At 39.9% G+C, this 60,366-nt stretch overlaps 1 protein-coding gene and 2 pseudogenes across 2 annotated transcripts; 1 reads left to right on the top strand and 2 right to left on the bottom strand.

Moving 5' to 3' along the window:
• Nucleotides 1–17,787: 17,787 nt before the first annotated feature.
• Nucleotides 17,788–58,747, bottom strand: ZW10 (zw10 kinetochore protein). Of its 2 annotated transcripts, XM_003805479.4 has the most exons (16): nucleotides 58,255–58,747; nucleotides 53,502–53,636; nucleotides 45,465–45,566; nucleotides 45,156–45,233; nucleotides 44,853–45,012; nucleotides 43,136–43,288; nucleotides 42,245–42,436; nucleotides 32,835–32,998; nucleotides 32,114–32,296; nucleotides 28,402–28,640; nucleotides 26,298–26,369; nucleotides 23,810–23,979; nucleotides 22,861–22,991; nucleotides 22,168–22,299; nucleotides 21,216–21,418; nucleotides 17,788–18,415 (listed from the first exon to the last, which is right to left on the bottom strand). In XM_003805479.4, the coding sequence occupies exons 1-16, from the start codon at nucleotides 58,357–58,359 to the stop codon at nucleotides 18,295–18,297; spliced, it is 2,340 nt and encodes a 779-aa protein (XP_003805527.1). In that variant the 5' UTR covers nucleotides 58,360–58,747; the 3' UTR covers nucleotides 17,788–18,294. The 2 variants fall into 2 exon arrangements, with proteins under 2 accessions (XP_003805527.1, XP_008970012.1); XM_008971764.3 differs by lacking the exon at nucleotides 42,245–42,436 and having other exon boundaries at nucleotides 58,255–58,441.
• On the bottom strand, nucleotides 35,574–36,568 carry LOC129393309 (small ribosomal subunit protein uS14-like; annotated as a pseudogene).
• LOC117975030 (cytochrome c oxidase subunit 7A-related protein, mitochondrial-like) lies at nucleotides 53,643–58,241 on the top strand (annotated as a pseudogene).
• Nucleotides 58,748–60,366: the final 1,619 nt, after the last annotated feature.

The following is a 60,366-nucleotide window of genomic DNA, read 5'->3' on the forward strand; positions in this document are numbered from 1 at the left end:
GCTGAGGTCATGGTTTACAGTGACCGTATTGAAACCCTAACCCTGGGAATAGTGCATGGTAGCATCTGCAGGCTGACAGTACCTAACCAGGCCCTGAAGGAGTGGCTCAGAAGTCAGGTTCTGCTGGAGGGACAGGGTTTGGAAAGGGCTGGCAGAGGAATGACAGAAGGTCACCAGGGAAAGGAAGGCTGAGACAGGCCTATTTCCAAATTTTCCGGGGCAAGCCCTAGCCAGTGAACCCTGAGTTTGCTCTGGACTTGGTTTTTCCTATTGAAGATACCCAAGAAAGCATCCGGCAACATGACTGATCTTTTCCCTCACAGTTTTGGCCCCCAGGCCAATGGCTCTTAACCCTGGGTGGTTCACTGGAATCCCCTGGGAAGCTTGATACTAAAACAGTCATCCCTTGGCCCTATTTGAAACTCCCTGAAACATCACCCCTCTAAATGGGGGTCCTTGTGTCTGTTTTTACCCTGGTGATTCTGGGGAAGCACCATCTCAGCTAAACTTCTCAGTCTTCTTTAGGCCTAGTAGCAGCAGCAGGAATTGGAGGAGGGAAAGTTGTGTCACAAAAGAGTTATTTTTAAAATCATCAGTTACCCTGAGTATCTTTCCATGGTACATGGTGTGCCATTACCTTGGACAGACTTACATCATCTTTGTAAAAAGAGCTGTGTTCCTCCATCAGCTGCCACACAGCCAAAATTCTACTCAAAGAGATCCATTGTGTTGGAGTGAGGCATTGTGTCTCCAGTGTCTAGCACAGTCTAGTACATATTAAGTGTATAGGCCAGGATAGGCCAGGTTATGCTGTAGTAGGGAGCACCTCCCAGGTCACAGTGGCTTAAAACAACAAAGGTTTATTTCTTACCTATGCTTCAGGTTCACAGGGATCAAGCTGGGGACTTTTGTCCACATATCCTCAGTTAAAAACCCAAACAATAGAGTAGCCTCCATCTGAAATGTTACTGGTCACAGTGGCTGAAAGAAAGAGGGTTCTGGAGGACTTCACATTGGAAATTAAATGTTCTGGCCACTTTCAGTTCATTAGCTCAAGATGTCACATGCTTCTGCCCAACCATGAGGAGACCATGAAAATGCAATCCTACAATATGCAGCGAAGCACAGAGCCAGAAATACTTGGTGAACAGCACTAGTAACTACCACAATGGGTATTCAATAAATATTTGTAAAATAAAATAATGGATGAGCAGAAATCACCTTATAAGACAAGGTCATTAAGTCCACCTTTAACCCACAATGACATTTTTTTCCCACCGGGATAAAAAAGAGGTAAGTGAAAGCAGGACTAAATGATTGAGCACACAGCTCTCCACCTTCTCTGTCACCCTGGTTGGCACAGCCCTTAGGGACTCTGGCTGGCCCTCTTCTCTCTGTAAGAGTCCCACTTCTGGAAAAAGGTAGCTCAGTTGCCCTGAGCCTCTGTAAGTCATGTTTGAGTAGCGTGAGAGATGGCTCTGGTGTTGCGTGACAGTGGAATACTCACAATTATAGGGCAATCAGGAGCTGCTGAAACCAGCTCTGCTCTCCTTCAAGAGCAGATTTTAGATTAACCAGAGCTGGTTTCTTTCTCCCTGACTACCCAATTCAATGCTATCCCTATCAAGCTACCATTGACTTTCTCCACAGAATTAGAAAAAACTACTTTAAATTTCATATGGAACCAAAAAAGAGCCCACATAGCCAAGACAATCCTAAGCAAAAAGAACAAAGCTGGAGGCATCACACTACTTGATTTCAAACAATACTACAAAGCTACAGTAACCAAAACAGCATGTTACTGGTACAAAAACAGATATACAAACTGATGGAACAGAACAGAGGCCTCAGAAATAACACCACACATCTACAACCATCTGATCTTTGACAAACCTGACAAAAACAAGCAATGGGGAAAGGATTCCCTACTTAAAATGGTGTTGGGAAAACTGGCTAGCCATATGCAGAAAACTGAAACTGGACCCCTTCCTTACACATTTACACAAAAATTAACTCAAGCTGGATTGAAGACTTAAATGTAAAACCCAAAACCATAAAAAAATTAGAAGAAAACCTAGGCAATACCATTCAGGACATAAGCATGGGCAAAGACTTCATGACTAAAATGCCAAAAGCAAGGGCAACAAAAGACAAAATTGACAAATGGGATCTAATTCAATGAAAGAGCTTCTGCACAGCAAAAGAAACTACCATCAGAGTGAACAGGCAACCTACAAAATGGGAGAAAATTTTTGCAATCTACCCATCTGACAAAGGGCTAATATCCAGAATCTGCAAGGAACTCAAACAAATCTACAAGAAAAAAACAAACAAACCCATCAAAAAGTGGGCGAAGGATATGAACAGACACTTCTCAAAAGAAGACATCTACACAGCCAACAAACATGAAAAAATGCTCATCATTACTGGTCATTAGAGAAATGCAAATCAAAACCACAATGAGATACCATCTCACACCACTTAGAATGGCGACCATTAAAAAGTCAGGAAACAACAGATGCTGGAGAGGATGTGGAGAAATAGGAACGCTTTTACACTGTTATTGGGAGTGTAAATTATTTCAACCATTGTGGAAGACAGTGTGGCGATTCCTCAAGGATCTAGAACCAGAAATACCATTAGACCCAGCAATCCCATTACTGGGTATATACCCAAAGGATGATAAATTGTTCTACTATAAAGACACATGCACACATATGTTCATTGCAGCACTATTCACAATAGCAAAGACTTGGAACCAACCGAAATGCCTATCAATGATAGACTGGATAAAGAAAATGTGGCACATATACACCATGGAATACTGTGCAGCCATAAAAATGGGTGAGCTCATGTCCTTTGCAGGGACATGGATGCAGCTGGAAACCATCATTCTCAGCAAACTAACACAGGAACAGAAAACCAAACACCACATATTCTCGCTCATAAGTGGGAGCTGAACAATGAGAATACATGGACACAGGGAGGGGAACATCACACACTGGGGCCTGTTGGGGGTTGGGGGCCTAGAGGAGGGATAGCATTCGGAGAAATACCTAATGGGTATTGGGTTGATGGGTGCAGCAAACCACCATGGCACATGTATACCTATGTAACAAACATCCACATTCTGCACATGTATCCCAGAATTTAAAGTATAATTTTTTTTAAAAAAGTTTATTTTCTCTTTCTCACTGCTATGCCCTTCCATTCTAGATGATCTATTCTGGTTTGCCCTAGCTATTTCTCTGGTTTGGACAGAATAACCACTCTAGGATAAGGCAGGAGCCCAGATGCAGAATTGAAGGACTTACTCACTAGCAAGTGGAGTGCCAGCATTTGAATTGTCTAAGAGTGAGGCCTTCTTCAATTGTGTGCCCTAGAGCGCCCTATCTGAAACTTCCCAAAGCATAACTCCTCTGAATGGGGGCCTTGGGGTCTGTATTGTCACCCTGGTGATGCTGATGTAGCTTCACTCTAGTCCTGGCCCTGCTCCCCTGCCTCCTCCCACTGATGACTCCCTGTCCCACCAGGCCCATCTGTGGATGAGCTTTGAAATTCTTGCTTCCTCTCCTCCTTCAGTCACTGTTTTGATATTTTCAAAAACATCAAGGCTTTTTCTCAACTGTCCTTCAGATGGACCCTGCCACCTTTAAACAGGTCACAATGTCTTTCTCTTCCACCCAAGCAGAAATACCCAAGTTCTAGTTCATACAGAAATATCAGACTTGCAAAATTTGTTGACAGAGACCATTGAATCCACCACTTCTCCTATCAGAGAAAACTGAGGCCACAAAAGGTGAATATGCCACAGAAATGTGGAGACAATTCAAGTCCAGGTCTCCTGACTCCTAGTCCAGGATCTTTTCCTGTTTTCATCCCACATGCCACACAAGTCATGTATTCACTGAATAGACAGGCTTGAAGAGAAGAAATTCCACCTGTGGACCACAGCTCTGGCCAGTGCCTATGGAGTTCCATCCTGCTCATGATCTTCTCTTCCTATCTGTCAGTGAACAACAACTTCAGCCCTTGTCTGTGGATTCAAGGTTGCCCATGACCTTCCCCATCCTGATTCCCTGCACTTTCTGACTTGCTTAGAGAGCCCCCATAATCACATGAACCTCTTGTAATATCTCTCTCTCTCTCTCTGGAAATGTTGGAAGTTGGTGCTCCAGGTGGTGGTAATGAGAGAGCATGGATCTGGGGAGATGAAAAATTGAGAATCTGAAAGCTTTGTACATTGCCCTTGGTCCCATGCTATTTCCCCATTTGTCTTCATCTCTATCAATAATGTGTCCCTCATTATCATCTAGTCTCTACCCGTAGTAAGGTCCTCCTGCATCCACAATACCCCAGTCCCCTCAAACAAGTCCCCAGCCCCTTCAAGTTCAGTTTGTGTCATCCCGTTTGGGTTAGTTTAAGCCACCAGACACTCTGCTGTCATCCCACAGCCTGATGGGGCCCGACCATACACTCTTTCCATCCTACCTTCTGGAGAGTGGTTTTCTCAATGAAGAAATGAATAATTCAGAAGTCTAAGAAGAGAAAAGCTTTAAGGAATGAAAAATTAGGAAAATATTCGATCCAGTTAACTTATTCCAGATCCAGACCATTGACTGCATATTTATAGACAGTGAACAAACCCCGAGTGACCGTTGCCATTTTACCAAAAAAATGGATTAAAGTATATTTAAAATGAAAAGGAAAATTGTGTGGTCTCATATAGTAGTGAGCTGCCTTGATTAGCATATCACATTCTTTTTTTTTCAATAGTTTTGGGAGCAAGTGGTTTTGGTTGCATGGATAAGTTCTTTAGTGGGGATTTCTGAAATTTTGATGCACCCATCACCTACCCTCAAGGAGCTTATAGTCTAACTCAATCAAACCAACAATTCTAGTGCAGTCGCTGATGGCAGAAGAACAAGGTGTCCTTAGCATGGCATGAAAGGTTCTTTCTATGTACCCAACATACCTTTTGTCCTCATCTTTAGCCCCCTCCATAAGCCAGCCATTTGTTGTTCCTAGAATATCCCCAAAATAAGCCACAGCCCCTTTGCTCATGCTGTTCCCTATTTCTGAAATACCCTTCTGTATTAGTTGTTCTCACATTACTATAAAGAACTACTTGAGACTGGGTAATTTATAAAGAAAAGAAGTTTAATTGACTCACAGTTCTGTAGGCTGTACAGGCAGAATGGCTGGGGAGGCCTCAGGAAACTTACAATCATTGTGGAAAGTGAAGGAGAAGCAGGCACATCTTACATGGCCAGAGAAGGAGGAAGAGAGAGTAAAGGATGAGGTGCTAAACACTTTTAAACAACCAGATCTCTTGAGAACTTTTATCTCGAGGCAGCACTAGGGGGATGGTGCTAAACCATTAGAAACGACCCCCATAATCCAATCACCTCCCACCAGGACTTACCTCCAACACTGGGGATTATAATTCAACATGAGATTTGGGTGGGGACACAGAGCCAAACAATATCACATTCCTTCTTTAGTTATTTTACTCCAGCAGTCAGTCAATATATATTTATTGAGAATATTCTATGTGCCAGGCACTGTCCAACACTGAAGACACAATGGTGAGCAGAGACATTCATGAAACAAAAGACCACATAAATGCAAGTTTATGACTTTGATAAAGTGCTATGAAAGACCAGTACAAGGTGCTAAAGAAAGTACATACCAGAAGTCTGACTGAGTCTAAAGACTCAAGAAAGACTTCCTCAAGGAAGGCAGGTTCAGCTGGAATTTGGGAGAGGACAGTGAGCTCCAGACAAAGGCAAAGGCAAATTTTCTGTGTCAGGAGAGAATGTGGTGCCTCCAAGAGACTGGAAGCAGCAGAGCAGGACAGCAAAGAGAAGATGGTGGAACAGAGGCTGGGGCAATGAATGGGCCAGGACAAGCAGGGCCTTTAGTGCCACAGTAAAGATCAGTCTTTGCCCCCAGAAGAATGGAAACCATTTTTAATAAGCCACCTAAAGACATAATCAGCTCACCACCATCCTTTAAGACCCAGTTTAAATGTCCCTCTCCCTTCCCCAGTGCCCAAGGCAACCCTCGCACTGTATAGCCCCCTCTGGAAAAGCATGCACCATGTCATGGTACATGGTGAGGGTTAACTGTGTTTGGCTCAGTCAGTGGTAAGTTCTCAAGAGCAGACATTCTGTCCTCTTTATCTTTGTAGCCTCAACTGCACACAGTGCCCAGAATATGGCAAGCGTTCCATAAAGTTTTGTTGAATCAATCAACTGACATGTGCAGATGCTGGTCTGTTTTCAATTTCCTCCCCTCTCTCTTCCTGCACATTCAGGAAAGTTCCATCCCCAACCCCTCACCCCACTGCCAACAATCTCCCTGCCTCCCTTCTCTCCCCAACACCACCCATCCCCCATGTGGCTACCAGGTTTCCTTCCTAAACAGGTCAGAGCAGGCCACTCTACTCCTTACATAAGTCTTCACTGATTTCGCCATTGCTGGCAGGATCAAATTCAAATTCTTCAGGCTAATTATCCAATGCATTCATGACCCAATCCCAAACTTATCTTCTTGGCCTCATGTTTCATTGCACTCTTTCTTCCCTGTACTCTATGTTCCAACTGCAAAAAAGCTCTAGAATATTCCTCAAGTCAAACACCCACTCCCACCTCCATGCCTTTGCTTAGGCTGTGCTCTCAGTCTAGAATGCCCTTCCCTCATGCTTCCCTAATTAGAAAATTGCTGGTACCTCAAGACACAGCTCAAACACCAACCCATCCCAAAACCTCTCCTCTCATTCCCCAAATCCAGAATTCATGGCTTCTGTTTGTATAGGTATATTTATTCCTAGCACCTTTCCTAGGTGTGTAAATGGCACATCATAGTTCTCAAATTAAACAAAAACAAAAACAAAAGCCCCATTCCGTCCCTGCGCTGCAGTCTCCCTGCACCAGCCACCATGGCAGCAACAAAGAGTGGGAGAAATGGGAAAGCAGCTTTCTCCTCCCACGCGGGAGCGTGCATTCCCAGGAAGAAAGGGAACACAAGGCTTCCCTTGTTACAATATACAGACAAAAAAATGACCCAAGTTGTATTCTAGGAAATTATCTCTAAGTCTACAAAGAACCATCCATTGTTTCTAGACTATTTTTCTAGCTCAGAGATAAAATATGAAGTTTATAATTTACATACTATAAATTAAAATGCCCCCCCCAAAATTGCTCATTTTGTAAAGCAGTTTTTTACTTTGTTTAAAAACCAGTTACTCTGGGAGCCTTTCAAGTTTATATGTAAAGACTTAAGCTTATAAAATACTCAGCTGACTATGGACTATGAGAACAAATCTCCACAGTCAGTGGTGTCAATATTAAATACACAAGACATTTTTCATCTGCTTTAATTAAGACACAAAGGAGCAGCAAAAAAATATTAATCATGCAGTTGATTAAAAATAACTTCCTAAACATCTGCTCTTGGTAAATAATAGCTATCAAATACTTTAAATCAATGTTTAATGACTGGCATAAGTGTAAACCCTTTGTGACTCACATAAAATAAGTCACTCCATGTGCAATCTTCTTAGATACCCCCTTTTCACCTACTGGTCTTTTCTTTATTCTCCAAGACTGGCTTTCATCAATCATTCCAAGTCTTCTATACCTGTTTGCATACAGTGCAGGCTGGACCTCGGACAAAGTGCTCTGCACTCCTGGAATTCACAGTCTGACTCAGACACATACATGCAGAGCATACAGACATCAAAGTGATCCCACTCGTATGGTAAATACAATACAAGCAAAATCAGTTTTCTTTGTTTTTCCATCAGCTTGTGCTAGGGGCAGCTCCATTGAGGTTTACTCTGTCTTCATGACCATCCTGAGAGGTAAGCAAGCCAGGGATGCCTATGTCCATTTGATTAGTGACCACACTGAGGGCAGGGAGGCTAAATGGTTTGTCCAAGCTGACACTGGTCAGTAAGTGACAGACCAAAAATGAAATCTAGTTCTTCTGAATGCACACCTAGAACTCTCTCCCTCCTGTGGGAAGAACAGTGGTAGATTGATAAGGTCAATGCTCCCGGGACTGAGAGGTGAGTCAAGGACTAGGTTTTAGAAGAAGGAGGCAGGGAGAGATTGAAGGAACTCTACCAGCTTGGCTGGCTGGGATGGAAGCAGCTGACAAACCTAGTGTACGGGCTATGGTTTGTAGTGAAGGAAATTTTCAGGACACTTTTAAATTATGGGAGAGCTGAGTTGATACACGGCAAGATGAGGAAAGAGGGGAATGAAGCCGCAGGGCCTTGACTTTTAATCTATTTTCCACTTAATCTCAAAAGACACATCCAGGACAGAAAATCCTAAATGCCCCTTCAGCGTCCCTCTGTTTTCCTGCCAGAACAGGAGCAAAGTTCCTAGGGCCTGGGGCGGCATCAGCAATCCCTGGAATCAACAATGAACTCTGCCAGTCCCGTCTCTGTTCTCTGCCCGTCTGTGAATCACAGTTACAAGGCAGCTGTCACAGTAACTTGGCTAATTAAATTAGAGCCCACTGAATGCTTTATTGACCTGACGCTCATTCCAGTGAGCAGGCCCACTTTGAAGGTGACTAAATTCAAGGCTGTTAGTTCACAGATTAAACAACATGGACAAAAACAATAAGGGGCCATCGGAAAAGTCTCTTCAATGTAAACACAGTGTCTAAAGCACAGCTGCCAGAGTGTGTGACCTATAGGAGATTTACTTGGTATTATGGGTTGAATTGTGCCCCTCAAAATTAATATGTCAGCGTTCTCAATCCAGTATCTCAGAGTGTGACCTTATTTGGAGGTAGGGACTTTACAGAGGTAAACAAGTTTAAAAAAAAGGTCATGAGGATGGGCCCAAATCCAATGTGATCAGTATTCTCAGAACAACGGGAAATCTGGACAGAGAGACACAGACAGGGGGAAGGCCACGTGAACAGACACACAGAGAAGATGAACATCTACCAGCCAAAAATGAGAGGCCTGGAGCAGAGCCTTCCCTTTGAGCCCTCACAGGGAACCCATCCTTCAGAGACCTTGTTTTGAACTTGTAGCCTCCAGAACTGTAAGACAATACATTTCTGTTGTTTATGCCACCCACTTTATGGTATTTTGTTACAGCAGCCTAGCAAAGCAACATCTGGAGATGTATAAAAGGCAGAAAGAGCCCTGGATAAAGAGGACTTTTTGTGAGAACAATGAAAAGAGCATTAGTTCTAGAAGCAAACAAACCTGGGTTGAGACCCTGACCTTGCTATTACCCACAGTGTCCTCAGCCAAGACACCTAACCTGTCTGTGCCTTGATTTCTCCTCTGTAAAATAGAGATGATAACATTTTCCTCACAGGGGTGTTAGAATAAAATGTGAAAACCTACAGTCTTTGGCTTATGTAGATCCAGGTCCCATAAGGCCCCTCACAACCAGTTATAGTCACCACTGTAAATTCTGACCACCTACCAAATACTGACAATAATGAACATGAGTCACTTTTGTAAAATAACTACAAAACGCACGCTGGCCTGAGGCTGCCATGCCCTCTAGGGGATTCTGTACATGTTACGATGAACGCTACCATTCTCAGTTCTTTCTGCTCCACTTAATTTATCACTTGCTCTGTCTCTCTGACTGAAGACCTCAGTTTTATGCTGAGAAGTCCCTCTTCACCATTTCTCCTGCCAAACTTGGGCCAGGAGGGGATGGTCCATTCAGCAGCCCTCAGGGCCTGCCTCTCACTACCTCACTCTCATGCTCACTCTTGTAGACAGCCATATAGACTTTGAGACAAAAACTGCACTTCTGTCTTTTTGCACTGCCTGGTTTTTAAAAAAAAAAAAAAGGTTGTTACTTAAGCTCTCCTATTTGCACTCAAAAATGGTAATAATCCTAATAAAACCAAATGGAAAATACCTCCCATGACAATAAAGCTCTATTTTGTCCAGAATTGTGGGGAAATTGGCTATTTTGGTTAACTGCCCACTCCACTTAGAAGTTACCCTATCGGAACTGAAGCCTAACTTTTAAAGAATTAGAATGTAAATCAAATACACCGAATGCCAAGAGGCTGGGATGGCTGGGTCTTTACTTGGTTCTTTAATGGTCTTGCAGAAATTGATGGTGTTTTGGGGACGCTGTCAGGGCCTCAGTTATTGCTGAAGTGTTCTAATAACAAAAACTGGAGGTGATTTGTGCCTCCTGGTGGTATGAATTCTTTAAAACACAGGTTTTTAAATAGATATGCAAATATAAATATCCGTACAGCCAAGGGAAGCTCTCCTGGAACCCAAAATCAAATCCTTCTCATGTTGGAGCTCTCGTGGGTTACTTTCAAGGATGCCCCAGCTCACACCACAAAGGGACCCCCGTTCTTTTCTCTTTATTCGGGCTGCATTGCCACACATTGTATGGAGTGACCTCAAATCAGCCCATATTTATTAAGCTACTCTTCCCAGCTCTACAACAAGAGAAGCATTAGACGTTATTCCTGCCTTCCAAGGAGCTCCAATTTAGTTGGAGAACTGCCTATGTTATTAAATTCTGCATTGTGTGTGCTGAGCTTTAAGTGCTGAACAGAGTTGACTTTATGATCCCTACCCTGTGCTGCGTGTTTTACATAGATTACCTCACTTAATCAGCTCATATTCTGAGTCATATTATTATCCTCACTTTACAAATGAAGATTCTGAGTCTTGACAGAGAATATGTACCTGGCCAAAGGTCACAGAGCTAAGTAAATGTCGACTTAGGTATGAAACCCCAGTCAGCACGACCCCATAGCCCGCTTCACCCCCCTAACACTGCCTCTTTCACCTGTCTGCTTATCTAAGTCCTGTAGAGCAGGTAGCCACAGCAAAAATCCTACAAAGGATCAGAACAAGCTCCTTTGTGCCTTTTTTCCCCTTCCTTTTTTGATCCCCACATATTCCGCCCACAGCTCCTAACAATCTCTCCCAAGATTAGATTTTTAAAAAACAGAGAACTAAGAATAAGGGCTTCTCAGGAGCCCTTTTCTTATACTCTGAAGCAAACTTCATCGCAAATTTAAAAAGAAGGTGTTTGCTATCTTTGCTTCATTGGAAGAATAACATTTTCTCTCAATGAGACCATAACTTTGTCTTTATTTAAAAAAAAAAAAAAACAAAAAAACGCTGTCATATAGGTCTGCTTCTCCTCCTAAATGAACTATTCTTTCCTTCTTACTCCTTTGCTGGCAGAAATTAGTTAAAAAAAAAAAAAAGCCAAATAAAAACTAAGAATCTATTGAGTTCTCAGGGATCCCAAGTTAATTTCTCACAAGTTCATAAAGTGAACATTAAACAACCAGGCACTCGGGGTGATTAGAAACAAACAAAAAAAAAGAATCAGAACTAATACTTCCATATGCATGTACTGCGGCACCACCCAGCCAGCTAGAAGAGGTGGCTGATATTTTTCTTAAATTAACAAAAAATTGACATAGAGGATTTCAGTTCTCCACAGTTAGCTAGAGGTCCCACTCTGCTAAAAATCAGAATGTCCAATGTGATTTTTAATTGCCTTGCTAATAACCACCTTTCAGAAAATCGAAGGAGAGGGAATTTTTTATCCAAAATATCAGTTAGCAAAATATTGCAAATTTTACAATAGGTGAGGAAGACATGATGTGGCGTAGGCATAGGCCCTGGCTTTAGAAAACCACGTTTCAAAGAGCACAGAAAAATGCCAAGAATAATCTCACGGTCATAGAAAAACATCGTACTATGGATGAAAAGGGGAGTGAGGAGGGAGGTTTTCAAATGGAAAATATGACCATAAAATAAAATATGATGATACAATAAAAAGCAGAAGTGCAGCTGCAGGTGGAAACCAGCAATAAATTCTATAACATTCTATGACAATATAAACAAGACAACAAACAGTCCCTTCGTAAGCAAAACTATAAGAATAGCCTGAACGTGGAAAATTAATAACAGGAAAATCAAAGGCCAGAAAAGCATTATTTCAAGGAATTTGGGGTGGGAGAAGGGAGTATGGTCAGTGAAAGAAGAGGAACAAGAAAGAGATTATGCCTGAAGTTGATGACTTGATGTTAAAAAAAAAAAAAAGGAGATGCCAGAGGCCTGGTAGAGTGGCTCACTGCCTGTTATCCCAGCACTTTGGGAGGCTGAGGTGGGAAGATTGCTTGAAGCCAGGACTTCAAGACCAGCTGGGCAACAAAGCAAGACCCCAGTTCTACCAAAAAAAAAAAAAAAGTTTTAAATTAAATAAAAAAGTTTTAATGACAGAAAGCTGAAGGGCTCAAGCAGTATTTTCCTTTTATATTCTCTATAGAGAATGACCTTCAACTTGAAAAGGCTAGAACAAATGTAGTTGAGAGGAAAATGAAGCCTAACATAAATGAAAAGATAGGAAAAGAAGCTGGGCACGGTGGCTCACACCTGTAATCGCAGCACTTTGGGAGGCCGAGACGAGCAGATCACGAGGTCAGGAGTTCGAGACCAGCCTGACCAACATGGTGAAACCCTGTCGCTACTAAAAATACAAAACTGAGCTGGGCATGGTGGTGCATGCCTGTAATCCCAGCTACTCAAAAGGCTGAAGGAGGAGAATTGCTTGAACCCGGCAGGCAGAGGTTGCAGTGACCTGAGATCGTGCCACTGCACTCTATCCTGGGGGACAGAGCAAGACTCCGTCTCAAAATAAATAAATAAATAAATAAAATAGGAAAAGAGAACCTAGGTTTTCAGTGAGTTCACAATACCAGACCCAGAGAAATTATATCCTATGGGACTTACAAATAAAAGAAACTGCAAATGCAATAACAAAACCATGTTACATAGTCCTTGAGATGAGCAAATACTCTAATTTTCAAAAAGGGGGCAAAAGATCTACTGTGACTTCAGACCAATGCAACTGAAGCCAATTTTACAAACGATCTTAGAACAGACTGCTACATAAATAGTTGGTAAGCAAAAGTTCTAATTTTTTTAGTTTTAAGCAATAATGTAGATACAGATATGGCAAACTAGACTGTGTTTAGGAACAGAACTTAGTATTGAAATTAAATGAAATTTATAATAGTGAATGACACACTTAATGTTATACATAATTTTTATCATCCTGCATGGTAATCAAGCATAAATGGAACCCTTCATGCAAATAGAAACGATTCATATTCTTTTAAAGCATCATTTCTAAAGCAGGGAATGGGGAATGGGAAACAGAAGCCAGCCAGTGGCTGCTCCACTACCGACCATTCCACTCAGACAGATCTTAGGGAAGGGGTAGCTCTGCCTTAAACCAAGCCAGTCCCAGACTCCAGCCGCCATCAAGTCCTAGGACTCAGTAGGTGAAGCTGGGTAACCATGCCTTCTGGGATTCTCTGTGAAAGTAACCCCAGATAAAGTGGTTCTAAGAGCACAAGGGATATACTCTCTGATCAAACAATCAGTAAGAGGAAAGCCTCCCATGCAGATTTTGAACACCCAGAAGCTATGGGATTGGGTTAGGTAGAGCAAGTGGCTGAGGCCGAGGAAAGGAGCAGACAAAGGGGAAGTGGAGGCATGAGTCAGCTGTCAGCTGCTTTGGGGGTGTCTGTTATTTAATACTGAATGTTCAGGGAATGGGAGTGGAGTGGAGATACTAGGATGAGCCTGAGTGGAGAAGTGCGGTTGGGGGCAAGAGGAGGAAGGAAGACAGCTCCTGGGAGCAGAGGCAAGGGGGAATGACAAGAGCTGAAAGCTGAAAGAAGGATGCCACAAGAGAAAACTGCACAGGAAACAACATTCAGACTATGGAATGAGTCCTGAGTTTCAAATACACTGCCTGGCCTTTGCTTCAACAATCTGCTGTGTTTGTGGGTTCAGGGGAAGGGAGGTAGGATAAGCATGATGAAGCATGACTGGCCACGTGATAATAATTGTTGAAGCTGAGTAATGGGTACACGGGTTCACCATACTATTCTACTTTTATGTTTCCATTTTTTAGTGTTTTTTTTTTTTTCCTAAGCTACTAAGGGTTTACCATTTAACTCGGAGTTTAAAAACAAAACAAAACAAAACATAAATTCTTACACTGGTCTGTAAGGCCTGACACAATCTTGCTCCTCTCTTCCTGTTACTGCTCTAGCATCCTTGCTGCCTACCTGCTCCCTCACTCTCTGCTATTCCCTGAGCTCATCAGACATGCTCCTCTCACCCCAGGCTTTGCAAGAATTGGTCTCTCTCCCTAGCATTGTCTCCACCCAGACATCCACACAGCTTACTCACCTTCTTAAGGAGATACACTCTGCCCCGCCTATGGAGAACTGCAGCTCGCCCCTTTGCTCCACCTTCTCTGGAACTCCTAATCCTCATCACTGTATGCTTACTTTTTCCTAGCGCTTATCATCTTCAAACGTATATATATATATACACACACACACACATATATATATACACATATATATATACACACACACATATATATATACACATATATATATTTCATGTTTATCTTTCATCACTGGAATTTAAATTACCAGAGGGACAGGAAATTTTTGTTTTGAGGTTTTGTTTTGGTTTTTTTGGTTGTAGTTCAGTGACTAGAATGCCTGGCACTCAATAAATGTAAGTAGAATGAATGCAGAAAGTTTAAGAACAACTTAGAAGCCTGTGGCAAGGGAGGGTGTAGGTGTCTTTGGCCTTGTCTTCTTCAATAGCTAGAGTAGCTAAGACCCAACTACTCCCACCCTACTCTCGTGAGCTAAACAAAAAAACTAGGGCACCCAATTTCTGAAGAGGAGTGAAAAACTTATACATAGCTCATCAGAATTATTGCCCTCCTCCCCAGCTTCTAGGCAGAGATTTCATAACTTGATTTTGAGACATCTAAGGCTATTTCCAGCTATAGCTTGTGATTATCACAAAATTCTTAACCAAGCTCTTCATGATAAAGTGAGGAATTTCTGTCTCAACTATTAAACAATTGGAAAATTTCTCAAAACCAGAACTTTGTAGTTTTTTGGAAATTTTAGGCTTTGGCAAAATGCCTATTTTTAAGAGAAACTTATCACATAACAAATGTTTAAAATTGGTTTTGTGATTAGGGAGAATGTGGGCATCAAAACCCAATTTAGAACTACCTGGTGCCAAGACTTTTTGTACATGAGACAATTTCCAATAGGCTTATCCCTCCCTGCATTGACAGCTATGTCCCATGGCTAAGAAGTTACTCCTACACATCTCCACAAACCAGCTATGGAGTTGAACAAATTACTTCCTTGAGCTGGTTTTCTTATCACAAAAATATCGTGTGTGTGTGTGTGTGCACGCACACATCCTCACATATTTGTGTGTACCATTCTACTTTCAGAAGACGGACAAAATCTTGGGAAATCAGATAAACAATAAAATAAAACCCACCCCCAAAAAGCTGGGAATCATTGCCTTAAGTGACAGCATAAGTATTTGCAAGCATGAGAAAGGGATTATCCAAAACTCCTTTAACAGTGTTATTAATGAAAGAAAATACTGTTTGATCTATTCACAAGTGATTGCTGAGCAATGTGCTGCAGCATATAGTACAGATGTTGTTCAGAGTATGGATGACCTTTCCGGAGCTGACCAAGGTCAGAATATAAGCTCAGGGTAAAACAGTCAGGTTTCTCTGGCTTGCATTTCCACAGATCAGGTCTAGATGTTTTGTGAGGCTCCCAGGCTGAGGTAAGAGTGCCATCTGGAGGATCTCCATTTCAGAGAGAAATGCATTTGCAAAACTGACCATAAAACAGGTCACCAAGTCGGGATCCACATAGAAACAGGAACCATTATCAAATAATTGCATGGATTTACACTGTTTGCACACTTGCCCTTTTAATAAAAACTTTCCTTTGGGAAACCTTTCTTGAATTTCATCTCTCAAAGTCATTTATATAGTTCTTGTTGCTCTTTAGGAAGGAGGTTTCTTCTACTTGGCCCATAGATCCACTGAGTCAAGCCCCTTACAGTTCCCCTTCTCCCATAATCTACACACTTTTCCTAAAAAAAGAAAGTGTGATTCCCAGGTGGGACAGGTACCCTCAAGATCCCAGGGAACTCTCAGGTTCCCCATCAGAACAGGTACCCTCAAGGGTCATGTAACAGTTGCCATGCCAACTTCCACATGCTCAATTAGATGATTCATCTCTAACCAGAATGAACATGGACTTAACCATCAGCTATCAATTGCCTTGACCAGGGAAGAGGATAGGGTCTGCCTACTCCATGTGCCATAATACATTACTTTTAATGGCAAAAATTGCAATTACTTTTGCACCAACCTAGTATAAACTATTCATTAGGTGAAACAGTCCCGAGGGACTGCATCTGCATAGGCTAAGAAGAGCTGCAATGCAGTTTTCTGTGTTACTGTGAGGAAGGAGTGAAAAGCATGGTTTTCAGTTACAAGAGATCCTACCTCCAAATTGCTGTACCTGTCAGGAATAGCTTCTATGAAGAAAAGAAATCTGCTGTTCTGTGTAATAGCCCTGTGATGCATTTATTTCAGTTCTACCCTTAGTTCCCCATTCTCTCAATTGCTGAGAAAAGTAATGCTACCTGAAATTACATGAATTTTCAAAAATGGGTATTTTCTTCACCTGCGAAAATGGGCCCTTCCTCCTCTCTTACAAAGCCAACTTCTTTGTTCCTCAAAAAAACAAAGCTGATTCAGACAATTCTTTTCTGCGTTCTCATAATAGGACATGCAGAATATAGATAAATAGCTTCTTGTTAACCACAGCTGAATTATTTCACAAAAAGAAAACCAGTCTTCTTTCTTAATAGTTCTTGTATGACCCTTAAACAGGAAAAAGAAAGACTAGGCAACCAGAATGACATGATTAAAGGGGCCGAGCCAGAACTAAGAAAAAGGTTAAGGGCAGGAGGAAGAACAGTTTGTTCCATGTCTGCAAGGAAATGGAGGACCGTCTGCCTGCAAGGCTGAGGACTAAGGAAGCACACCCACTGGATTAGCAATTTTTTTTTTTTTTTTTTTGGAGACAGGGTCTTATTCTGTTGCCCAGGCTGGAGTGCAGTGGTGCAATCTCTGCTCACTGCAACCTCCACCTCCCGGGTTCAAGCAATTCCTCTGCCTGAGCCTCCCGAGTAGCTGGGACTACAGGTGCCCACCACCATGCCCGGCTAATTTTTGTATTTTCACTAGAGATGGGGTTTCGCTATGTTGGCCAGGTTTGTATTAGCAACTTTCTTCAGACAGCACCTACCTCAAAAGGACCTAAAGGTCATACCCCTTATCCTCTTTTCAGAATAAGAAATTGTATTTCAGTATGAAGAGATACAATCCAGAGTCCTAGACAGGTTCAGAATAACTTTAACATAATATATTCCTCCAATGGCTGCAAGGAGTTAAAAACACAAAAAGCTGAGTTGAAGGATTACCTATGTCCACCAAATAAAGGATTAGGCTATAAAGACCAGAGTCAGCATGTCATGGCACATACATTCCAAAGGAACATTGGCAATTTAAGACCTTTGCCATTTGACAAGATAAAGAAACAGTGTTGAGAAGGAGGAAAAGTCCAACCAAGAAAATAAAATTTAGTTGAAATAGCAAAAAGTGCCAAAAATGTGTGCTTAAACAAAGTCCTAGGAGTCCCAAGAATTCTGAGAAATTATCAGGTAGTATTATGATGAATGAAGATGACCAGTCAGTGAGTCCTGTGTGACGGTCATATACCTCAATAAAAAGGATGGCATAGAATGTAAGAAATCTCGTTGGTCTCTTTTGTCAAAGCTCCCATGTTATTAAAGACACTCACCCTTAATTGTAAAAAGCAATATTTATTGGAAAGAAATATTACAGGAAGTCTCCTTAATTCCTGTAAGGCCAAATATGGTGCCCCATTCCTCCCTTCCCCTCCTCCACACCCCTAAAATATCTCCGATTTGCTCAGAAATTCTCTACCCTGACTCCTGGAATCTCCCAATTCCTCGCTCCAAAGCTAGGGCCTGCATTTACAATGTATATAGCTCCCAGAGGGCTCTGGAAGCAGCATGAAATAATGCTGCCTGACAGTTTGTTAGCTAATCAAAGGAAGATGGCTAGAAAGTCAATGAATTGAGGTGCTTTACTTGACAATTTATCTTAATAAACAGTTCTTAAACAAAGCCTCATACAGGCCAGGAGGTAAGACGTTCTTCTGTAAAGTCAAACTTCCAAGATGTACTGGTTCACCAAAACCAATGGGCGATTCAAAGAAGTCTTTAAGGGAGTAATTATGCCAAGGGAAGAATCCACATATTCAAGACATAGCTTTCTTAAGAAGATGGAGCTATTTAATTTTAGCAAGGGCAGCTGCTCTTCTTTCTGTGTTCTGAAACAAGGCACGAATTAAAGCTTTTACTTCACTGGAAGAGAACGCAGCTGCCAGGGGTCCTTTTCCATCTGCCCACCTGCAAAACGAAAGATAGAGTTCCATTTCCTATTAGGTCTCTGAAGTATAAGCAAGACTTAAAAATTGCCTGTTTGATCCAAATGCTTATTTGCTTGAAATGGAAATAAAACAAATCCTGGGCATCTTTCCTCTTCTTTATAGAACTGCCCCTCAATGTGTCTGACCTCTTTGCTCACCCACTACAACTGGTTATCAGCACAGCCAGATGAAGAGACCAAGTGAGGAATACGAGACTATTCTCCCTTATTCTATACCAAGGCCTCTTTGAACTAATAATGATGACCATACTCTCATGCCTTAGGCTTTATAACTGTATTACAAAGTAACCACAGGCAACCAATTTTAACTGATGAAGGACTAGTACAAAAATATATAAAGAAGTCCCATGAATCAATAGTGAAACCACAAACAACCTATTAGAATAAAGGGCAAAAAAATATGAACAGGCATTACATAATAGAAGAAACATGAATGACCAATGAAAAGATGCTCAACATCATTAGAATTTAGGGAAATGCAAATTAAAATGACAATAACCTATCATTGCATGCCAATTAGATCAGCTGAAACTTTCCAGTCTGATAATTCCAAATACTGGTGAAAATGAGACTAAACAGGACAAATAAACTATGAAATATTTGTACAATGGAATGATGCGGTGGTGAAAATGAACTGCAGCTACACATACCATCAAGAATGGATTTCAGGCCAGGAGTGGTGGCTCACACCTGTAATCCCAATACTTTGGGAGGCTGAGGAAGGCAGATCACATGAGGTCAGGAGTTCAAGACCAGCCTAGCCAACATGGCAAAACCCCATCTCTACTGAAAATACAAAAATTAGGCGGATGTGGTGACGGGCACCTTTAATCCCAGCTACTCGGGAGGCTGAGGCAGAAGACTTGCTGGAGCGTGGGAGGCAGAGGTTGCAGTGAGCCAATATCACACCACTGCACTCCAGCCTGGGCGACAGAGTGAGACTCTGTCTCAAAAAAAAAAAAGGAATAGATTTCAAAAACATAATAATAATATTGAACAAAAGAAGCAAGTTACAGATGATTCTACTTATACCAAGTTCAAAAAAAGGCAAGTCTAAACTTTATGTTATTTAGGATACATGTAAATGGGGTAGAACTATAAAGAAAGGTAAGGAAATAAATAACATAAAAGTCAAGATACCCCTCATGGAGAGCATTTGGAGAAGGGGATTCATGGGTCTTCAAAATACTGGTATTATTTTTCTTAAGTTAGGTAATAGGTACATGAAATTTATTCTTTTTCTTTACATTATAAATACAGAGTATATCTACTGTATTCCTTCATATGTATATTTTACAACTTTAGCCTTATATTTACACAAATCTCTGGGGGGAAAAAATTTCCTAGGCAGTAGAAAGAAGTTGAGTTGTACTAGTGTTATAATTTTTCTTATAACAAGGAATTAATGATCATTCTTAGACTGCAAGAAGGCCCTTTAACAACAGAAAGAAAAATTCTTATCTGCTGCCCTCTGGAGCCTATTACTTAAAGGTGTCTTTGTTACCCGCTAAGGACTTGTAAATAATAAATGAATAAATCTAAACTTTGTAGTAAATGTGATTGGAGGTATTCTGATGTGATTTTTTTTCAAGCAGAGATCTCATTTACATTGTACAACTGACTAATATTTGCAGCAAACAACTCAGACACATCTAGGATGACTGGTCTAATATAACCAGACATTGTAGTAAACCAAGCTAAAGCAGATAGACAAGTACCTATAGGGATGGAGATGACCTTAAGGCCTCTACAGAGAGTCCTTTATGCAAGGTATACATACTGACCAATAATCTACCAAGACAATATAAAATCATCCATGGATGTGTAACTGACCCACATCTATTCTGCTTTGTGCAACGGCCTCTGCACACTATATGATATGATATAGCATACACTCACTGGGCACAGCAACATTAACTGATGGTGTTGAGAGAAAACATCATCCACTACATTTGAGAAAAGATGAATCCCTTCTAGGTATATGGTGCTTAACCTCTAAAACTACTGCACTCCCTGCAGAAAGACTGCGGGTCAATCAAACAGTAGTCTGATGCTCAATATTTCAGACAGGTAAAAGTCACTTCTCTGTTAATATATCAAAGTAATTCTGAAAATGCATCCAGGCTGGCTGCAGTGGCTCATGCCTGTAATCCTAGCACTTTGGGAGGCCAGGAGTTTGAGACCAGCCTGGACAACACAGAGAAACCTCGTCTCTAAAACAAAACAAAACAAATAAATAATAAATAAAATAATAAAATAAAATAAATTAGCCAGGTGTGGTGGTAGGCACCTGTAATCCCAGCTACTCAGGAGGCTGAGGTGGGAGGATCCCTTGAGCCCACGAGTTTGAGGCTGCAGTGAGGAATGATTGAGCCACTGCACTCCAACCTGGGTGACAGAGTAAGACCATGTCTCAAAAAAAAAAAAGCATCCACTGCTCCTTAAAGTGAGCAACAATTTCCATCCAGATGTCAGAAGCCTATAATTCTTACAGTTGCCAGATCACTTGTACAGCATGCCAAACCACATACTCAAGACCAAAATAATATGGATGAGAAGTCTTTATGCTATCAAATATGGGAAAGTGGTAATGAGATCTGCATTATGATAGATCATGAAAAGGCCCCAGCTACTGCTACTCAATATGAAAGTCTTACATGACTAACATCAGGAAACAGGGAAAAGCCCTGCTATCAAGGGCACTATTACTCTCTTGTAGCTATGGAGAGTTATATGCCTCTATAGAAGGGTTATACATACCGATCCCCAATTTCTTGCAAGCTGGCTTGTAGCATCATCATCAATTCCTTGAATGGCATCCATTTTGGCACATAGACTGGAACCTCTTCTTGATATTTCTTGTTCTTGCTTTCTTCAGATAAAGGTGCAAATACTTGGGGTCCTTCATCCATCACTGTTTTGCATAAGGAATATAACCTATCACCATCTTCAGTAGATATGTCCTGGTTTTGCACAGAGGAAACACAATAGAATAGAATTGGGCCAGCTCAGAAGTGGGGAAAGGGCAGCAGATCTTTGATGCATGCTGTCCAGGTGGGTCAGCTACAACATGTTTTCCAACCAATTTGGAACAACTTACTAGACACTACATCAGTTCTCTGACAATACTTCTATATAAGAATGACACAAAATATGTTTCAACAGATTGTCAGTAATTTAGTTTGCCTGCATGAAAGAGCCTGTTTCTCCAATAGAATGTCGCACAGCTTGTTGCAAAGCAGGGGATGTGATTACAAATAGGGATTTAGTCAATCTATGATTTAGAGGCATCAGCTGGCCAAGTCCAGACAATTTTCCTGAAGAATCACATGTAAAATTTAAACTGCAACAGTGTGTTGGAAAAATGGAACCTGCACAAGACTGCATTCACTTTACTAAATCAAATTATTGAGTTTACTTGCAAATTAAATGACTTTACACTATACAACGCATCTCAGGACCACTACCCAGTTTCTAACTTCCTCATTTATAATCTAGATGGTAGGCTGAGAAATAGTTCAATCCTACTGTCGTATAAAAGAGATTAAACAGTTTCTAGCAAAACAGATATAAAACAACACTGAAAAAAAAAATAACAGCATGAGTTAGACATGAAACATGAACAATTTCTTCAACATCACTTTCTTAGCAAAGTCACAATCTGGGACATGAATTGCATCTCAAGGCTGGCGTAGCATCTAATGGCCCTTACCTCTAAGGCAGTAATTTTGCCAATGACCTCAGAAATTGCTGTATTGAGTAAAGTCCCCATAGCCTTGCAATATATATTCACTGGCAGGACATCCTGCCACACAATTCCAAGTCTCTTTAGTTGGTGCAGTACCTGTAGAAGAATACAGCTATTTACATGGAAGAAAGATTACTGTGACTCATATTTTCCAGATTTACATTTATCATTTGTGAGTTCATTGGGAAAGTGGCATTATGCCAAAATGAGGTAAAGTAACTGAGGATATATGCTTCTTGAACATTTAACCATAGTGATATCCCTGGTAGATGAAAAGCAGACTCATCAACCTGAGGATAGGAAAACTGCAGCAAAAAAGATAAATCACTTAAGAAAGGGGAGCATTAAGATAAAAGCCAATATTTCAAATTCCCAAATCTAAGTTCAGGAATCAACTACTTGCCACAACAGACTTTCTAGGTAACAAGTTGCAATTATTGAGTCAATGAAAAGATAGTTTCGTGTTGTCTTGGTGGGAGAGGGGAAGAAAAAGTTCTTAAACATGACCGTAAAAGGTATCTAGATTTTCCAAAGGTGGGGGTGCAGGGAATCAACTGAGTACTTGTTACATATTGTTTTCTGCTTTAAAAAAGCAAACAAAAAAAAAAGGCATCTAAGGATAGAATACAAATTTCAGTGCTAGCAAGAGCCTCCTACCTGCCTGACTGCTTTACTTGCTGCAGAATAATTCTCTTCATCGTCCATATTTGAAAAGTTCCTAGCACTTGATAATCTTTCCAGAAGTTCACCTTTCTGTGCCCGCATTTGGGCCAAAAAGCATTCTGTCCCTATGATGGAAAAACAGAATAAAAAATTTTAAAAGCTGCTCAATTACACACTGCAAAACCAGGATAGACAAGAGATGCATAAACCATGTATCTGTTCTGCCTATATAAAAATAATTGCTAGATAATATCATAAAGCTGCCCTAAAGCTACTAGAAACAATCACTTTGAATACATTAGCCCGTTCCTCAAACCCCATCCTCCAGATAATATTTTCCAGTAGTTTGCTTAGAGCCCGAGTCAGCTAAGAAAAATTACTATAGAAAAAGGAACTACTTATTATTCTGATGTATCTATACCAACTAGGGAAAAATCAAGAATTGAAAAGCTAAGTGAAACACATAGATTCTCTGCTATGATCAACATATTGATTTACTCCACATTTCATTTCTTTTGACTTTTAGTAATCCCAAGTAAAACTAAGGGAGATGTAAGATGGGGGAGCTGTCTTGGGGTTTTGCAAAAGAACTAGCACTGACATTAGTGAGCTCTTACCAACAATACAAACAAAATTGTCACATTATAAATCCTATTATGTGAATCCTGACCTGGCAAATTCAATGCACACTAGGACTGCAGTTTGGAACTCTAACGTACCATGAAATCATGTTACAAAAAAGTAAAAAAGTCTCCCACAAAGACTACACTCACCTTATAAAATTATATAACTGGAAACACTTGCAAATTAAATGCCCTCCCACTTTCTGATACAGCTCAGGACCACCACCTAATTTCTAATTATCTCATTCAAAAACTATAAAGATACTATGTTGACAAGCTGCATAATCCATACGCTTTCCTACATTGAAAGTATCAGTTACCAAGTCTCCTGAAGCCAGGTACAAGATCCACAAAAGTAGCAGTGCCATCACAAAGAATGGGAGCAAGACGCAATCTGAACTGATGCCCGAGGGTCAGCAAGTGGTGAGCAATGTACATACAGTTGTTGTGATGAATAGCAGCCAACTGGGGAAGTTTTTGAAGGTTCTCCCTAGGCCAGAAGGAGGGGTAGAAAAACAAAGCAACCACCTGTTACTGAAGCTGGGGTTGATGAAAGTCACAACTTCTCTAATGTATTTCTAGGCTTTAATAACTGTCTAGTTTCTAAATGCTATACATAACAAGATACAATCTCATCACTCCCACTCCCAGAGGGAGGCTGTTCTGCCTGAATGGGATTTTATCTTATAAAACTATCCTGGTGATTAACAATAAAGAAAGATTAAGGGAATCAAGATGTTTGCCTGAGTCAACTTTTTGCACTGAAAACCTAGCAGAGCTATGCATAATAATGTCCTTGAAATTTTACACGGATACATCTATGGAAATACAGGTTTACTTCACCTTTCTCCAAATTCCTACTTCCGTCATATAATGAAGTGTTCAATTATTTTCTAATTCACTAGTTTTCAAAAACTGACTAGATTAGAGTCACCTGGGAATTTTTAAAAACCACAGATGTTTAGACTTTACCCCAAACAAATTAAATCCCAAGCTCTAAGAGTGAAATCACAGCATTTATACGTTTTAAAATCTTCCCAGGTGATTTTAATTTTCATCCAGGATTGAAAATCACTACTTTAATTCTTCTACACATATTAGTCTTATCTACCCAGCTTGAAAAGAAATCTTGTCTTATATTTCTGCTATCTACCCACTAACAGTCATTCAATTAACAGTTTCTAGTTTGCTAACTCAATACAAAACTAGGATATACAAGTCAGAAGCCAACAAACTAAGATAACTAAGATAGTCCTCTTTTCCAGCTACACATCAGAATCACCTGTGGGGCTTAAAAAAAAAGAAAAAAATACACCTGGGTCTTACATCAGACATAAATCAAATGCCCTAGGAAGAAAGTAAATATGTATATTTTTAAAGCTCCATAAGTTATTCTAAAATACTGCCCAAAGTCTGGCCGGTGCAGTGGCTCACAACTGTAATACCATCATTTTGAGAGACCAAGGCAGGAGGATCACTTGAGCCAAGGAGTTCAAGACCAGCCTGGGCAACATATACAGACCCTATCATTACAAAAATAATAAACAATGTTAGACAGGTGTGGTGGTGTGTGCCTGTGGTCCCAGCTACTTGGGAGGCTAAGATGGGAAGATCACCTGAGCCCAGTAGGTCGAGGCTACAATGAGCCACGATTGCACCACTGCACTCCAGCCTAGGCAACAGAGTTAGACTCTGTCTCAAAATATGAAATTAAATGAATGGAATGAAATTGAAATGAAATGAAACGATATAAAAATACTGCCAAAGCTGAGAACCGTTATCTAAGGACAGTGGTTCTCAAAATGTGGTCCCATGACAGGCAACATCAGCGTCACCTGGAAATTTGCTAAAAATCCAAGCCCCATTCCAGACCTACTGAATCAGAAACCTTGGGCATGGATCAAGCAATCTGTGTTTTAACAAGACTTCCACGTGATTCTGATGCACACTAAAGTTCCGAGGTTATACAAAGGAGAAAGAGAGGCAAATCTAACTCCACTCCTGTCTTTAAATCCCCAAGGACAAGGCTGTCAGCTAACGCAAATATGTTTTCTCTTTTCTTTTGCTTGACTAAGTAAAAAATGAAATAAGAATGTTAAACCACAGTAAAGAGAATACAAATAAAACTAATAAGGTTCACAATAAGCTTTTATAATAAAAACAACAGGTGAGCCTAGTTAAAAACATCCCAATATTCAAAAATCTGAACTAAAAAATACTTTAAATAGTAAACAGCTTTTGTTTTTTTTTGGGTTTTTTGTTTCTTTGTTTTAATTAGAGGCGAGGGTCTCACTATGTTGCTCAAACTAATCTCGAACTTCTGGCCTCAAACAATCCTCCCACCTCTGCCTTCCAAGGTGCTGGGATTACAAGTGTGAGCCACTGTGCCTGGCAGATTTTTGTCTCTGAAATTCAGAGTTCTTGGCTAAGGAATAGCTTTGTTGACATGTTATCAAAGATATTTATGAAAAACATCTAAACATTTTAATTCAAATAAAGAAAACTGAACTAGAAGCTGAAAGTTAAGTAAAGGCAGTTCTGAAAATGCTTAGCAGCAAAACAAGGTGGTTCTTTTGAGTTTTAAAATGTGCATCATGAACTACACTGCAAGATTATAATACCCTAATTAATTTAGTAATAAATGACCAAATCCTTTAAATATGCGTTTTAAAATGATTTACTGCATTTTAGTGTGAATGTTAGTAAACAAAATATCTTTAGTGGGAATATAAAATTATTTGTTTTAACTTAACTTCCACATCTTAGACATACAATTATTATATAGAAATGAGATACAGTGGTACTTACTTGTGATATGTTGGTACAACATCATGGAACAAATGGAAGATATTCCTCACTGAGTAGAAAAGTTGAACAGCACTAAAAAGAAAACATAGACTTAACAGAAATGCCTAAGAATACACTAAAAACAAGAAAAAAATTTAAACTAAGTGCATCTTCAGTGAGAGTCATAAGCTAAAACTACAGTTGCACAGAACACCTGCCTTGGTTGCTGGAAAACACCATTAATCTAGATGGAAATATAGTCTCAACCAGTATTTACTAACCAGACTACAATTCCAAACACCTGGATGCATTAATGATTGTAAGAAGAGCCGCATTCAACCCAAAGCCTCTTTTCTATTTATCAATTTCTGTTCTGCCAGTACCCAGAGTATCCCTTCAGTAACAAATGGAGCTAAGCCTCAAGCAAATGTCACCTACTCACTGACGCACTCTGCAAAGGGCAAGGTATCAATAAAAGCACTCGCTTGGTTCTTTTAGAATCAGTCTGACTTTCAGCTTTCACCTTTTCTCCTTCTTACCTCAATGCAAGGAGGTGAATCAACATTTCTAGGATAGAATCTAGCCCTCAAGATTTTTTGCCCTTTAAATCTAGCCTTAAAACACCTACAGATTATTATTAAAATGCACTTTAAAAAGGCAAACATAAGGTTTGTGTAACTTACCTCTACATAAGAATATCTTAAGCTACGTACCTTAAAAGCTTACAGGGATTTCATAAATATTTAGGAAAATAAGTCATACCCAAAAACCCTGTTACTATTTGATTATTATAATACCTGATTAAATTATTTCATTTTCGCTGCAGGAGCTGCTGTTTGAGTTTGATAATGAAAAAGGGGGTTGTTGCATTGTAGCTGTGGTTTTGTTTTTCCTGTTAAAAACTATTACTTTTAGTGGAAAGAATGTCCATAGATAGTCAGTATACAAATACTGTTTGGTGTTTTGTGTTCCCAAAAAATTTAAGAAATATTGCCCTCATCTCTAACTTCTGGTCTGATATATTTCAGGAGAGTGCCATGTGAAGAAACAGTCCTACATTCATTTTGCCAACAGTCACTCCTATATTCATTTCTTCCTTCTTACAATTAACTCTGAATGGATATGTGAATGTAATGATTCATTAAAGCTAGGGAAGTATCTTGGGAGACATGTTCTTCCTAGAGCAGAATAAAATAAAGAGGTTATCTCACGATAAAAATTGAACTTGGGAAGTCCATCTAAAGATGCAATTTGATTGGGCCAAACCCTAACTGAAACTGTTTTCTCTATGAGGATAGGAAGAATGAAATTGCTAAATGCAGATTCAAACTAAAGAAGCTTTTATAAACCTGTTCTGCAATCAACTTGGTCCACGCTCTGCCATTTTCTTCTCAATTTAGTCTAGGAGTAGGGAAGAAGCTTATTGAACAAAAACAGATTCCATATAAGATAATGGAGTAGAATTTAAGGTAACGTGAATGCAATATAGATTAGAAGTCATCTTGAAGGAGTGAAGCCAGATCTTTGGCATGTTCCATTCTTTTCCTTCTACCTTTGGCTGCCTAACAAATTGTTATTGCTTCAAATATAAACATTTAAAATATAAATGAATTAGGGACTGGGTTTCAAAAGGTAAAAAGAATGTTAAGCTAAAGAGCCTGAGCAAGCTGGAATAGAAGATATAACTATTACCCACTGCCAACACAATAATAAACATTTGAGTATTAATCATTTTCCAGGTAGGATTCTAAGTTCTTTGCATGTGTTTTCTCATATAATATCATTCAATTCAAATAAAAAGTAAAAATTCAACAACAATTGAAGAACTTTTTGTTAAAAAGTGATTAACAATTTTTAATGTCAAAAAAATCAATTTGTCCATCCATACAAGTGCACCTACTTCCTACACCTTGCTCAAACATCTATGCTATTGCAAATAAAAGTCAGAGATAGACATAAATCTGTGTGATGCACTGGGTTTTTGTTTTGTTTTTTTTTCCAGAAAAAGCATTAACTTCTAGGATATGAAAACCCAAAGAATTCCAGCTAATTTTCCTGATAAACATCTAGTTAGATATGCATTTAACCAAGTCATTGCCATTTTCACACAACCCAGAATTCGTACCATTGATCACTACTGGTTGTTGCCTCTAGTAAAGTCTGATAGGCGAGTTCCATTAATTTCTTCACAGACTCACTGATACGGCATGTGGGCAAGGAAAAGGAATGTTGGTCCAATGTATTTTCAGGCTCTAAATTCATCACTTCGTGGTACTGAGTATTGGATACTTTCTGTACTTCCAGTTTGTTATCCTCATCAGGAGTGGGTAACTCCGGCACATTTATCTTAGAATCAGGAATAATCTAAGATTCAAACACAAAAATACAGAAAATATATTGTTTTCAGAATAATTCAAATATAAGCACACGGCCGGGCATGGTGGCTCACGCCTGTAATCCCAGCACTTTGGGAGGCCGAGGCGGGCAGATCACGAGGTCAGGAGATCGAGACCATCCTGGCTAACACGGTGAGACCCCGTCTCTACTAAAAATACAAAAAATTGGCCGGGCGTGGCAGCGTGCGCCTGTAGTCCCAGCTACTCGGGAGGCTGAGGCAGGAGAATGGCGCAAACCCGGGAGGCGGAGCTTGCAGTGAGCGGAGCTTGTAGTGAGCTGAGATCATGCCACTGCACTCCAGCCTGGGCGACAGAGCAAGACTCCGTCTCAAAAAAAACAAATATAAGCACACGGTGAAGAATAAGATACTGCTTGCTTTCATGATACAGCTACGGCTCTACAGAGTAATTAAAAGATTTCAATAAATATGACAATATTTTAATGACTGCTGAATCCTAGATGAAAGCATGTCATAAGTGATAAACAATTCCCTTAATCCCCTTTACTGTGACATTCTTCTAAGCACTCTTTTTGAGACAGGGTCTTGCTCTGTCACCCAGGCTGGAGTGCAGTGGCACAATCATAGCTCACTGTAGCCTCAACCTTCCATGTAGCTGGGACTACAGGCACCCACCACACCCAGCCAATTTACTTTTATTTTTAGTAGAGAAAAGGTCTTGCTATATGGCCCAGGCGGGTCTCGAACACCTGGGCTCAAGTTATTCTCCCTCCTCGACTTCCCAAAGTGTATGGATTATAGGCATGAGCAAACGCACCCGGCCCCAAGCATTCTTAATCTTGGCTGAAATAGCAAAGCTGTGCAACTGGCCTAAGATTTCAGCTAAATAAAAAGACCTTCAAAAATCATCTGTCTCATACTAGACTATTAGTATTACAGAGCAGCATAATTTGGGGTTCCACTGTCTAGATTCTTGAACAAATTATTTTGTACCAGGCACATGTGTTGGCTTAGTCTAAGAAATAACTCATTCAAACTAGCATATCCTCCCCTTATTAAAAAAAAAAAAAGTTTCAATCAAAAATTTCTTTTGTTGGGACTAAATGAAAGAACAGTAGGCTGTGAATGTGAAAACAGTAATATTTTTCACCCTAACTTTTAACAAAGTCATTTAACGTCTCTGGATCTCAATTTTCTCACTGTAAAGTAAATAATATACTAATAATGGCTTTTGAAACTTGTTCCTCAAAGATGCTTCAGGGATTAAAAAAAAAAAAAAAAAGATAAAGCATGTAGAGGCAGCAGGCTCCCTACTCCCACTGCAAGAATAACAACTTTGCACATACTGGACTTCGACAGAGATTTTCTGGCAGAAAAGGTTCAAAGTCTAATAAAACTATTTAAGTCAGCGGACTTGGCTTTCTAATCTGTAAAATGGTGTAATATCTACTTTAGAGAGCTGTTATGAAGTTTAAATGAGAATACAAATACCAGGGACTGGGTAGTCAAAAATTATGGCTAAGATTAGAATGATGATGAAAAAATTTACTTACAGAGTTTATTTAAAATGCTAATCTTTGTCTGAAAAATAGTGGGCCTGGATACATAAGATTCGAAAAGGTGACTTCATGAGGAGGGGCAAAGGAAACTAAGACGGAAGAATGTTAGACCTAGTAAGATGTCTCTTAAGACAAAATGTAAAAACCAAACAACAACAAAAAACACAACTATAGATCTTTTGGGAAAACAGTGAGTACACATAGGGGAATAAAGAGAATTGAGAAACAGACCATGAAAAGCAATTAAGTTGAAAATGTTTTTTAGAAAAGGGAAGAGGAGCTTTTTTCAAAGTTGGGAAGTTTAGAAAATCTAATTCCAGGGCCTAAATGCCAAGAGAAAGAACCAGCTGGAATCTAAAGCAGTGGTTCTCAATCAGGGACAATTCTGTCTTAAAGGGGGCATTTGGCAATGTCTGGAGATATTTTTGCTTGTCACAACTGGAAGAGGTGCTACTAGAATCTAGGGAACAGAGGTCAGGGATGCTGCTAAATATCCCATAGGACAGTCCCCCACAGCAAGGAATTATCCGGTCCCAAATGTTAACACTGCCACTGCTGAGACGTCCTGACCTAGAGGAAGCTACATTAGGATTTGAGTACTCAGAAAAAATGCAGTTTTACAAACTCTCAAAATTACTTAAGTAGGAAACTCAGATTATCTAGTTCAATTCTCTCACAGTACAGAAGAGGAAAATGAGGTTCAACAAGGTGAGAAGATTAAGCCCAGAGTCACAGAGCAATTCAGCAGTAATGCTGTTTACATCAAGGAGTTGTGAGATATATATGAATTCATTTACCGAAGGTAATCAGTAAGCACATGAGCACTGAGTACATAGTAGTAGTATGTATGTACCAGGTATTTTCTTAGTGCTGGAGATATAACAGTAAACAAAACAGTCAAAAAAAAAAAAACAAAACAAAACAACAACAAAACTCTACCCTCATGGAGCTTACTTTCTAGAGGGAGAAACAACAAACAATTCATATAAAATGTTGGTTGATGATATAATAAAAAGAAAAATACACCAAGGAAGGGGTACAGGAAATAGGGGAGGTTACAATTTTTTTTTAAGTGATCAGAAAGTACTTTTTAAAAAGCAAATCATGTGATCTGCGGTAAGAATATTCCATGCAGAGGTAACAAGTGGTTCAGAGATTCTGAAACAAAGTAGGCCTAGCACATTCAAGGAACAGAAATAAGTCCAGGATGCCTGCAGCATAGTGAAGGATGAATGCAATAGATAATAGAGTCAGAGAGGCAATAGGAGGCAGATCAGATAAGGCCTTGTAGTCCACTGTAAGGCTACTGGGTCTTCTCTAAATAAGATGGGAAGACACTGGACTTTCTGCAGAAGAGTGACATAATCAATTGACATTTATGTTAAAAGAAACCACAGCCCAATTCAAGATATATACATTATTTCATACATGTAAGATATGAAAAAAAAAAGGTCAAAGGTCCACTGCCTTTACAGGTAATTATTTATATCCTATCTTTTTATTATTTTAACTTTAAAACTAGTCTATTAGATGAAGTCAACACTTTCATAATAGGATATAATTTCTGGACATAATGTAGCCCAAGTGTACCTGTCACAAAGCTGTGTCCTAAAACCTTCAGAAATAAAGATGAGAATAATCTACTGTCTCACTTCAACAATAATAATCCATTACATGTATGTAGACTTTTTCAATTTATACAAGGCTTTCATGTGCATTATCGTATCTGCACTTCACAATACCCAATGGAAGAGGTGGAGATTAGGACCACTTTAAAGGAGACAAAACCAATGTAAAAAAGATTGATAACTTGACTCAGCTCAACAACCGTCATCCTCTCTTCCACTTTACTATATGCATCTCAAAATGAGTTGCTTTCTCATATACAATGTTTCATATACAATGCAATATAACACTGGTACCTTCACAGTGTTATGAATTTCTGAGGTCATTAGATTTCTGGCTGCCACAATCACATCCTGGCACTTTTTGTTTGCAAAATGAGAATTGATGTTACGAGCGTATTTCAGCAAATCTGTAGTATCTCCTTTTAAAAATCTCATTTCCTTTAGGGCATTTTCAAATTCTTCAGTGGACTGTATGATCTGAGATACAAAAGAAAAAAAAGAATCATATACATATATTCCATTACAATATTAGAATTTCAAATCCAATGTATAAAAAAATGAGGACCAAGCTGGTCATTTTAGAATGGACCATCAATTACTAGGTATAAAAATATACATATTTCCAGCCTTAAATTCATTAGAAAGAATATCTTCAGTAGAAATGTCTGACTCTACTTAGTAAAAATACAAAGATCTTTAAAACAAATATACTTATTTTAGCATTCAAGGAAACACTAAAAAGAAGCAAAAAGTAAAATGTCACACAATAGCTATTATAGCTGATATAAGTATAAATGAACATAAAGAAAATATATTTAATAAGGAAACAAACTTCTGCAGTTAAAGAGGTAGGAAGCCAGGAGAAAAATGAAGTTATATGGAATTTGTCTCTATTCCTTATTAATAATTTACTTAAAGGTATAACTAAAGAACAAACTATCTCCAAGGAAAAACAAAAGACAGCAATAAGAATCAACAGTGTCTTAAAACCTTCTGTGCTATCTCGGCTCTTTACCTCTTCATATTGCTGTAATTTGCTGCTATTTGTTGGAATCGAATAAACCAAACAGTTTTTGATGAGGCACTCAGACAAGTCCTCCCAGATCATGTCTCCAAGCATCTCAGCCAATGGGACAGTAGATGTTTTTTCATTTTCCAGGTCAGTGTCAAGTGGCAAATCTGAATTTTTTAAAAAAAGAAGTTTTAAACAAGAAACCATTCACAGTCCTGGAATATTCTTAGGTTTTCTAGAATTCTTTAATTTTAAGATGATGGGGAAGAAAACAGCACAGATAATTCTACAGCCTTCTCAACTGCGTGGGACAAATCATGACACACAATTATTATTATTTTATTTTCACTGCTCAAATGAATTGTCTGTACTATATTACTGTCTGTACTCTGTAACAATGAGGTATTAAGCCATCTACATTATAATCACCTAGTGCTAGCTGCTGATTTGATTGTATGACAAGCACTCAGAAGTTCTGCATTCTAACTTGAAACTAGTTTAGAATAAAATCTCACTTATTTAATAATGAATAAACATACTTTTTTCGTCTCTGCATAGAATCTGAGTGTTTGTACTTTACAGTAAAACATAACTAGTTTATAAAACAGAATACTTCAATACCTCCTCTACAGTATATGTTATGGTGGATTTTTCCAACACATATTGAGGATGTTGTTTAGAATATCTTATTAATCAATTAAATAATAATTAAGAACCAGGCACCAATGTAGAAGGAAGAGGACTCATAAGAGACTAGCTGTTATGAACCTAGTTCTGATTCACAAAGGAAGACTTAGGGGATTAAGAGCCTTAGAAGAGCAGGGCACAGTGACAAAGCCATTCAGGAGGCTGAGGTGGGAGGATCACTTGAGCCTAAGAGTTCAAATCCAGCCTGGGCAACATAGCAAGATCAAGTCTCTTTAAACACAAACACACACACACACACACGCCTTAGAAGAAAGTGAACATATTATCTCAAAGCCTTTAAGATACCTCACAACACCTAAAGTCTAGTCTGCATTGTCCAATATGATAGCCACCAACCACATTTTGCTACTAAACACTTAAAATGTGGCTAGTGTGACTGAGAAATTCAACTTTTTAAAGTTTTGATTAACTGAGATTTAAGTTTAAAAATAGAAGCAGGGGTGTGTGCTTATAAAGGGGCAGCACAAAGGAGCTTTGTGGTTTTGGAACAGTTCTGTGTCTTGATTGTAGTGGTGGTTACATGAATTTACATATATGAAAAAATTGCACAGAACTACAGAAACACACACACAAGCATGTAAAACTGGTGAAATCTAAATAAACTCTATGAATTGTACCAATGTCAATTTCCTGGTTTTGATATTGCACTATACTGCACTATATATTACTATATAATATTTAAGATGTTAACACTGTAGAAAATTCAGTGGAGGCACGAGACCTCTCTGTAATTTTTGAATGGAAAAAATTTTTTAAAGCAGCAGTATAAAATACTTTTCCATTAAACACAATTTCATTGTTTTGATAGAACTACATTTAACTGCAACTACTGCATCACATATTACTGTTGTATTGTCAAGCACTCAACAGGCACAAATGTCATTTCTGGTATTTCATATAATACAATGCCAAACCAGTCAGTGTCAACAGACTGATCCCAACATGATTTTTTTCTCCAGACTGATCCTATCACAGTTCTTTTCCACCATGCACTAACATAACATTGTAATGTGTTTATTTGAATATTTTATGCATAGAGCGCAAGTTATGGTGATACCTACATAAATTGTAATAGGTAGTTAAACTGAAATACTCATTTTAATTATGATATTATTCTTTTTCTAGATTAAGAAAATATGTACAAATTTTTAAATTTAAAACAAAGCATACTATTGATACAGTCAAGTGAAGATGGAGAAGCTGGTAGTACCACTGAAAGAGCAAAGGTAAAAAAGACTAGAAGAAAGTATGTCACAAATTTCACAATCAATGGCAGCTGCAATTTGCTACAACAGGGCAAAACAAAAAAAGCTGCTTGCTTGTTGCATACAAAACATTTTTTTTCTTTTTTTTTTTTTTGAGATGAAGTTTTGCTCTTGTTGCCCAGGCTGGAGAGCAATGGCGCAATCTTGGCTCACTGCAACCTCCGCCTCCTGGGTTCAAGCGATTCTCCTTCCTCGGCCTCCCAAGTAACTGGGATTACAGGTGCCCGCCACCACGCCCGGCTAATTTTTGTATATTTAGTAGAGATGGGGTTTCACCATGTTGACCAGGCTGGTCTTGAACTTCTGACCTCAGGTGATCCACCTGCCTTGGCCTCCCAAAGTGCTGGGATTACAGGCATGAGCCACCGCGCCTGGCTACAAAACATTTTTTAAGACAATAAAGTGAACAATATTAAGGGACATTTTCAGCAAATACATTAGGAATTTGATGCTTCCTGTGAAAAAAGAATTGACAAAATTAGTCACCTGAAATTAGAATTAAATGTCCAATAAAAAGTGTGATTTTAACAGGACCTGAACTTCTAACTTTCACCAGCTATAAAATAACTTGGATTCTTGCACAAAAAAGAAAATCCTTTTTAAATGGGGAGATGGCAAAAGAAGTGATCTTGTTTTTTTTTTTTTAATTTTCTTAAAAATTACAAGGAAAGGACATATTTTTTAAAATGTAAAAGATTTTCAATGAAGCAACCACAGAATACTGTCCATAAAATACAATATCTTTCTAACAATATCAAAGATCAATTGATTCAATTTCTGGAAAACTGCAAATACTTTTTTTTTTTTTTTTTTTAGTGTTTATTTTATGCACAAAGAGCCATCGTGGTTTTTTATTAGGTAGATGCCTTGGATAATCCTTTCAAGGAAGATCACTTAGTCCAACTTAATGAAACCAATATCCTTCACATACTGACGGAGACACTGGAGGCACACATTGAGGCCATATTTCCAGATCAGACCATGCTGGCTTGAGCAGACACGACAAAAGCGAGAATCCTGGCTGAATTTTCACCAGTGGCTCCAGTACAGCTGCTGGTGACCTATCTTGCTCTCAGAAGTGCGATGAGATAAAAAGGCCAAATAATTTTCTTTAGCTTTAAATCATACTTTTGATACATTTTTTCCAAAGGGACTTCCAAATTTGCAAAGAAATATTATCAATTCACAGCCTAAAAAATCAATCTCACTGCACAGTTGTTGTCTGTTTTCCACAGGTATTTTTAATCTTTCACATTTGTCAAAGAATTTCAGCAAGATATGAAAAAATTAATTTTTATTACAATGAATAGTGTTTTAGTTCTATGTTAGGGGAAAAAAATCCAGATTTATTGGAATTTTAAAACAAAAGGCTGGCTGGGCGCAGTGGCTCACGCCTGTAATCCCAGCACTTTGGGAGCCAAGGAGGGCAGATTACGAGGTCAAAAGTTCGAGACCAGTCTGACCAACATGGTGAAACCCCGACTCTACTAAAAATACAAAAATCAGCCGGACGTGGTGGCATGCACCTGTAATCCCAGCTACTCAGGAGGCTGAGGCAGAATTGCTTGAACCCAGGAAGTGGAGGTTGCAGTGAGCTGAGATTGTGCCACTGCACTCCAGCCTGGGCGACAGAGCGAGACTCCATCTCAAAAAAAAAAAAAGAGAAGGACTAATGATTCCCTTATTGCTTCACTCCATCACGTGATAGATACCTGCATTCAGTTTTTTATCTGAAACATGCTCTATAAAAAGTTTAATGAACATTGTTAAAAGCATTCAGTTTGCATACATGCAAATACTATAAATTATTACTGGTTAATGGAACTGTTGAAAGAAACAGAAGACAATAAATATGAACTTATGTTCTTTGCCAATGCTCATTAGTTGAATCTGGAAGGGTTTTAGAAACATTTACTACATTGTTATCTTCAAGGCTTTGTTAAAACAAAAGAAATGCTTGCCAAATATTCAAATAATCAAAGATTAAAAAATGGCAAAAAACTGTTTTCGTACTTACGTCACACTGCACATGAACAAGATGTGTGTGTGTGTGTGTGTGTGTGTATTTGCCAAATATATATACACACACAACTGTTATGGACTGAATTGTGTCCCTGCCCAAATTCATACGTTGAAGCCCTAGCCCCCAATGTGACTAGATTTGGATATACAGGCATAGTTTATTTTATTGTGTTTTGCTTTAATGTGCTTCACAGATACTGGTTTTTGGGGTTTTATTTTCAAATTGAAGATTTGTGGCAACCCTGCATTAAGCAAGTCTATGAGCACCATTTTGTCCAAGAGCATGCGCTCACTTCATATATCTGTGTCACATTTTGGCAATTCTCAGAGTATTTCAAACTTTTTCATGATTTGACATTACCATTGCAATTGTTTTGAGATGCCATGAACCACTCATGTAAGACAGTGAACTTAACAAATGTTGTGTGTGTTCTGACTACTCCACTAACCAGCCACCCCTTTCCCTCATATCCTGACCCTTTCCACTCATGTCTCTATCTCCTAGGGTTTCCCTATTCCCTGAGACACAATACTGAAATTAGACCAACTGATAACCCTACAATGGCTTATACGTGTTCAAGTGAAAGAGTCACACATCTCTCACTTTATATCAAAAGCTAGAAAAGATAAAACTCAGTGATGAAGGCATGTCAAAGGCTCAGAGAAGTCAAAAACTAGGCCTCTTGCACCAGTTAGCCAAGTTTTGAATTCAAAGGAAAAGATTGGGTTTTTTTAGTGTAAACATTACTTTTATTTACTTATGTATTTACCTTTACTTTTTTTTTAACTTTTATATTAAGTTCAGGTGTACATGTGCAGGTTTGTTATATAGGTAAACTTGTGTCACAGGGTTTTGTTGTATAGATTATTGCATCACCCAGGTATTAGGCCTAGTACCCATTAGTTATTTTTCCTGATCCTTGTCCTCCTCCCATCCCCCACCCTCCAATAGGCCCCAGTGTGTGTTGTCCCCAATATGTGTCATGTGTGTTCATCACTTAGCTCCCACTTATAAGTGAGGACATGCGGTATTTGGTTTTCTGTTCCTGAGTTGGTTGGAAAAGCTCTTGAAGGAAATGAAAAGTGTATTAAAAGTGTATTAGTGAACACATGGATTATAAAGTAAAACAACCTTATTTATGGAGAAAGTTTTGTTTTTTGTTTTGTTTTGTTTTTTTGAGATAAAATCTTGCTCTGTCACCCAGGCTGGAGTGCAATGGCATGATCTCAGCTCACTGCACCCTCCACCTCCTGGGTCCAAGCAATTCTCTCACCTCAGCCTCCTGAGCAGCTTGGATTACAGATGGGTGCCACCATGCCCAGCTAATTTTTGTATTTTAAGTAGAGACAGGGTTTCACCATGTTGGCCAGGCTGGTCTTGAACTCCTGACCTCAAGTGATCCATCTGCCCTGGCCTCCCAAAGTGCTGGAACTACAGGAGTGAGCCACTGTGCCTGGCAATTTATGGAGAAAGTTTGAGTGGTCTGTGTAGAAGCTCAAACCCACCATGACATTTTCTTAAAGCCAAAACCTAATCCAGAGCAAGGCCTTAACTCTCTTCAATTCTATGAAGGCTCAGAGAGGTGAGGAAGCTGCAGGAGAAAAGGCTGAAGCTAGCAGAGTTTGGTTCATGAGTTTGAAGAAAAGAAGCTGTCTCCATAATAGAAAAGCTCAAGGTGAAGCAGCAAGTGCCAATGGAAAAGCTACAGCAAGTTATCCAGCAGACCTAGCTAAGATAACTGACAAATGTCTCTATACTAAACAATAGATTTTTAGTGTAGACAAAATAGCCTTCTATTGGAAGAATATGCCATCTTGAACTTTTATTGCTAGACAGAAGTCAATACTTGGCTTCAAAGCTTCAAACGATAGGCTGACCCTCTTGTTAGGGACTAATGCTGCTGGTGACTTTAAGATGAAACCATGTTCATCAACCGTTCCAAAAATCCTAGCACCAGACCGGGTGCGATGGCTCACACCTGTAATCCTAGCACTTTGGGAGGCCAAGGCAGGTGGACTTCTTGAGGCCAGGAGTTCAAGATCAGCCTGGGCAACATAGTGAAACTCTGTCTCTACTAAAATTACAAAAATTAGCTGGGCATGGTAGTGCATGCCTGTAATCCCAGCTACTCAGGAGGCTGAGGCACGAGAATCACTTGAACCCAGGAGGCAGAGGTTGCAGTGAGCCGAGATCATGCCACTATACTCCAGCCTGGGCAACAGAGTGCGACTCCATCTCAAAAAAATTCCCAGGGCCCTTAAGGATTATGCTAAATCTACTCTGCTTGTGCTCTAGAGATAGGATAAAGCCTGGATGGCAACACATCTACAACAGCATGGTTTTTCAGGATATTTTTCAAAAACAGCATGTCTTATTTTCTTTTTTGAGACAGACTCTTGCTCTGTTACCCAGGAGTGCAGTGACGTGAACACAGCTCACTGCAGCCTCCAACTGGGCTCAATTGATCCTCCTGCCTCAGCTTCCCAAGTAGCACATGCCACTATGCCTGGCTAATTTTGTATTTTTTTAGTAGAGGCCAGGTATCGCTATGTTACCCAGGCCAGGTATCACTATGTTACCCATAGCAATACCCAGGCAGGTATCGCTATGTTACCCAAATTCCTGGCCTCAAGCAATTCTCTTACCGTGGCCTTCCAAAGCTCTTGGATTACAGGTGTGAGCTACCATGCCCAGCCAATAGCATGGTTTACTGAATATTTTAAGGTCTCTGTTGAGACCTACTGCTCAGAAAAAAAGATTTCTTTCAAAATATTACTGCTCACTGGCAATGCACCTGGTCGCCCAAGAACTCTGATGGAGATAAACAAGGAGATTAATGTGTTTTGATGCCTGCTAACACCATCCATCTGTAGCCTATGAATCAAGGAGTGATTTTGACTTTCAAGTCTTATTATTCAAGAAATAAAATAGCTGCTACAGTGATTCCTCTGATGGATCTGAGCAAAATAAAATGAAAATCTTCTAGAAAGGATTCACCATTCTACATGTCATTAAAAGCATTCATGATTCATGGGAGGAGGTCAAAATAGCAAAATTAACAGGAGTTTGGAAGAAGTTGATTCCAACCCTCATGACTTTGAGGGGTTTAAAGACTTCAGTTAAAGAAGGAACTGCCAATGTACTAGAAATGGCAAGAGAGCTAGAATCAGAAATAGAGCCTGAAGATATAACTAAATTGCTGCAATCTCATGATAAAACCCGAATGTATGATAAGTTGTTTCTAGTGGATGAACAAAGAAAGTGGTTTCTTGAGACAGAATCTACTGCTGGTGAAGATGCTGTGAACATTGTTTATATGACAACAAAGGATTTAGAACAGTCCATAAATTTAGTTGATAAAGCAGTGGCAGGGTGAGAAGACTGACTCCAATTTTGAAAAAAGTTCTACTAGGGGTAAAATGCTATCAAACAGCACTGCATGTTACTGAGAAATCTTTCATGAAGGGAAGTCAATTGATGAGGCAAGCTTCATTGTTGTCTTATTTTAAGAAATTGACGCAGCCATCCAACCGTCAGCAACCACCATCCTGATCAGTCAGCAGCCATCAACATTGAGGCAAGACCCTTCACCAACAAAAAGATTATGACTCACTGAAGGCTCAGATGATCGTTAGCACTTTTTAATAATAATATATTTTTAAATTAAGGTATGTACACTTTTTAGACATAATGCTATAGCACACTTAATAGACGACAGTACAGTGTAACTATAACTTTTATATGCACTGGGAAATCAAAAAATTTGTGGGACTCGCTTTATTGGGATACTTACTTTATTGCAGTGGTCTAAAACCAAACCCGCAATATCTCTGAGGTATGCTAGTAGTCCCTTTAAGGAGGTAATTAAGGTTACATGAGGTCATAAGGGTAGAGTCCTGATCCAATACAACCTGTGTCTTTATAAGAAGAGGAAGAGACAGGAGGATGCAAATGCACAGAGAAAAAGCCATGCAAAGACACATCAAGAAGGCCATCTGCAAGATAAGAGAGGCTTCAGGAAAAACCAAACCTGCCAATACCAGAAGAGCAATGAAGATCAGGAGAACTTAAAACTATGTCACTCAAAAAATAAAAATGTTTATACTGGTGATAAGATATAGGGGAAATAACAGCACCTGTAAAGAATTTGAAAATCCATCATCTGTAATAGGAATTAGACTCATTCTATATGGCTCCACAACATAGAAACAGCATCAATAAAGTAGACATTACAGGGTAGTATATTGTGACAAACTTTTAAAATAACTACCCTAAAGATTTAATTTGCAAAACTGGCATTTTCGTAGTACTATTTAAAAGTACAGGTAAGAAATGTGAGTTTTAAAAAACAAAACAAAACAAAAACCTGCCTGGTACTCAGAACTGCCCAGGGGCAGGATAAAATGCCTCAAGTTCTCTCTCACTAAAAGCGTTCAGATTGGCTATCTGACCAATTGATGGAATATTATAGAGGAGATTCAGGCATCTGAGATATTTGGACCAAATCATCTCTCCAATTCCTTCTAATCTTTGGATGCTTTGTTTACAACTTAATTTATATCTAGTGAAAATAAAATTGTATTCCTCCCTAAGGGAAGGCTCTGGGAACAAGAAAAACTACCTTGGATTTCTGAAGTTTATGCAAGCCTTAGGATTTTTTTTTCTCTGCTCTCATCAAAACTATAGAAAAGTCCTTGCTTTACATATAGATTATTTATACATAAATATACAGTATATGACTGCCAGGAAGGCCCACAAACAGTAGGAGCATTTCTTTTTTACTTTAGCCACAGCAAGAATGGTTAGCCAGGCTATTCAATATGACAGCTGAGAAAAGCACATAGAAGGTAAATCAAATAGACTTAAAAAAAAAAAAAAGCAGTATTAAAACACAAGAGACTTCACTTTTAATGGTACAACAACCAAAAACATGATTTACGGAATACAGAAACTAGCTGTGTCTAGTGTGAATACACAAAGATCAACAGGCTGAAATAGAATTTATTTCCTATGTTAAACTAAGTTTGGTTATATCAGATTAATAGAGGTTTTAATGGAAATATGTAAAACAACACTTGGTTCATTTCTTCTTCTCCTATAATTAAAGCACGAGTTCCAATTTGTGACGGTACTGGGAGTCCAGTGAGAGAAGTGCATCCTGGAATTCAACTAAAATAATATTACCAATACAGAATCTGGGGTACCACTGATGGCCCTACTTGTCAATACAATGCAGAGAAGGAATGCAAAATAGGCAAAAAAACAAGAAGGCAACTCTTTTGCCCCATGGCACAATTTACTTACTTTTCATCCTCCTTTCTCACACATTATAGGCATTTCTACTTTAAAATAATATTTACTTTTATAAACAATATTTACTTTCCAAAATATAAAAGCACTGCCTTGGAGACACATACCTAGAAGCTGTTTCTGGAGCACTTCTAGTACCAGTCTGATCTTTGTAAAAACTTCAGATGGTGATGGATATTCCAAGTTAGTCATTATAGATTCAAAACGAATAATAACTATGTTAGGCTGGCTTTCTATCACAGCATGAAGGGATGGGCAAGATGCCAGCGGCCTAAGGATATACTTCAGCAGCATCTGACCTGAAAAATCATATGAACATTCATCAAAAAATCACCATAAGACACTTCTAGGCCAGGCACAGTGGCTTACATCTGTAATCCCAGCACTTTGGGAGGCCGAGGCAGGTGGATCATCTGAGGCCAGCCTGGCCAACATGGTGAGATCCCATCTCTACTGAAAATACAAAACTTAGCTGGGCATGGTGGCAGGCACCTGTAAATCCCAGCTACTCGGGAGGCTGAGGCAGGAGAACTGCCTGAACCCAGGAGGCAGAGGTTGCAGTAAGCTGAGATCATGCCATTGCACTCCAGCCTGGGCGACAAAAGCAAAACTCCATCTCAAAAAAAACACTTCTAAAAAGTAAGCATGTCAAAAAAAAAAATATGAATCTTTGAACCTAACAACCAAAATACATATACCATGACATTACACACCAACCATTATGCGGTGCAGGTTTTACCACTGAAGTTTCCCAGATTGTCTACAGATTTTTATTTAAATTATTCAAAAACCAAAAAAAAAAATAGGAACAGTTGAAAAAAAAAAAACCCAATCCCTTAATAAAAGGGATAATATTTAGGACAATTCTCTTTGATGAATCAAGAGGCCACACCCTATACTAATACTCTGCAGAGAATATTTTATCATCTTTTCTGTCTTCCCTTTAATACTGGGCCTCAGGAGATTTTGTGTAAATGAAACAAAGTAGCATGCCTTACCAAATGATTTAAGCTTGCTGTGTAGTTCTCCAAGAACAGAAAATGCCAAGAGGACAGAACTGATGGGTGGCATAGGGGTCTTCTCCTCTTTGTGCGATTGTTCAGTGTATAAATGAAGTTCAGTTTGTAGGTAAGATTCCAAACTGCTGGTATCTAAGAAAAAGGAAGAAAAATATCAGCTGTCTCACCAATATGAGATGTTCCCACTTCTATTCCTCAGAGCTCATTCTCTGATATTTCCAATGCAGTTCTATTACAATATACTCCTAATGCAACCAAACATGAATTATGACATACATGTCCTTGGCATCACTTTAAAAAAGGAAATGACTTTTTGAGGTCATGTGCAGGGGCTCATGTCTGTAATCCTAGCACTTTGGGAGGCCGAGGCGGGAGGATCACTTGAGCCCAGGAGTTCAAGACCAGCCTGGGCAACGTAGTGAGACGCTGTCTCTAACAAAAAATTTAAAAATTGGTCAGGCATGGTAGCACGCACCTGTGGTCACAGCTACTGGGGGCAGGGTGGGAGAAGTAGTTGGGGCTGAGGCGGAAGGATTGCTTCAGCCTGGGAGTTTGAGACTGCAGTGAACTATGATTGAGCTACTGCACTCCAGCCTGGGCGACAGAGCGAGACCTTGTTTCAAAAAAAAAGAAAAATGAGGTCCTAGTTTCACAGACCTTCCTTTCTATGTTCTTTCTGCCAAACAAGTTTAACAAGTAGGGTGTGTTATAACAAATAATTCAACACACCTGCCCTCTTCTCTTAACTAATATTCTACTTGAGAACAGAATCTAAAATTTTCAGGATAACTCCCTTCAAATACCTGACACACATACACATATGCACATATGTGTCTATGTACACACATACACATATGCACATATGTGTCTATGTACACACATATGCACATATGTGTCTATGTACACACATATGTATATAATGAATTTGTAGGCCAAAGTGGATATAGGAAAGGGAACAGGGGGAGAAAGTTTCTCTTGAAATACACTAAATTTCAAAATCCAGTGTTGGAAAATACACCAGGTACAATAGCATGTCCTTTAAATACAGCCTCTGAAGTTTTACTCTCAGGGCAAACAACACACCAAAGAGGGCTCATACCCAGAGGTAGGCAGAAAGGCTGACAGCCAAGTAGCATAAATCAAAGCCAGGGCAGAAGTAATCCTATTTCTTCACCTTGCAAAGCACTCCCTAGCTCATTATTTTCCCCAAAGACTGGAAAGAAATTGAGCAAGACCCCTCCTCTACCCACAAGCCTACTGATCCATCTTCTTTCCTAAGCAAGAGAGAGAATGGCTAGAGAGCTCCTTTACACTTTCTAGCCAAGATAAACTGCTAGGATTAGGGCTGTCAGGAACGGGCACGTCCTACAAGGCAATGGAAACTTAATGTGGTCACAAATTGCTATCACCTCCTCTAGCACACTCTCACCACATGACCCCAACTACCCTATCATCTTTTCTCACATTTCTAGGGAACGGGACAGCTAAGAGGGATGTAAGGGAAGCAAGGTGAGGGCACTTTAGGGACCCAGATGAGTTGGTCCTAAGAAAGCATCTTGCTAACATGAGTGCTCAATACAGACATGGAAGATTATGAATGAACCCTCATCTACTAATACAAAAATGTAGAATATATTCAGACACTACACTGGTTCAGGCAGATGAAGCAAAGCAGTCCACCTGAGGTCAGCAGCACCTTTTGACGGTGGGAACTTCCATACAATCAGCTTCTGCCACTCTTCTCCAAGGTGATAAAGTATGTTCTGTTTCTGTATTGTGAGCTCCATGCTGAGAGATTTCAATATTTTTAAATCAAAGCATTTTCTGGATTTTAATAACTTCAAGCATTTCTGTGCCTGGTAACGAAATGGAATCACTGTTAAACATTCCATCTGGACTCAGGGCAATTACAATAATTTGCATAATGATAAAAAATACAAAATTTACTGAAAACAAGAAGAGCACTTATTGCGCATGCTTTGGGGAGAGCATTTAGTACCTCTTCCAGACGCTGAGCACCAGTGACATACTTCTTCTCTGTTAATGCACAATTATATTCTTCAATAGCAGTGGAAAACTGAAAAGTTAAGTATAATATTTTATACATCCTATTATTTCAAGTCTGTTTGCTTTTAAATATTAAGAAATGCTCCCACTTTCCCTCCCCCTCCCCCTCTCTAAAAAAAAAAAAAAAAAAAGAAAGAAAAAAATATGAAGACAAAAAAACCCATTATAGTCAGGAGATAGCCATTGACTAATGAGACCTTCCCACCACCAAAACACTAAGGTTCAAGTTGAGTTTACTGACCTCCTGCAACTGTTTAAGCAAACTTAGGACAACTGAGTCTCTTTCCAACTGCTGCTTTAAGTCTGTAAATTCACCGGTTGATACGTGAAGATCCCGGCGGACCTAATTCACACATCAAAAACAAGTACTTTTAAGCTATACCATACCAAAGAAATAAAAAATTTAAAGCAAATCAATAAGCTTTACTAGGTCAACATAATTTATGTTGAAATTTAAATGCTAGTTAAGACTGGAATAAAAATCACAGAATGTAGTAGGAAGATACCTTAGAGGTCCAACTAGTCCAAACCCTTATCCTATTGCAAGAATACCCATTCCTCTCAACATAATATCCTCATGTCACCATCTATTCTTAATTTAAGCAGGTATCTTTCATCAGAGAGCTCACCCACCTGGATTACTAGAAAGGTATCCCCACTGCCAAGTGATAACTCATTCTAGAGTCAGACACCTCTATTAGGAATTTCTTTTTTTTAATTGAAACAGGGTCTCACTCTGTTGCCCAGGCTGAAGTGCAGTGGTGCAATCTCAGCTCACTGCAGCCTCAACTTCCCTAGAATCAAGCAATCCTCCCACCTTAGCCCTGCCGAGTAGCCAGAACTACAGGCACGCACCACCACGCCTGTCTAATTTTTGTATTTTTTGATAGAGATGGAGTTCTGCCATGTTGTCCAGGCTGGTTTTGAAATCCTGGACTCAAGCGATCTGCCCACCTTGGCCTCCCAAAGTGCTGAGATTGTAGGCATGAGCCACGGCACCTTGTCAGAAAGATTTAATATTGAGGCAGAATCTACCTCTCATTCTGTCCCACCTTATCAATGACTTTACATGATCAATTATTCCCTCTCTCCTAAAATCTCCAATTAACCTCTCCCTAATTTATCTTCATTCATTCGTGAAATATATATTGACTGAATGCCTATAAGTGCATGGCTTATCCCATCAAATTTAAGTATGTTAAAATTTCTCCCATCTTTCAGAAAAAATTCCCTCCCCCTTACCAACCACCCTATTGCTCAGTAACTGTTTTATTTTTCTCCTCCCTCTCACAAACAGCTTCCTGAAATAGTGATCTGTATTCATTGTCTTTACATTCTCAACTCTCATTCACTCTATACCTCACTGTGATCTGGTTCCTAACTGTTCTTGCCAAAAAACAAACAAACAAACAAACAAAAACACTAAACTCCTTGTTGCTAAATCCAAAGCAAATATTACTAGTACAGTCGTGTGTCACTAACAATGGGGACACATTCTGAGAAATGCAGTTAGGTGATTTTGATGTCATGCAAACATCACAGAGTGTACTTACAGGAACCCAAATGGTATGTCCTACTATGTACCTAGGCTATATAAAACTATTGTTCTTAGGCTATAAACCCATACAGCATGTTACTGTACCATTTACACAATGGTAAATATTTGTGTATCTAAACACAGAAAACATACAGTAAAAATACAGCATAAAAATGGTACACCTGTATAGGGCACTTACCATGAATGTAAGTTGCAGGACTAGAAGTTGCTCTGGGTGAGTCAGTGGGTGAGTGGTGAGTGAATGTGAAGGCCTAGGACATTAGTGTACTCTACGGCAGACTTTATAAACACTATACATTTAGGTAACACTAAATTTATTTTTAAAAATTTTCTTTCTTCATAATAAATTAACATTAGCTTACTGTAACATTTTTACCTTATAAACTTATTAACTTTTTTTTTTTTGAGGAGTCTCACTCTGTCACCCAGCTGGAGTGCAGTGGCACAATCTCGGCTCACTGCAACCTCCACCTCCCAGGTTCAAGCAATTCTCCTGCCTCAGCCACCCAGGTAGCTGGGATTACAGGCACCCACCACCATGCCCAGCTAATTTTTGTATTTTCAGTAGAGATGGGGTTTTATCATGTTGGCCAGGCTGGTCTCGAACTCCTGACCTCAAGTGATCTGCCTGCCTCAGCCTCCCAAAGTGCTGGGATTACAGGTGTAAGCCACTGCACCCAGCTAAACTTTTTAACTCTTGCAATAACACAGCTTAAAACGCAAACACACTATACGCTGTAGAAAAGTATTTTGTGTGTGTTTTTATTTCTTCTAAAAAAAATGGGATACATGTGCAGAACACGCAGGTTTGTTACACAGGTATACATGTGCCATGGTGGTTTGCTGCACCTATTAACCCACCCTCTTAAGTTCCCTCCCCTCACCCCTCGTCCCCCACCAGGCCCTGGTGTGTGTTGTTCCCCTCTTTGTGTCCATGCGTTCTCATTGTTCAACTCCCACTTATGACTGAGAACATGTGGTGTTTAGTTTTCTACTCCTGTGTTAGTTTGCTGAGGATGGTGGCTTCCAGCTTCATCCATATCCCTACAAAGGACATGCTCTCATTCCTTTTTATGGCTGCATAGTATTCCATGGTGTATATGTACCACATTTTCTTTATCTAGTCTGTCATTGATGGGCATTTCGGTTGGTTCCATGTCTTTGCTATTGTAAACAGTGCTGCAATAAACATATGTGTGCATGTGTCTTTATAGCAGAATCATTTATATTCCCTTGGGTATATAACCAGTAATGGGACTGCTGGGTCAAATGGTATTTCTGGTTCTAGATCCTTGAGGAATCACCATACTGTCTTCCACAATAGTTGAACTAATTTACATTCCCACCAACAGTGTAAAAACGTTCCTATTTCTCCACATCCTCTCCAGCATCTATTGTTTCCTGACTTTTTAATAATCGCCATTCTGACTTGCGTGAGATGGTATCTCATTGTGGTTTTGATTTGCATTTCTCCGATTCAGTGATGTTGAGCCTTTTTTCATGTTTGTAGGCCGCATAAATGTCTTCTTTTGAGAAGTGTCTGTTAATATCCTTTGCCCACTTTTTGATGGGGTTGCTTTTTTCTTATAAATATGTTTAAGTTCCTTGTAAATTCTGGATATTAGACCTTTGTCACATGGGTAGATTGCAAAAATTTTCTCCCATTCTGTAGATTGCCTGTTCACTCTGATGATGGTTTCTTTTACTATGCAGAAGCTTTTTAGTTTAATTAGATCCCATTTGTCAATTTTGGCTTTTATTGCAGTTGCTTTTGGCATGTTTGTCAGGAAGTCCTTGCCCATGCCTATGTCCTGAATGGAATTGCCCAGGTTTTCTTCTAGGGTTTTTATGGTTTTGGATTTTACATTTAAGTCCTTAAGCCATCTTGAGTTAATTTTTGTGTAAGGTGTAAGGAAGGGGTCCAATTTCAGTTTTCTGCATATGGCTAACCAGTTTTCTCAGCACCATTTTACTGAATAGCAGATCCTTTCCCCATTGCTTGTTTTTGTGTCAGGTTTGTCAAAGATCAGATGGTTGTAGACGTGTGGCGTTATTTCTGAGGCCTCTGTTCTGCTCCATTGGTCTATATGTCTGTTTTGGTACCAGTACCATGCTGTTTTGGTTACTGTAGGCTTGCAGTGTAGTTTGAAGTCAGGTAGTGTGATGACCCCAGCTTTGTTCTTTTTGTTTAGGATTGTCTTGGCTATATGGGTCTTCTTTGATTCCATATGAAATTAAAACAGTTTTTTCTAATTCTGTGAGGAATGTCAATGGTAGTTTGATGTGACAGCATTGAATCTATAAATTGCTTATGGCCATTTTCATGATACTGATTCTTCCTATCCATGAGAATGGAATGTTTTTCCATTTGTTTGTGTCCTCTATTATTTCCTTGAGTAGTGGTTTGTAGTAAAAATATTTTATTTAAATTCATCTTCTATAAGCTTTTTTCTATTTTTAAATTTTTTGTTTTAACTTTGTAAACTTTCCTGTTAAAAACTAAGACACAAACACACACATTAGTCTAGCCCTACAAAGTCAAGATTACCAATAGGTGATAGGAACTTTTCAGCTCTACTATAATCTCACAGGACCACACTTGTATATGTGGTCTGTGGTCGACTGAAATGTATTTAACAGTACTGTGTTAACTTTCCTTCCTTCTGAAACATTCTTTTCCCTTAGTTCCATGAAACTATTCTCTACTGATCTTCCTCTTAGTTCTCTAGCCCTTCCTTTTTCACTCTTTTGGGAGCTTCATTTTCTGACCACTCCGTATATATTGATACTCCTTTCTTCCTGATTGTCTTACTCCAAACCAGTGGTTTTTAACAGGAAGTGATTTTGCCCCAAACTCAACCAGGGACATCTGGCAATGTCTGAAGACATTGGCTGTCACTGGTTTGCACCATGAGAGAGTTCTATTCACATCTAGTGAACAGAGGCCAGGGATACTGCTAACACAATACGATGTACAGGACAGACCTCTACAACAAAGAATTATCCAGCCCAAAACATCAATAGTGACAAGGGTGAGAAACCCTGCTTTATATACTCTTTCTGGGCAATCTTGTCCATTCCCATGGCTTCAATTACTAAGTGCTGCTATCTCGAGTCCACATTATTTTCCTCACGTCCAAACATGTATATGGGTAAGATGATGTGGAAACTGTCCACTAAAATCCATTCTCCTTCTTTTCATATTAATAGCACCCAACTAGATTATATATTTTAGCCTCCTTCACAGTTGGGTGAGACCATGTCTAAGATCCTACCAATGGAATGTAAACAGAAGTAATGTGTACCACTTCCAACTCTGAGTCTTAAGAAAATAGACGTGCCCCCTACATGCCCTCTCTTTTCCCTTTATCTCCAGCTATAACCTGGATACCAAAAGAGACCAGATTGAATCACATAAATAATGACAAAACCCTAAGAGCAATACTTCTCAAACTGTAATGCATATACATATCACTCAGTGACTCTCAGTAAAATGCAGATTCTGATTCACTGGGTCTGGATTGAGGCCTGAGATCCTGCATTTCTAATAAGCTATCAGGTACTGCCAAAGCTGCTGCTCTACAGACTTTTGGAAGACAATTCTCTAGAGGTCTCTCACATTTCTGCACTATCTTACAAGTAAGGCAATTACTGTCTTTAGTTCTGGGCTATCTTTTCAAGAATGTCTATATAGTAAACAGCCTTGGAAGACAGAGATGGTGTCTCCCTCCAAAGCAAAAGGGAGGTATGCTTGCTACCCATTAAAAAGAGTCGGGTTCCTTAAAGTCAGGAGTCCTTTTCTATTAATATAAAGCAATCTACTGCACAATGTCCTACAGGGAGCAGGACTGGGTAACTGATGCAAAAATGCTGATACTCTGGCTACTGCTGTAAGTAATAAACTGTCCTTCATCTCTCACCAAGGAGACTCACGTCTTCTACAAATCCATGAAACTTTCCAGGCACGGTGACTCAAGCCTGTAATCCCAGCACTTTGGGAGGCTGAGGAAGAAGAATCACTTAAACCCAGAAGTTCGAGACCAGCCTGGGCAACATTGTGAGACCCTGTCCCTACCAAAAAATTTAGCTGGGCATGGTGGCTTATACCTGTAGTCCCAGCTACCCAGGAGGGTGAGGTGAGAGAATCAAATGAGCTCAGGAGGTTGAGGCTGCAGTGAGCCTTGACTGTACCACCCCACTCCAGCCTAGGCAACAGAGTGAAACCGTCTCAAAAAAATAAAAAATAAGAATTTTTAGGCTGGGCGCGGTGGCTCACGCCTGTAATCCCAGCACTTTGGGAGGCCGAGGCGGGTGGATCACGAGGTCAGGAGATCGAGACCATCCTGGCTAACATGGTGAAACCCCGTCTCTACTAAAAAATATTTTAAAAAATTAGCCAGGTGTGGTGGCGGGTGCCTGTAGTCCCAGCTACTCGGGAGGCTGAGGCAGGAGAATGGCCTGAACCCGGGAGGCAGAGCTTGCAGTGAGCCGAGATCGTGCCATTGTACTTCAGCCTGGGTGACAGAGCGAGACTCCATCTCAAAAAAAAAAAAAAAAATTTAATTTTTAAAAATTAAAAAAAAAAAATTTAATTTTTAAAAATTAAAAAAAAAAAAATCCATGAGGCCGGGTATAGTGGCTCACACCCGTAATCCCAGCACTTTGGGAGGCAGAGGTGGGTGGATCACTTGAGGCCAGGAGTTTGAGACTAGCCTGGCCAACATGGTGAAACCCTGTCTCTACTAAAAATACAAAAATTAGCCAGGCATGGTGGCACACGCCTGTAATCCCAGCTACTTGCGAGGCTGAGGCAGGAGAATTGCTTGAACCCAGGAGGCAGAGGTTGTGGTGAGCCTAGATCGCACCACACACTTCAGCCTGGGCAACAGAGTAAGAATCTGTCTCAAAAAAAATTTTTTTAAAGAATCCATGAAACTTTAGCAGGCTAACTTACCGACTTTCAAGCAAGTTAAAATCCTAGATCCCCTTCAATTCTTGACACAGACTATACTAGAATAGCTGGGCCTTAGATTGTGGAATCAGCCTGCTTACCAAACTACGATGATTAAAAAAAAAAAAAAGGATCTTGTTTGAGCCACTGCATTTCGAGGTATCTCTTTTTATTTATTTATTTTTTTACAACAGTCTAGCCTTCACCTTAATATAATCCAATTGCCTGTGAAACTCCATTTGATACCCCATAGGCACCTTAAATTTAAATTCCTCAAATCTCTCACAAAAACCTGCTTTCTCTAGATTCTGTCAGTGAATGGAATGAAACCATGAGCTAGTTCCCCAGTTATCCCTGACTCCTACATTCTTCACTCCCCACATCAACAAGTCCCAAATATCCTCTCTGAAATGTCACTAGGATCCATCAATTTTTCTCCATTCCCACTGCCACTGACTTTAGAGAAAGTCACCACCCTTTTTTTTCCTCGATTATTTTAACTGCCTCTGAACATTTTAACTGCCTTCTCATATCCTGGACTCATTTCCTTCAAGTTCTTTCTTCAAACTGCAAGCAGAATAGGATTCCTGAAATTCAAATCTGATGTCACTCTCTTGCTTAAAAACCTCTATGGGTTCCACAGTGCCATCAAGATAACGTCCAAACTCTTTATCATGTTACTACTAACCTGATATGCAAGGCCCTTGCTTACCTTTCTAATTTCATCTTATGTCCCTTCCCACCAAAATCCCACATTTGTCTTATGGAATACTTGTAGCTCCCCAACAGTGACATCTCTCTATTACCTCCATGCCTCTGCCTACCTAAAACTTATGGCTACTTACAACACTCTTCCTTCCCCTGTTGCCTATCACTTCCCATCTTGGTTTGGATGCCATTTCCTATAGGAAGCCATCCTTAGCTATATCTCCTCTCTCTAACTGTATTACTCCTATTTATTGCTGTGTCACACTATTACCAGGCACGAGATTCACACCTTGAAATAAAAAACATTCTTATTCAGCAACTATCACACTGCCTGGCACCTTTTAAGTGCAGAATAAATATACCAAATGCCTGAATAAACTTCTAACATACACCTATTGAAAAAATTCTCTATTATGAACCATAAATTTGAATATTTCTCCCATATGACAGCGCTTCAAATATTGAAAATGTTTCTTCCCAAGGCTAAACATCCTCAGTTTATTTCACAGTTCTTCAAATGGTACAGTGTTCAGGGCTAAACCTTCTCATCCAGACCAGCCATCTTTCAAAATAACAACAACCAAAACTAAATAAATTTCAACAGCCAGGGTGTGGCCAGTAAAAGGTACAGAGAGCCAATTACTGTCTTGTTCCAGACACTTCATTTCTAATAGCACAGTCTAATGTTACACTATTGATATTGACTCCCTAATCAATCAACTAATTACAAATGCACTCTGGGGATATTTTTTGAACTGTGCCAGAGGTGCAAAGTAACAGATTGATCCACTCACTTTGGCCACCACAAAGTGCTGGGATTACAGGCATGATGCACCGGGCCTGGTCAAATTTTCTTCCATAAAAAATAAGTTATTTAAATTGCACTTTTGGAAATACTTCTATTTCAGAATTGAAGTCACCCTACAATCATTTAGTCCAATCTCCATTTACCAATCAGAAAAGTGAGGGTTTAAAAAGTTGTACACAATTAAGCTGTCTTAGCAATCAGGAAGCTGAACCACCTCCCTACAAACCTACCCAGTATAACAAATTATCCTTACCTCACTCTCTATCCTGGATTTCAGCAGGTCAATGTCTTCAGATAGCTTATCCACCTGGGTAATCAGGCCCTGCGCGCTCTGCATGCTAGGCAGGAATTCACTGTACTTCTTGCTAATCATATTGCACACCTCACCCTAAAATATAAAACAGAATTATAATAAAAGACAGTGAAATGAGTAGAGAACTCTAATAAGAATATATTCATCTTCCACAAGGCATTTTCCATGTTAGAACCTTCTTGCCAATTGCCTATACCCATTCACTTTCCCTCCAAGCCAATGAGTTTCTTTCAAAAACACATTTCTCCCACCATGAGGGGTCTCATAACATTATTAGGGTGAAAAAAGATAACAATATCAAACATCACTGTGTATTCCAAGAGTATATACAACTATTACTGGTCGATTAAAAAATTAAAAAAAAAAAGAAGACAATGATCACCAAACCCCAACGGCGCCCAAGACTTGTACAAATGCTGGAAAAGAGAAAAGGTGGAGCCAGAAGTTCTCATATTGAACTATATCAGACTGTGGTCACCAATTTTAATCATAAATCTAATAGAAAATAAATGGATAAATTAAATCCATAATCTGTATATCTCAATCAATTTCTATTTTCTTGCCTATAATATTTTATGGCCTGATCTTAAAACCCTACATTGATTTGACTTTCATCATCTCCTTTAATACAAACTAACTTAAACAAAGTACTGAATACTGTGTATTGAATTATTTAATACCTTGAAAGATACAAGAATAAATTATGGGTCCTTCTCTGGGGTGGTCGTGCAGGCAGTAGATGCGGGAAGCCGGACTCCAGGCATCATGTACTACAAATTTAGTGGCTTCACGTTCGAGTTGGTGGGAGCATGGACTTCAGAGGCCTATAGCCCATAAGGATTAATGCCTGTGGTTTCCACAGAAGCACCACCTATCATATTTGCCATACCAACTAAGCTGACCTCTGATTCCACTGCATATAATTTTGCTAGGAAAAACAAAGTTCCAGAGCTGCAGAAGTTTCTCCAGAAAGCTGATGATGTGCCCATCCACCTGAAATGAGGCTTCCCTGACCAAATGCTATACTGGACCACCATGGTGCTGACTGTGGGTGGGATACTGCCTGATCACCCTCTACATGGCTTCACAGCCCCAAAACAAATGAGTTAGCACCAAAACAAATGAGGACTGGTTTGCTTTTTGGCATAAACCTTTTGAATTTTCTTTTTCATTGTTTCTGTTAAATTTCTTTTTTTTTTTTTTTTTTTTTTTTGAGTTGGAGTCTCGCTCTGTCATCCAGGCTGGAATGCGGTGGTGGAATCTTGGCTCACTGCAACCTCCACCTCCCGGGTACAAGCGATTCTCCTGCCTCAGCCTCCCAAGTAGCTGGGACTACAGGCATGCGCCACCACGCCCAGCTAATTTTTGTATTTTTAATAGAGACAGGGTTTCACCATGTTGGCCAGGCTGGTCTCGAACTCCTGACCTCAGGTGATCCACCCACCTCGGCCTCCAAAACTGCTGGGATTATAGGTGTGAGCCATAGTGCCCAGCCTAATTTTTTTTTTTTTTTTTTACTTGGATGATACATGTTTGCAAGAAAAACAGATATGAAGACAGTATTTTGGCTTGCTTAGGAAATGCATATGGCTTGTCAGAGCTCATTCAACAGTTAAAGCCATTGTTTAAAGAAATGATGCATCCCGGCATTGTGGCTCACACCTGTAATCCCAGCACTTTGGGAAGCCAAGGCAGGTGGATCACTTGAGGTCAGGAGTTCAAGAATAGCCTGGCCAACATGGTGAAAACCCATCTCTACTAAAATACAAACAAATTAGCCGGTCGCGGTAGTGGGCGCCTGTAGTCCCAGCTACTTGGGAGGCTGAGGCAGGAGAATCACTTGAACCTAGAAGGCAGAGATTGCAGTGAGCCAATAACTCGCCACTGCATTCCAGCCTGGGCGACAGAGCGAGAGAGACTCTACCTCAAAAAAGAAAAAAAAAAAAAAAAGAAAAGAAATGATGCTGCACTCTGTGTTTGTGCTCCTGATTTCCCTGCAGGTTCTAGATGAAGGTTGCACGTTGCACACAGGCTCATTAACGTCAGTCTGTACATCCTCAAGTCGGGGACTTGAGGATGCTATTTTTTTTTTTTTTTTTTTTTTTTTGAGACAGAGTCTCACTCCGTCGCCCAGGCTGGACTGCAGTGGTGGAGCAATCTCACCTCACTGCAACCTCCACTTCCCGGGTTCAAGCGATTCTTCTGCCTCAGCCTCCAGAGTAGCTGGGATTACAGGCGCCCACCACCATACCCGGCTAATTTGTGTATTTTTAGTAGAGAAGTTTCACCATGTTGGCCAGGCTGATCTGGAGCTCCTGACCTCAGGTTATCTACCGGCCTTGGCCTCCCAAAGTGCTGGGATTACAGGCGTGAGCCACCGCACCTGGCTGAGGTTGCGTTTTTGAGCATAGGGTACAGAAGCCTTTCTGGATTTGGATGTGGCTGAGGAAAGAAGACAGAAGCCAAGGCCATGCACATAAAATGAGGGGTTTGAGTTAGTACTTACCTGGGCTGGAGGGGGGGCAGGGGGTCCATCTTACAGTAAAATCTTAAAAGAAATTATTTTTAGCCTGTCTCTATTCCTTGGGTGGTTCATTTCAAAGGGTTATTTGCCTCATTCCATATCTTCAGTGAAATCTTACGTGTAATTGTGTGTATGTATTCCACCATGGGAAGAGAGAACACCTGTTTAGTGTTGCACTTTAGACTGGTGTCTTGTTTTGTTAATGCAGCTGTGCCACAAATTCTCCTTTATCTTTTAAAAATGTGATGGCTTTAAATTGATTTTGTTTTTCTTTTTGAGATGGAGTCTCACTCCGTCCCTCGGGCTGGAACGCAGTGGCACAATCTCGGCTCACTGCAACCTCAACCTCCCAGGTTCAAACGATCCTCCTGCCTCAGCCTCCAGAGTAGCTGGGGATTACAGGCGCACACCACCACGCCTGGCTAATTTTGTTAAATTATTATTTTGACAGAGGAATAAATACATGAATTTAAAAAAAGAACAAATTATGCTTGCCCTCAAATTCCTACCTAGTAAAGATACTATATACTTGAGCAACAAGAATACAGGACTGAAATGTAATACAGCAACAAAGTTATAAAGTCTTCCAGGAGCACAAATGAGAAAGAGATCCCCTCTCCCTGCGGGAAGATAAATATTTTTTTTTATGCAGGAGACATTTGAAATGGAACTTGAAAAATGGGTAGAAATACTACAGGTAAAGATGGAAAAATGGCAACATAAGCAAAATATGGGATTAAAAAAAGGAGGGAGAGCAGAGAAAGTAATTCTCAATTGGCTGAAGATTCAAGTTGGTAAAGGAAACTAGAGAAAGGAAAGAAAGGCATGTTGGGTCCAGAACACGCAGGAGTTAGAGTAGCTTGCCATGCTAGAGTAACTTAAAAACCTGTCCTCTTTCCATCACATTAAACAGTGGTGAAAAATCCGAAAGCCATATTAAAGAAGAGATGTCAGGGATATGACTACTTAAAATTCAGGAAACTACTTTTGTAAAATCAAGAGCTGTTAGGAAGGAAGAGTTATACCTGTGCCCTTATGGTGTGTGGCAAACTTGCTCCCTCGAAACCCTACTTGACTCAGATACACAAAATTTTAAATGAAAGCAACTGAAGATGTGGACAAATACTGGCAAGGTAACAATATGAGTACAAAGCAAAACTGTGTGTGGCTACGTGCTTTCAGTTTTTGTATCAATCTCAAGGCAGCAACGTTTACGTAGGTACCAATGACACTCAGCACAGCTTCATGTGCTTGTAGATGAAGTTTTAAAACCACATTAAGAGGCCGGAGATGGTGGCTTACACCTGTAATCCCAGCACTTTGGGAGGCCGAGGCGGGTGGATCACCTGAGGTCAAGAGTTCGAGACCAGTCTGGCCAACATGGTGAAACTCCGTCTGTACTAAAAATACAAAAAAAAAAAAAAAAAAAAAAAAAAAATTAGCCAGGCGTGGTGGCGCGCGCCTGTAATCCCAGCTATTCGGGAGGCTGAGGTAGGAGAATCGCTTGAACCCGGGAGGCAGAGGTCGCGGTGAGCCGAGATCACTCCAGCCTGGGCGACAGAGCAAGACTCCATCTCAAAAGATAGATAGATAGATACATAAAAATAAAAACATACTGACGGTTTGGGTTTGTTTTTTTTTTTTTAATGTCGGAGAGGAGAAAGGTGCAATCCTCCAGGCTATTTTATTCATCAACAAATCAAGGAGTGGGTGGAGGAAATAAACACTCATCGATGGAAGAAGGGGAAGGGGGATCCTGTCTTTTCTATTCCTCTCCTGCGCTCGCTCCCTAGCTTCCTCGGAGCTTCCAGTTGCTCCTCCCGCTCTGCTGGTCTCTTCAGTCTCCCTCTTCCCGCGGCACACCCCTCCCCAACATAACTCCACTCCCCAGTGCTCTCCAGCCACCGCCTGTTCGTACCCACAGTCCCAGGTCTCCTCGCCTCCTCAGTTCCCAACCCCTGTGTGGGCTCCCCTCCAAGATCCCTCCTCAATCCACACATTCTGGGCCCCTCCACTCCTCATTCAGCCCCCACAACTAGATCTCCCCAACAGGCCCCACTCTGCTGGTCCCCACTCTGTCTGCCCTTAGCCCCTGACTCCTCTCTCCAGTCCCTTCACACAAGGACCCGGAGTCCCCTTCCAGTCAGCAGACAGCTGCCCCGCTCTCACCTTGATCTCCTCCACCCGCCGGGTCAGGCGGCTGATCCGGGTCCCCAGATCCTCCTTTTCCAGCCTCCCGGAGTGTGCCAAAACTTCTGTCACGAACGAGGCCATGGCCAAGACGGGAACCAACGCTGACTGGGTCACTCTCGTAGCCAGCGCCGCAGCTCCCGTCCCGCCGGCCGTCTTGACGCGAGGCCTGCCGGGAAACGGAGTCTCGCGGGCCTCAGACCGTCGCCCGGAAGGCGAGGGGCGCACTACAACTCCCAGCAGGCACCGCGCCAATCCCGGGATGGGATTTCCACGGTGTCCCGTAGTTGGCAAACTGTAAGCAGACGCGTTTTCTTCCTTAGTTGTTTTCAAAGTTCGTTGCTTCCCGCCCGTTTTTCACTGGAGGAAACTAAACGTTTTTAATAACCAGGTCTTACTGAACCTTTCTAAACTTCAAAAGGCTTACTTGTAAAATTATCTAACTGAAAGAGCCAACGAGCCCATCTCGATCTTTTTTCCTCAACTTTTATTGGGCCGCTGTGGCACCAGAATCTATGAATGGCGCCCTCTGGAGTTGTGTAAAGAAGTGGCGTCACCTCATTATAAATAAAAGGTTGCTTATAATTGCATCTATGTACATATATTACATCTACGTGATACATTACACATTGACATTACCTACATTACATATTTATATTACTTAGATATACATAATATTAGTCCTGTGTGAACAAGATACTTAGTACTTTCTGTCAGATCGTAAATATATAAATGTCAAAAGCTTTTAAAAATGGTTTCATTATTTTAATGCATTGCATACAGAAAGACGTTCACAATATTCTATGTATACTATGATTCCTTTTTAAAAACTTAAGTGTATAACCATTGGTCAGAAAACAAAAAGTATGTAAGTATGTATGTAAAGGACAGACATCAAATTATCCTATGGGTGGTGGATTTATGGTATTTATTCTCTTCTCTGCCCTTGCTTTCTCTATTTTTCTGCAGTAAACATACACAGTCCTCCCTTGGTATGGGGGGATTGGTTCTAGAAACCTCCCCTGCCCCAGTAGCAAAATCCGTGGATGCTCAAGTCTCTTACATAAAATGATGTAATGTTTACAAGTAACCAGCACACAACCTCCCCATACACTTTAAATCATCTCTTGATTACTTATAAGACCTAATACAAATCAGTCTAAATGCTATAGAGTCGTTATATTGTATTTTGATTTGCATTATTTTTTGTTGTTGTATTGTTATTTTTTATTAGTTTTTTCCAGAATATTTTTGATCTGTGGTTGGTTGGATCCGTGGATACCAAGAGCCAAATGTACTGTTTTGATTAAAAGGTTTTTGGTTTTTTAAAAAGATATATTGTGAGGGTTGACCCTAAGTAGGCACTGACCCTAAGATCCCTGACAATTGTAAGTGTCTTCGAGACAATCTGCTTATCCCAGTGAAGCAAGGGCCAATTCACATGCCATGAGCAAAGGAAACAAAACTGGGATTGAGAGAGGAAGCACTGAAAACAGCCAAAACATCCTGAGAAACTCCCTTCCTTGGAAAACCAAATCAATTTCTTTTTGGTAGACCTGTCAACTTTGAATTCTAACTGCAACTAATAATAAATGCCCAATGACAAAGAATGACTGATAGATGAAAATTCTGAAACTTTGTACTGCATATTTATTAAGCAATTATCACATAGCAGACATTGTGCTAGGTCTGGGGACCCACAACATGTGAATATATAATCACCGAAAAATATGATAATTACTAATTTGTAGGTAGATGAGGGATGGATCTAGATTTAGTGGAACTTAAATCTTATACAGTTGCAGGGAGGGGAAGGACTTTTTAAAGAAAAGAATATAAAATAATGAATACAAAATTAGATGTCAGCCTTAGAAGGGGCTTGTGCAAGTAATGAGCTGTGAAGTTTAATCTGCCCCTGAGGAAGGTGCAAATGGCAGAGGAAATATTGGAGGAAGAGCACCCAGTCTCTGACTGAATTAGAAAGGTTTCACAATGTTAACATTTACAGGAAGCCATTACTTTGGACTGAGTTCCTGCACTAAGCCCAACAGACCAAACCAAAATGGAGTCACTCATGCTAAAGCTCTGCTT

Source organism: Pan paniscus, chromosome 9 (genome assembly GCF_029289425.2).
Source record: "Pan paniscus chromosome 9, NHGRI_mPanPan1-v2.0_pri, whole genome shotgun sequence".
Classification (NCBI taxonomy): domain Eukaryota; kingdom Metazoa; phylum Chordata; class Mammalia; order Primates; family Hominidae; genus Pan; species Pan paniscus.

Excerpts from the sequence above, each read along its gene's own strand:
- ZW10 (XM_003805479.4), bottom strand. The coding sequence starts at position 58,359 with ATGGCCTCGTTCGTGACAGAAGTTTTGGCACACTCCGGGAGGCTGGAA. Across the intron at positions 32,297-32,834 it reads AATTACAGCAATATGAAGAG|ATCATACAGTCCACTGAAGA; the intron begins GTAAAGAGCCGA and ends TTTGTATCTCAG. Across the intron at positions 22,992-23,809 it reads ACCTGGCTTCAGGAGACTTG|GGACAGAATGCTTTTTGGCC; the intron begins GTAACTGATACT and ends TTTCCATCATAG.